The 60,872-nt window shown below is 50.2% G+C and overlaps 4 protein-coding genes across 28 annotated transcripts; 2 read left to right on the plus strand and 2 right to left on the minus strand.

Moving 5' to 3' along the window:
- Window positions 1-2,590: 2,590 nt before the first annotated feature.
- Sin3A (SIN3 transcription regulator family member A) lies at window positions 2,591-16,879 on the minus strand. 14 transcript variants are annotated; one of them, XM_068765988.1, is made up of 27 exons: window positions 16,697-16,879; window positions 12,778-12,885; window positions 12,374-12,473; window positions 12,133-12,293; window positions 11,462-11,685; window positions 10,943-11,081; window positions 10,578-10,732; window positions 10,276-10,388; window positions 10,111-10,205; window positions 9,902-10,030; window positions 9,622-9,747; window positions 9,377-9,532; window positions 9,030-9,126; window positions 8,254-8,467; window positions 8,010-8,170; window positions 6,879-7,046; window positions 6,577-6,788; window positions 6,318-6,491; window positions 5,794-5,898; window positions 5,481-5,679; window positions 5,230-5,397; window positions 4,919-5,019; window positions 4,755-4,848; window positions 4,550-4,668; window positions 4,131-4,472; window positions 3,787-3,924; window positions 2,591-3,551 (listed from the first exon to the last, which is right to left on the minus strand). In XM_068765988.1, the coding sequence occupies exons 2-27, from the start codon at window positions 12,865-12,867 to the stop codon at window positions 2,988-2,990; spliced, it is 4,344 nt and encodes a 1,447-aa protein (XP_068622089.1). In that variant the 5' UTR covers window positions 12,868-12,885; window positions 16,697-16,879; the 3' UTR covers window positions 2,591-2,987. The 14 variants fall into 14 exon arrangements, with proteins under 14 accessions (XP_068622089.1, XP_068622084.1, XP_068622090.1 ...); XM_068765983.1 differs by having other exon boundaries at window positions 6,315-6,491; XM_068765989.1 differs by having other exon boundaries at window positions 6,315-6,491; window positions 10,943-11,066; window positions 16,697-16,878.
- Window positions 16,880-17,377: 498 nt separating this feature from the next.
- sel (canopy family protein seele) lies at window positions 17,378-21,896 on the plus strand. The gene is made up of 7 exons (XM_068766274.1): window positions 17,378-17,583; window positions 17,654-17,721; window positions 20,924-21,023; window positions 21,109-21,263; window positions 21,349-21,441; window positions 21,512-21,607; window positions 21,678-21,896. Exons 1-7 carry the CDS (start codon window positions 17,496-17,498, stop codon window positions 21,789-21,791), a joined length of 714 nt encoding a protein of 237 aa, XP_068622375.1. The 5' UTR covers window positions 17,378-17,495; the 3' UTR covers window positions 21,792-21,896.
- Window positions 21,897-22,892: 996 nt separating this feature from the next.
- Window positions 22,893-29,321, minus strand: LOC137923110 (ras-related protein Rab-31-like). Of its 12 annotated transcripts, none has more exons than XM_068766265.1 (5): window positions 29,227-29,316; window positions 24,016-24,143; window positions 23,542-23,899; window positions 23,377-23,476; window positions 22,893-23,174 (listed from the first exon to the last, which is right to left on the minus strand). In XM_068766265.1, the coding sequence occupies exons 1-5, from the start codon at window positions 29,288-29,290 to the stop codon at window positions 23,054-23,056; spliced, it is 771 nt and encodes a 256-aa protein (XP_068622366.1). In that variant the 5' UTR covers window positions 29,291-29,316; the 3' UTR covers window positions 22,893-23,053. The 12 variants fall into 12 exon arrangements, with proteins under 12 accessions (XP_068622366.1, XP_068622365.1, XP_068622373.1 ...); XM_068766272.1 differs by having other exon boundaries at window positions 23,082-23,476; window positions 23,542-23,686; window positions 23,757-23,899; window positions 29,227-29,317; XM_068766273.1 differs by lacking the exon at window positions 29,227-29,316 and adding an exon at window positions 25,287-25,469 and having other exon boundaries at window positions 23,082-23,476; window positions 23,542-23,686; window positions 23,757-23,899.
- Window positions 29,322-29,547: 226 nt separating this feature from the next.
- Window positions 29,548-35,798, plus strand: LOC137923059 (uncharacterized). The gene is made up of 9 exons (XM_068766182.1): window positions 29,548-29,686; window positions 30,757-30,882; window positions 31,266-31,372; window positions 31,491-31,611; window positions 32,113-32,133; window positions 32,576-32,982; window positions 33,052-33,200; window positions 33,377-33,511; window positions 35,617-35,798. Exons 2-9 carry the CDS (start codon window positions 30,848-30,850, stop codon window positions 35,755-35,757), a joined length of 1,116 nt encoding a protein of 371 aa, XP_068622283.1. The 5' UTR covers window positions 29,548-29,686; window positions 30,757-30,847; the 3' UTR covers window positions 35,758-35,798.
- The last annotated feature ends 25,074 nt before the right edge of the window (window positions 35,799-60,872 follow it).

The raw sequence follows: 60,872 nt of genomic DNA on the forward strand, positions 1-60,872 counted from the left end.
ACTGTCAGAACGGAGTTACAAAATGTAAAGCATGTAAAACAAGAATAGGAGAGATAAACAAATAAACAAATTGAAAAGTAATAATGAATACATAATGATGGAACTATGGACACAGACAAAATGTTGAGCTCTAACTTATAGATAAGTAAATGCTACTTAATAATGATGTCTTTATAATTTTTGTTCAACACTTACCCTTTTGGGGTGCGAGGCGATGTAAAGGTTGTGGCGTGAACTAAATGATGCCCAGAGAAAGAAAAGGACCAAGACGTGAATTTATATCGTAAATTCTAATTGGCCTGACCCCGGCGCGTGAGACGACACGTAGCTGGTGAACGTAACCGACGCAAAGAGTGTGCGTCGGTGCGTGAGACGACACCTAGCTAGTGAACGCGACCGAGGCCAGGATCCTTCTCCCGGGCAATGGTGTAAACTGCCGTGGCCGGTGCGCGGGCGCATTGGAATTTTTGTTATAAAAACAAAGATCCGCTGAACCAATAGCACGCTCCCACGACCCCACGCCACTTGAGATGTACCGTTACCCGCTAAGGGTTGAACAATTTTTGCTGTATTGCGATTTATGAGATGTTTCTCGTGATTATATTTTTTTGACCAGGCCTTTTACCGACTGCCCTTGTGATTTAAATACATTTTTATCCTTTTGCCATCTACCCTTTCATTTTTAATTATTTTTCTTAATACGGCACAAGTGTGTACCATTTTTTTGTTCTGTTAGAATGACTGCGAACCTGGCTTTTTTAGGTTCGATTTAAAACAAAAATAAGGGGATATTAAAAATAAAAAAAAAGATTATCTTAACTAAAGGAAATTAAAAAAAAACTATTCCCTTAGCTTTAGCTCTCATTTATTTTATGCTCGTCTTTAAAACACGCCGCACAAAGGTTTTCGCAAAGGATGACAAACCTCGTTATCGAAGCGACGGTTCTCGAACGGCTCGGTGTTCAGAATACGCGAGTATAGATTTAAACTGAACTTCAACTTGAACAGCCAGCAGTCCTTCCGACATCTTTATCTTCTTTATCTCTTTGGGAGTGTGGAGAGCATCAGAAGTGGTCTTTTGTCAAAACTTTAACGCCATTTTAGTTCGTCGGCCTTTGATTTCGCGCTTCTTCGACTTTAGTGAGACTATAATCTTAGGTAGCCCTCTTCGGTTTGATCCGCGGGCACCGCAATAACGAGTTTTGCGAGATAGTTCTTCCGCCGGTTTAATTGATGAATAAAAATTGTTTGCAATTACTTCACGGCGTTTTCTTCTCCAGCCATTGAAAGTTTCAGAACGGTGACTTTACCATGATTTTGTTCAGGGCCATTTTCACCTTTCCGGAATAAATAATTAAATTATATGTACAAATCCTTCTGGAGCGCACAACTAGTAAGTTTTAACACCGTTCTTATGCGACTTGTTTTTAATGTATTGCTTCAATAAAAGCCTGCCACGCCGTGCTATCACTGATTTCTCTATGACCACGTATTTACCGGGCGTCAATAAATATAAACAATCTCGACAGTACCACACCACACTAACTAGCGGGGCGCGCGCTCCGTGCGGCACCGGGTCGCCGGCGGGCCGATATAGGCCCACAGCCGCACGAAGCGGATGTTTTTCCCCGTCAGCGACAGTGCCGGGGGGTTGTCAGGCTGCCGTTATGTTTTAATCGGGAATACCTAGTTCCGCATCGACGAAAAGGAACAGTTTTCTTCGCCCGCGCCAGCTTTAAGCACCGCCGCAGGCCGGAATAGGCCAGTGTCGCAGTGAAGGTGTTAAGAATGCCCGACAGCTGACTGATACAAATAAAACTGTTAAAACCAAAGAGAATGTGCTGCCGCTTTTTATTTATTGTGTACCGGTTCGCTGCCCAGGGTGTGGGGTAAGGTGGAAGTGAAACTGCGAACTCGGGAACAAAATAAGTACGGGTAGCGAGTAGAAGGCATGATCTGACTTCGCGCCGCAAGTCGACACTCCCTTGATGGTGGCGGTAGGCAAGTGCAGTTTCCTTGGGCTGGTCGAGCGGCATCATGATGGAACGGGGACCGCTTGGGAGTAGACAGATGCGCTCGTGCCGGTGCGAGGCAAGAATAGTCATATATAATATATATCGCTCACACGAAAGCAAACACCGAGATGACTCGCGGCCGAAGGAAAAAATCCATCATCAAGCTATGAAGCTTTAAGCGCTGCAAAACCAAACTGGACTGGGCGCCAGTCCGATTGAAGTAGGGGGGATAAAGTGGAAACTTCTTACGTTGTTGGAATTAATGTCGCAGCTTGTGAACGCGACGCCGCGGCGCGCTTACACAACCTCTCGCCACTGGAGATGTACAGTCGAGTTTTAAAATATTGTTTTTATTATATGTACAGAACACTAACTACGTAATAATTGATATTTAAGTGGATATAAATTGCCATTTTTAATGTATTAAGAAAAGTGTGCGTGCGTAGAATGTATACAAGTTACTGTATAATTAGTAAGTCAGTCGAGATGCTGGGCGGGCAGTGCGCCCGACACCGACACGTCTGGCGCACAAGCCAACCTTCCACCACAATGAAGATTTAAAATGAAACAGCCTCTTATAAATATAATAATATTTATTATTCATCAAGTCATTTTTCTATACAAATGAACAGCGTTCTTTGCCGGCCCGCGCCGCTAAAACGTGACGCGGACGGGCTTGGGGGGGGCGCGGTGCGGCGCGGGGAGCGTCGTGCCCTACGCGCTCACATTCAATATATTTACAACGTGCGCGAGACTATTCGAGACCAAACGGGCAACCTCAGGCCCGCCCGCACCGCGCCCGGAGACCATACGGAGACGAGGGGACGCCGGGTGCAACAGTGGAACCCACGGCCCGCGTCCGCCCGGCGGCAGCGCGTCAGCACGCAGGCGGGCGCCGAGCGCGTCGGACCTTTGTGGAAGTTCGTTTAGGCGAAGCGTCAAGGAAAGTTCGAGAGAACGCTGTGCGTCTCTCTAGGCGCTCTGCTGATGGTGTATCTGCTGCTGCTGGTGCGGCTGGTGGTGCAGGTGCGGGTGCAGGTGGCGGCGCAGCCAAGCGCGGAAGCGGGCGCGACGCGCAGCGTGCAAGCGCGCGTGCGAGGCTCGCGCGGCGGCCAGGCTACCGGCGCGGTAGGCCACGTGAGCGCGCCGCGCCACCAGGCGCACACCGCCCGCCAGCGTGCACTCGGCCTGGTCGTGGAGGCGCGCGGGCTTGCGGCGGCGCGGCGCGGGCCCGGCGGGAGCGGGAGCGAGCCCCGCTGCGGCGCTGGACGTGGGTGCGGCTCCGGCGCGCCTTGCGTTGCGTCGCAGGAACACCGGCTTGTGGCGCGCGGCGGCGGCGGGCGGTTGGGCGTCGGCGCGCGCGTACCGCTCGGCGTACAGCGACCAGGCGGCCACGCGTGCCACGCCGCCGCCGGCGGACGCGCGCGCTTGCGCCGGCGACAGGCGCGCGGCCTCGCTGTTGTGCTGCGGCGACGCGCGCCCCTCTGCGCCGCTCTCCAGCAGCTCGAATGTCACCTTGCACTCGTCGCCGCCGAACTGCGCATAACAAACACCATATTAAATTTTGCAAAACTCGTTTCCGGAGTGCGGCGGCGCGCGCCGCTGACGTCAGCAGGAAGGCAGCATGCAGAGTTTCAGCATGGATTCTATGTCCAAAGGCACATCGCACAGTCTCATCATGTCTGGCTCGCGTCGATATCGTACTTAGTCTATATCGTTGCAACATGTTAGCGTCAAGATCAAAATGGTGAGTGAGCGATGAAGTACTGACCACGCGCACCAGGAACGTGGTGTGGTCCTGGCGCAGGAAGCGCGCGGCGCGGCGCACGTAGCCGGCGCCCGCGCGCATTCCGCGCGCTGCCATCTCTGCCGCGCGCACCGACCACGGCTCCGACGCGCAGTGCTGCAGCTGTCAACAGACACAATTCAGTCTCGGGTGTTGCAATGACAAGAAGCTTGCTTTCCGCTGCGCGCGCACCGAGACATCAGTAGGAAGGCAGCATGCGTGTGATCAACACCGACACTCTGTCGCGACACATCGCACGTTTCTCATCACGGTCAGGGCGCGCACGGGCGGGCGCAACGTGTGGCGGGGCCGAGGGGCGACGAGCTCACCTGTCGCACGGCGATGGAGACCACCTTGTCGAGCGTGTACGCCGGGTAGGCTTTGATGCCGAGCATCTCGCGCACCGCGTCCTCGTAGGCGGCGGGCTCGGTGTTGCCATCCAGCACGGCGCGCACGAGGTCCAGCAGCGTGGAGTAGTAATGGCGCGGCTCACTGGCTTCAGGCGGCAAGTTGCAGGGGCGCAGGCGCAGCGCGCTGGCGGCGGCAGCGGCGGGCGCGGGGCCCTCGGCCAGCGCCGCCGCCGCGCGCCTCGCCGCGCCCAACCGCGCACACAGCACGCCGTGCAGCCGCAGGAACAGGTACCACGACGACGTGCACACGAACAGCGCCTCCTGCGTCCGCATTTATTCACAATGACAAAATTCGATCTATCGACGCGTTGAAGAATCAACAGGAAACAGATGCTCACATTGGGAGGATAATCTCTGTAGTCATCTTCCAAGTCCTCGGCCTTCACGTCAGGCTCAACTTTGAAGCCGAAGGGCTCCTCGTTGCTGCTGCTGCGCTTGGTGCCCGCGTGAGCGCCGTCTGCAAAGAGTGGCGCAGACGGTGAGCTGGGCGCGGTCGGTGGGCGGGGCGGTGGGGCGGACACGTCGGTGCGGTGTACTACTCACCTTTGCTCTCCATGTTGTTGTTCTTCGGCTTGTTCTCCTTGTCGTTCTTGTTGTGTCGGCTGCTCTTGTCCGATGCGTTGTCGGACTCCGACGACTGTTGGGAGAGAGTTTTGTATAGTTACCGTAGTTTCGATATAACATCAGATCAAGTGTTGCGGACCCACCTCGTGCTTCTCGTGCTTGAGCGCGGCGGGCGGCACGGCGGCGCTGCGCTCGTCGGGTTCCGCGGGCGGGCTGCGCGGGCTGCCGGCCGCCTCCTTCTCCTCTGCGCAGACAAGCGGTGAGCATTAGTAGGGCACAGGTTCATAGCGACGGGGCAGCCAGCGCGACTGCTCTCAGTAGGAAGGCAGCATGCGTGTATTCAACATTTTAAATTCTGAATTGCACATCGCATGGTTTTCATCATATTTTCACTTTAGAATGCTTGTGTTACGTCGGGGTGGGGCGGTTAAGATAGTTCGGTGCGGCCGCTTACCGTCGTCGCGCTCGTCGTCGGACAGCTGCTGGCGCGGGTGTGCGAACAGGTCGGGCAGCAGGTGTCGCAGCATTTGCTTAATGCGCCGCTTCTCAGTCTTCTGTATGCCCGTCTGCCGGCGCGCGTGATGGATCAGCAGCTCGGACGCATCGCGCAGGATCTTTATCGCTGTATGAAAAGAAAGCCTTCGTTAGACGGGCGCAATTATGGGACATGAGGGTGGGGGTGCGAGCGTGTGGGGCGTGGCGTACCCTCGTGTCGCGAGTGCAGCTGGTAATCGACGACGAGATGGGGCGCGGGGCGGCGCGCGGCGTACGCAGCCTCCACCTCGTTGAACAGCGACTTGGAGCGCATCGCTTTCAGGTCGTTCTGCTTAAAGTTGATGCCCTGATGGTCCAGCGACTTCAGATAATACTTCTCGTTCTGCTCGCGCCACTGCTTGTTGAAACCCTACGAACAATATGAGAAGTTAAGACAATAAACTACTGCGGGCTTTTATCACTTATTAAATTACCAAACAGAGATTTAGAGACGCGGCGCTAGTATTACAATGAGGCTGCTTACCTTCTGGGCCTCTCGCCACTCGTCCTCCTTGGCCTTGAGCCGGCGCAGCACCACGGGCACGGCCACCACAGGGTTCTTCTTAAGGCCGGCGATGATGTCCACCGCCTGCACAGCACACAACCAACTTGATGACAAACGCGCCTCGTACACCGCTACCGGCATGCAAGTCTAACTACGCGTAATCAGTACGCACTGGCACACTAGCGGCTGCTGGCCACTCGCCGGGCAACGCGTCCGCGCGCACCAGCGGCGGTGTAAGCTAACTAACGTCACAAGACATGCACCCGCGCGTAGCGGCGGCTCAGCTACAAATACCGGACTGCGCGCGCGCACACGTTTTATGGTATTCAGCTACTTGCTACAGGCGTTATCAGGAGTGCACTATGGTACCAATTAGTTTAGGTCTACTAGTCGACGTCGCTCGGAGTGTAACAGGCGGAGGGACAGAGGAACGAAGGGTGTGTGCGAGTACGCCAAAGGAGAAAGTGTCGCGCGCATGCGTAGAGCGTGCGTGGCCGTACCACCTTATCACCGTATATGCGGCGCAGCGCTCGCTGGTGGATGGTGGGAGAGTGGCCGCCGAGGCAGTCGTCGAGCCGGTATTTGGCAGCGTCCTCGGGCGTCATGCGCGACAGCTTCTTCTGCACGCCCTCCAGCACGCGGATGGTCGCCGCGTTCGTCTCGATTACCACGTCCAGCTGCCGGCACAGCGAAACAACTCGCATGGGTATGTTGCAACAATTTAAACAAACCTCAGCTTCTGTTAAAATAAAAGATATGTACCTCGAATCTCTCATCTTCGCATCTGTATATGTACTCTTCATATTGTGTCTTCCGGGAAGTGACGAACGTGGAATCCTCACTCCACGTCGGTATGGAGACCCACGTGTCGTTCAGCACCTCCTTGCAGAGCGGCGTGCGGCCCGAGCAGCGGCGCGAGATGTCCCGCGGCAGCGCGCAGTACGACGTGCCCAGCCGCTTGCACGTGGACAGATCTGCGGCGATACGGGGGCGCCCGTGAGCGACACGAGTGGCGCGTGAGCGCATGCGCGCCTGAGCGTGTGGCCGCGGTGCGCGGTACGCACCTATGTCCATGGCGGACTCGCCTTGCGCCCGCTCGTTGCGCAGCTTGGCGTCGCCCAAGCGGTCGCGCGAGTATCCCAGCAGCGGCCCGCCGCCGCCCGCAGGCCCGGCGCCGGCACCAGCTCCGGCGGCCGCGGCACCGTTGCCCGCCGCGCTCACGCCGCCGTAACCTGCGCCACAGAAACAGGGTACGACCTAATCACAAAACTAATCTCAACGTTTTCTTTCAATAACGCGAAAGACTAACAAACGACATCCTCCGCCCGAGATTGAATCCAATGAGCAACTCAATAATTAAGTTTCTAATTATTTTCTTAACCTAACCTTAGATGCGAATGAAATGCTGAAGGAAGAACAACCTTTAACAAGATAACAACTGTTTAAAAAACAGCAAGTATACCTGCAATGCAATAATTGTACTCCAGCACGTGTGTGCAAATTACTACAGCACTAGTGGCTGCTGATACACCCGAGTGCAAGTAACAAGAAAGGTTTAAGAAACTGTGAAAATAATGCTCGAAGAGAGTTTAACCACTTTGGTGCTGCTCCCGTCGGTCGCAAGAATCTGCGCGCACAACGAACAGCCTGCAGCCGTGATATGAACGCGCGGGGCTGACGGTCGATGTCGTCAACCAAGGAATTTTAAGGCACCTCTGCAACTACAGTTCGTTGTAATCACATCGAGTGAAGGTGTCGCGCCGTGTCACAATGATATCGTCGCGTGTGTTTATGCAGCAACAGCGCTGTCCTGTGCAGCAAATACAAGACAGCGCGCGCACGCAGCCGGCACAAGCAATACAGACCAGAGCTGTCGTGTGTTTAGCTAGGCTCCTAAAATTGATTACTTAACGAGGTTTAAAATTCAAGTACGTCTCGATTTTAAAGGATTTTATTATGAAGGACTAACGCATAGATTTAATTCCTAAAGTTACATCAAGTGGTTTTCACTATGTAAATGAAATGGGTTTAAGACATTAACTTTATGGAAAAAAGGCATCGCGGTCGAAGAATATTTGCCGACGAGAGCCTTTCGAGTTGACGAGTTACGAAGCCGGTTTTTTGCAGTTACTCAGTTACCACTTCAGATTTAGGAAGACTGCCGCCAAAGCTCCGACAAGAAACATTGAAGTTACCGGTGTGGAGAGTGGCCGCCGTGGGCGTGTGTGGTGGCGACGGCGGCCCCACGAAGTCCTGCAGCCATTTCTGCAGCTCCGGGTGCCGGCACAGGAACGGACCGGTCACCGACAGGAGCTCCGTCGACGAGATTATCTCGTTCGTGAACAGCAGCAGGCATCTACAACATTGCCACTTTCCATCAGTAAACTTAACTATTTGGAAAGCTGCCGCGACGGCGCGTCTTAACGTTTGCGGACGGACCTGAGGAAGTTGTCGTAGACGTGCTGCGAGCGCAGCGCTTTGCGCGTGCGGTCGAAGAAGCTGTAGTCTTGTGCGGTGGCTAGCTTGGCGGCCTCGGCGTACGACACGTCGCGCAGCGCCGGTCCCGCGGCCCCGGCAGCGCTCGTCGCGCCCGCGCCGCCCGGAGGCGTGCCCGAGCTGCAACGCGCCTTCTTGTTGGGCGGAGCGCCCAACCCTGAAATCATCATACGTCTCGTCGACCGCTCTGGACAAGTGATGCTTAGCACACGCGCAAACACAAGCGCTTAATACTTCCTCCTTGCGACACAAAAGTACTTTGCGCCTCGTGTTGTTAGGTATTGGTTAACTTATGTTTACCTAAGATGCAAACAAGCCTAGTGAAAGCTAAACAAAATTTCTAAAATATTAATGAGGAACATGTTATTGTAAATCAGGAGATCAGCCCAGAGTTTTTGTTTCGCGACGCGCCCGCTCAAAAGCTGAAGTTTCAATTTGTTTGGCTCATCCAGACTGCGCTACGTGTACATATCTATTGCAAAGGGCCATTTTCCACAGAAAGTCTAAGAGGCAAACCACATTTTTAAAAACTTATTTTTATCATACCAATATAGAATGACATTATTCTTTACGACATGTTTAATCTATTCTTAATTTTACAAAGCAACCGATAAGAGTAAATATTAGCTGTTCTGGAAGAGAAGAACGTCGGCACTTCAGGCCCGCTTTGCACTGCCGGCTCTGCTTGCTAACCCGCGAAAATATTTAATTTTGCTTACCGACTTGACTAGTGGAGGAGAAGCTGGGCGACCTTTTGAGATGATGGTGCTGCGGCAGCGGCGCCGGCACGCTGCCCGAGCTCGGGTGCTTCGGCATCTGGTTTCACAACAAGTTAATAAATGTCAGTGACACTTTCCTCAGGGGAGCCACACCGTGTGCGAAATAAATTCGTTATCGCATTGGCAAGCTACTCTTTTTTTAAAAAGTCGACCATAAAAACTCCTGTAGCGGAGATACTGTTAGTACACTAAACAGACTGGAGTCTGGGATCTTTGAAAACTTATGTTATTTCTCGCAAAATATAATGGATAAACAACGCGGTGGGGCGCCTGTCCCCGGCACGTACCGGCGCGTGGTGCAGCGTGTGCGCGTGCGCCGGCAGCGCGTGCGTGGGCGCGTGCCCGGCGTGCGCTGCGTGCCCCGTGTGCGCGGCGTGGGCGGGTGCGGCCGGCGGCGCGGAGCCGTGCTGCGGGGACGCGCCACCGAAGCGCTCGCTGTCCAGCTGCACAATCGCAAACAAATTGTTAGTTTTAGTTTCTGTGGTGAACAACAACGGAGCGGCGGCGGCGGGGGCGAGGGCGAGGGGCGTACCTGCGGCGGCGGCGGCGAGCGCGCGTGCGCCGCGTAGTGCTGCGGTTTGGTGACGGCCTTCGCGTCGGGCAAGAACTGCCCGAACTCTGCTAGCAGGTCTTCTTGATTCTCGAACAGTTTCGCCACCTTAAAATTGCATAAATAGTTTAGTCAAAGCCGCGCACGCTGCCGGCACGAGTGGTGCGTCAGGCGTGCGGGGCGCGGGGGCACAAACAATCAATCACGCTCAAGCGCGGGATTATAAGTATTACAATGTGATCGTGGAAACAAGGATGGGTACCTGGGAGTAGACCTCCTGTTCAGTCTGCTGGCGCGCCTGCGGCTCCTTCACGTCGCGGTGGCCGCGCTGGTACGCGTGCAGGATCTCCAGGAAGCGCTTGTACTTGTCCGGCTGGCGGGAGAACCGTGACTGCGTGCGGACAGACAAACGGTTGACATGAGAGCACGGCGACGGACAGGCGCGGCGCGGGGTCGGACGAGATTGCTCACCTTGATCTTGTTGACATACTCGATGGCGTGGTTGAACTCTACGGGCTGGCCGGCCGCCGCCGCGTGCGCGCCCGCCGCGCCTGGAGCCGCTCCGCCTGCGCAAGAAAGCTCATTAGTCTGACGGCTGCGCCATCGTTGAGCGGCGGCGTTGGTGGCGAGGGTTACCTTGTGCGTGATGTATGGAGGCCGCCTCGATTTGCTGGTGCGCCTGCGAGATGTGGTGCAGCGTGTTGGCGGGCGGCGCGCTCACCGACAGGTTGTGCACGACGCCACCTCCCCTGCAACAAGCTACCTGGTCACGATGCGCCGCTCTGCACGCAACCCGAATTGCGTAACATCGCACTTCAGAATTGAAAAGCAGCCATTATTTCTATCATCAAAATCAAACGGTAATTTGTTTCATCATGTTGCGAGCTCATATGCGACGAGTCAAAGCGCGGTTTGCATGCATTAAAAGGTTCACTCACTGCTGCACGGGTAGGAGATGCAGCAACTGCGGCTGTGGCGGGGCGTGCTGCGCGCCCAGCACCACGCCGCCCACGTTGCCGACTCCGCTCACGCCCACGCCGCTCACACCGCCGACGCCTCCCATGGCCGTCGGTGACGGCATCGACACAGACACCTGCACACGCACACCGACAAACATTGAGCGAGCGAACGGCGCGGCGCGCCGAGCCCTGCGCTGCAGAGTGCGCGCGGTCAGATCAATAAATTGCAGCCAGAGTTATCGTCACGGGGGTCAAACGGTAATTTGTATCATCAGTCCGGGGCACTGCACCTGTGTGCAGCTGTGGGCACTATATATATACACGTGCGGCGGACGAGCGGTTACCTGACCGTTGCTCTGCACCTCGATCTTGTAGCCGGGCGGCAGGAACGTGTTGAATCCCACAATGAGCTCGGGGTGACCTTTGAACAGGTTTGATACTCGCTTGATGACGCCCGGCGTGTCGATACTAGAATAATTGGCACTGTTAAACAAAGAGGTGCGGCTGACTTGCGGAGCGGCGCGCTCGCACGTGTCAGACAATAAATTGCAGCCTTGAGTTATCGTCATGCGAGATAAACAAGTCAAACGGTAATCTGTTTCATCACGCACAGGACCGCGCACCGGACCGACGCGCACTGGCGTGTCAGCAGCGTTTATAAGAACGCGTGCAACTTCATCACAACACATCACTGCCGGTGCACCGCCGCGTCGCGCACAAAGGCAGGACGTTGTTCGTCAGCCGGTCCGGTGCGCGTCCGAAGGGAACAAACAAACGAGATGTGCGCGCTGGTGACGCAGCTGTCGGTTTACTTACGCGCTCGCGCTCGTGCGCACCAGCAAAACCATTGCACGGGTACTCACGTTTGGCTCTTGAACTCCTTCATGATGTCGAGGAAGTCGTTGTACACCTGGGGCTGCGTGTTGAACTTGTACTTGACCTGGTCAAGATAGGAAAGCGCGTCCTCCACCTTCAAGCGCTGGAACTGCGCTGCGGGCGCAGCGCTCGCCCCGGCCCCCGCCACCACGCCACCGCCGCCACCAGCGCCCGGCGACTGCCGCTCCAGGCTCGGCGGCGCGTGCGCCATCTGCGTACAAAGTCACATCAACAAGTCGACCGGGCACCGTGCTGTCGTATTACTAACGGAAGCAATAGGCGCCAGCGACCGGAGCCGCGGCGGGGTCGGTGCTGGCACCGCGTGTTCACGAATCCTCTGGAGGCGCCCGGCTCCGACAGCTTTATATTAAAATCTTCCTACCCAACCCTACTCGAGCTCGCTTTCCTTTTGTTTTTAAGGAAATCTTGCGAGTAAAAGATTTATTGTCTTTCGGTTCCTACTTGTGACGTCACAAAACCCTGACCACTATCCAAGATCACTTAAACTGCCGATGCTCGCCTCAAGCTTGCTAGTATCAGCGACTTCGGGAATTTCGTTTCGAATATTTTGTTGGTCGTCAAAAGTAACGCAGCGCAGAGTTCCGTTTGACACCGTGTTCTGACGACTCGCATTAAAGTAAGTGTGCGGCTCCCATACCTTGAGGCGCGGCTGCTGCGCGGGGGGAGGCTTGTGCGGCGCGTACTGCACGCCGGCGCCCTTCAAGTGGTAGTTGATGACGGGCGCGCCGGGCCGCGGGGCGCGCGCGAATCCGCCCGCCGGCACCAGCCCGGCGCCGGCTCCGCTCGTCGACGTGGCCCCTGCGCGACACAAGTCCGACGTAAGTGCACTGCTGTGCCGCACCACCGCAGCACTCGGTCGGGCGCGGCCCCGGACTCACCGCTCATGTGCGTCGCGGCGGGCTGCGGCGCGGGCTGCTGCCCGGGCGGCGGCGCGGACTGCTGCAGCGCGTGCATGTTGCCGGCGCCCGCTTGCTGCATCTGCGCGCACACACACACGGGAGCGATCAGACAAACAGCGGTTTAGGTATCATCATGTTACACGAAATCCCACAAACAGTGCTGCACCAGCGCCAGTGATCCCCCGCGCTCGCCTCCCGCGCGAGCGTAATGGAGTCGCTTTGAGTTCGGCCAAGTGTACAACTGCACTTGCCAAGAACGGTTTCATTTGAGAGTCGATCGCAGAGGCGGCGAACCGTTTGTGCGGAGCTTCAGAGACTGTTTATGCCTGCGGAGTAGTGTGCGGAGTGGTGTGCACAGCGAAATACGGAGGCCCGTGACGCACCTGCGCGGCCGGGAGCGCGGAAGCGAACGGGACGGAGGGAGCGAGGACGCGCGCGGGCTCGTCGAGCGGCGCGCGCGGCGTGCGCTTCATGGCGGCAGGCCCCGCCACCTGCAACGCGCGACCAGCCTTCGTTACAAGCTCGCACAGGTCCGCATTCACTCGGGATATACAGAGCCTCCGACACCACTCGGTGAGGAAGTTAGCGTCGTGGCGGACGACATGACTGACGACCGATTTCCTAAACTGAATGAGTTTTGAGCCATCGCTCGTGCGTCGCGGCGCTAGAACTTCAGACATTACCGCTTGCACGTGTTTGACCATTTTTTTTAGTTTTTTATTAGTTTTGTAACAATCACATGGTTTAGTATCTACTCAACTATAATAAACGCTGCTTGCAACAAGTACCGTGTAATGAAGAGAGGTGCGTACAACGCATACACTACATTCCGCAACACGTCGGGAAGTGTCGCCGTATTCGACATTCGACACGAAATTACTTACTATTTAACTCGTTCAAGAACACGAATTGAGTATACATGTGGCGCGGTAGGTCACCGGGAGAGGATTTGTTCATCGCTGCAGTGAACTGGACGCGAGTGCTTAAACGGAGGAGCCAACGACACGTGCGCCCACACCCACACGCTGCACAAGCGGTGGGGTCGCCTCGCGGATAAGTGTTATTACTAGCGCGGTGAATCATAGCCGCCGAAGAGCGAAAGGCATCCATCCATACGTTCTCTGCGATCAAAATGGCGATTCCAAATTCTAATTTTTATAGTTTAACAATTTTATTCATATCCGTTTAGGTTGTACGCGTGTCGAATGCATTTTTATTAGGAATGCAATGTTCGGTTTACAATCGAACGACGAGACGGGCGGCGCACGCTCGCCGATTGCGTTCTACAAAAATAAACGCGTACATACCGCTGCAGGCGCGCCCCGCCGTCAGGTGGTCGGCGTTGCGACACCGCGGCTCGTGCCGTCTCGCTCCGGCGCGGCGCCCGACACCGCCTCGTTGCGATACCATTGCGCGCCCATTCGATACCGACGTGCACGTCTCGCCGCGTGCCGCTCCGCCGGCCGACTGGCTGCGGCGGCCGCGCGGGGCGGCAGCGTCGCGCTCCACCAAAACAAATCTCCTTTCTCTAAAATTATCTGCGCGGCGGCCTGCGGGAGCGTCCTACCTGCGCGGTCGCTTTTCCCGCCACCCAGAACGATTTGCAATTTTTCATGACGTTTACGCCGTCATTAGAAAATAATTGCAATAAAAACTTCACAAACATAGAATAGGGTCATTGCGTCGTACGTAGGTACTTATTACATTTCAAACTGAAAATTAAAAACAATCACGATAGAGAAGCGCCTACAGTGTGCGCAAACCGATGTCGAAAACCGATGTCGAAAACCGGTAAAATATATTCTTGCGTTCGATAAATTTTCATTACCACTTTCTGAAGTATATTGGAAATTATATTTTTGTCGTATTGTCGTATTTAATTAGACCATATGTATACAAAAGTACGTCATCGTGACGACGTTGTATAATCACGAAATTGTAAATCGATTATTGTAGAGTAATCCACTCAGTAAACATCTGACCAGTTAGCCGGCGGCCGGCGAAGGGCCGCCCCGAGCTGCATGTTGCCTTTAGGTATTAACGTATGGCTCATAATGAAATGGACCTGTCCAAATGTAATTAGCGATATTAGGAGACTCAGAACAAAAGAGATGTCTATCGAGCCGGCGAAGCGTGTGTTCGCTAGACATCACGCCGTTTGCCGGACACAAGGGGATGCACCGAGAGCACGTTGTAAACGTAAAGTTCAAATTCCGGCTGCGTGATTTTGTTTACCCGTGCGCTAATCCGTCCACAATGCACAGAACTACATGATGTGCAGGATACCACAAAATTTATAGTTTTATATAGAGATAAATAGAGACAGCAGGTATCTCTACCGTATTACATGATTTACTCTGCCGAATCAAATAATATCGTGACTCCTAGCGAAAATAATCACTTAAATATTCGTACCAACCCGTAATCCGATTTCATAACTGTCGCTGCCCGTCGCGGCGGCCGCGTGACCCGTCAGTCAACTTTTTCAGTTTTATCGACATCTGTTCGTTTGAGCTCCTTTATTATTTTTTGTCAAATTAAATGCTGACAGTCGCAGCGAGCTCGGAAGTGATACACACCTGTGTAATTGACACGAAGCAGTCGCCGATTCCATGCTTTCAACGGCGAAATGATTGACGCGAACAGACTGATAAGGCGCAGTCGCCTGCACAACGCGCCGGCGACGCGGCCCGGAGTGGCCTCGGAGCGTTATCGGGCGCGCGTAACCTCGCGACGTTGCCGGTGTTCCGCGCGCACTACTGCGTTTTACTTTTAGGACACGCCGCCATCTTGTTTCAATTTGTGACGACGTCGAACTACTATTCATCGGAGATCTTATTGAAAACTAGTACCGATGACCTATTACTGCACACTTAGCGGACATAAATTATGAAACCATATAACGAACAACGCATATTTTAGATGTTCCTCTATCGAAACAAACCTTGTAAAAACTATTATTAGTCAGATTCACATTTATATGGATAGCCGACCTGCGGAGGATATAAAGAGATGGTTGCGATCAGCTATACATAGTGCGAGTCGGCCCGTTCGCAGCATATCCGTAACTACCCATGTACGAGAAAGGCACAATATGAATGGAAATACGTACATTAAGTGAACCGGGAGTCGATGCTGCACGGACCCCGGGCTAAACTCGGCCCGACTCTCGATCAGGTTCAACACAATTACAGACATTTTAACTTTATATCCACAGTATTGATCACGCACGACCGCCATTTTGGACCGACACTGATCAGTGAACGCGGACGGGTCCGCGATGTTGCCACGTTGCCGTCCAATCCGCACTTCTATTTCTGGCTCTCTCGGCGACCTCCCCCCGGCGCCCCTTCTCCGCCGACACCGCTGCTCCACAAACAACAGCAAAGCAAAACATTGAGCGACTATCTACTGCCGTTATCGAGCCTTCGCACGACGTCTCGGTGCAAGTGTAGAAGTAATTTTTCATTTGCGAGAGGCCTACCGCTGACGCGATGGAGTTTTTGCAAGTTTCGTTTGGCTGCCGCGAAACATCGCGCGGCTTTCACCGGCGCGGGGCGAGGCGCGAGCGCGCAGCCGTGCGCCATTGGCCGCCGCGGAGATCGATAGCCGAACGCCGACGAGGACGCCGGCCCGCGCGCCGTTGTGCGCTCTGTGCCCGAGGCGTAGAGCCCGCTTCGCCGCGGCCGCTGCCGTAAACAAACCGCCGCGCGAACACACCGACGTGCTTGCGGCGGGCACACAAACACAGCGCCGTGGAAACGACGCGAGCGAACGGCGAAGCGCGCCCGACCGACCGATGTATATCTCATCATGTATTATGCCACTTTTCTAGAGTCGAAATTCCTCCACCCCGGCGCACCCAGCGCTTCTTTCCGAAGGACAAAGGGCCGATTTTACGTGAAAAACAAAGGGAAGCGCCGGTGTGAACCTGAGACAAGATGTTTACGATAAATTAAAACTTTTTGTCTAATTGACTGGGCATTGCGTCGCTCCGTCGCTGCGGCGAGTGTCGCTAGACTATTACGACATCTAAATTTTCGACTTATTTATTGTTGCAAATGGCACTTACACAGGTATATTTTAGTGATTAATTAAAACACCACGATGATTCGGGTTGCAATGCATAAGACTAATAATCGAAAAAGACTGTGTGATTACTGAGATGGACAAGTTAAGCATTAACACCCAGTCTAATTCATCTCGAACGTTGGATTCTTCACATGAAACGTTATAGATTATTGTGGAAGACTACATAGCTTTGAATCAAAAAAGACGCAATCTGTCAACTAGTGCACGTACCTGTATTTTACTACAAACTCTCGGTTTTCTTCACTAATTTCACGGGAACGTCACTTTGTACTAAAATAGGTAACTATATTAAGGTATTTTCAGAATTGGAAGTAATTTTAAATGCACAAAAAAAATACTCATAACGTTGAACGTAGGTACGACGCAGTCAAACACTGGATGCGAACTGTTGGTATAGTTTTGTACGGTCGGCGGCGGGGGGGCCGTGCGGAGGGTGCGGGATGCGGCAGCCGGAAAACCGGAGAGCGGACGAGTGAGGGAGATAGAACGATTACTTCGTAAAAACGTACATCGCTATAAATATTTCGAAGACTGACGCCCTAAACATCAAAAAAATTAACCTTTAATTATTATAATCTTTTACTGACGTAAGATATATATAAAAATGAACTTAAAAATGAAGTTTTCCATTGGATGGATCCGATAATATTTTGATTAATGATCCGAGTTCATTGTTACCGAATAACTGTCACAGATTATAATAATTCGGTAATGAAATATTTATAACCTTGTTTGAAAACATGAAGATCTGCATTGGTTACAAATGTAAATAAATGAAGAATGATGTACATACTCCCGTATTGTTCAAAAAAAAATATGTTAAAAAAGAATGAACAATTTTAGAGAAATGTCAACACTTAAATACTCCACTTACCAATCACAAATGAGTGCGTGGTTTTGACAGCAAAGATAAACGATAACACACGTACCTGAATATTCGGAAGCATTTCTTATATTGTAATAGCGAAACTAAGACGAAGGGTCCAATATTTTATTTAAACTTAACATAATGCAATTTTTTCTAATACATGTAAGTTTTTTGCTGTGTTTTTTGTCGGTGTCAGCAAAAATAGACCCGCAAAATTTGAAATGTCTCGGTAAGTATTGCTTTATGTTTAATTTTTTTAGTATTAATCACGTAATTGAGGAAAATTTATTGAATTCCAGTCTGTCGTGAAACGTTTCAAGAATTGAATAAAGCTATTCTAAAGGTTGAGAAATGGAAAAAAGTGGAAGTGAGTAATTTATGTTTTATATTTATTGTTAAAAATATAATTTATTTTAAGACTGAAAACAATTCTCGTGTAACATATTTATCTTTAACCTGTTCTCTTTTTCCTGCTCCATACGAAATAATGACAATGTATATTTATATTACTTTTTTAATTCAGAAAATATAAGAAACTTAAGTAATATTAAACATGTAAAAAAGTATGTACATGAAATAATAAAATTTACACTCGTGAGGTATGATTACACGGAAATGTGTATATTAGTGATAAGTGGAACACATTTTGTTATAATAAATTGAAAATGTCTTGTCCACAACAATTTTAAAACTTGATTTCATGTTAATGTCTTAAAATTTGAGAATTGTAATAAATGTTCATTGAAGAAAGATAAACGTTTGCACATGGAATATAATTCTCTCACAAGTATTGCACGATTGAAATAATTGCTGCAACTGCATTAATAACTAAAGAACACATCAATAAAGTTAACCTTAACACCAACAAGAATTCGATTTTGCTCATAGCTCAACAAATTATAACACCTAACACTAACTTACACAATTTAGACAAACAAAAGTCTCTTAAAACTTGCACTGAAAAACATGAAAGAAAAGGAGAAAAGTCGGAACACCATGTTGATTTTATTCTACATTTGGATTGCAGATCTTAAGTTTAAATATAAATTAGAATCAAAAAATGTTTAAAGTAAAATTAGAATTTAAGAACAGAAAAGAAGAGACCCTTCAAATTGAAAGCTAAAATCATGTCAACTCTAGTAGACCTGACAAATTTAAACATGGATCTGTATGTAAAGAAATGTGCAGACTGATAAAGAAAATAAATAAATTAAATGTACAAAGTAGGTACAACAAACTAGAAGTAATTATTAGTAAGAAGATGAGCTTATCCAAGCATGGTAAGTGTGGTGTCAAATGGTGATAGCCAAGCTAAGACAAAAGAGTGTAGAAACTAAATTTAACCTAATACAAAGACAAAATAAAGAGAAAAGAAATAGATTAAGTTAAGCAGTCAAATAAGAGTAAGTATAAAAAAGAATTGTCAACACTACAAGCAAAATGTACTTCAAACCAAAGTTTCCAAAAAAAGGTAATATTAAAATTGCAATTAGAAGTCGAAAGAGATTGGATACTTAATCTTATAGATAAGCAACAAAAAAAGGAAACCCGAAGACCATAAATAATGTCAATACCAACTGAATTCTTTCATAATCTGTGCCCAAGTGAACACAACAGACTCAACGGATTGAACAGACCAACAAAATACAGAAATTATGGTCACAGAAGTATAAAGGGCTATAGAAAAACAATGCCTCGGAGCCAGATGGGATCGGCAATGTACTCCTTTTAGAAGACAGTACTGTGATACCTATTCTGACAAATGTACAATGGAATCTTTGAAAGTGGGCTTAAGTTTCATACATACATTTACAAAAAACCAAAGATTCAGCTAATGAGAATGAGATGTCAGCTTTATTATCAAGTATGTGAAAGACAATGTTTATCTAGGACGGCTCATTTCACCATCTAACGTAATAACCAAGCAGTAGTCGTGTGCAAGGAATGCTTTGAAGCTACTGGTCTTTAAAAGAAATAATGAAGAATTATGGAAAACAGATAACAGAATGCGGAAAATTTTCAATAGCATTCTGTCATTAATGTCATAGGATGCCAAACTTAGACCCTGACCAGAAATCATACAAAGAAGATGAAGATCTGCCAAAGTGCATTGGAGAGAAGCATTGCAGGAAAAAGCTATCTAACAAAATAAAAATTGCTAATGAAATATACAAACGCCACAAACATTTGTTTGACAAAGAGGAAGCTGAAGTGGAAATGGGCTGCTCGTGTGAGGAACGGCAGAGAGGAGTGTGGCCAGACCCTCACGCGTCGCCACCCTGCGGACACAAACAGAAAGCGTGGCAGCTATCAACTAGCCCATGTGTGCGCACCTAGGAACCAAAGGAAATTAAACCTGGGATGGATCTCCCCGATTGTGATATTTACTGCTTATTAGAAAGTGTCTCCTGGACACAATGATGGAAACTGGAGCATTTCGGGATAATTCCTGTTGTTTATTTATTATCTCTTCCTTTGTTATCGTCTTTGTATTTAGTTAGTTTCAATTGGGATAACAGCCTGTTTTACCAAATGTAAGCGTAGATGGTGCGCACATCTCGAATCAATTTCTGCACTATTTTAAGATTCACGGTAAGGTTTTGTACATGTTTGTGTTCACGTTGTTGATTTGCTTTCAAAGCAATACGTTAGCACATGTGCAACGCGCACGTGCGGGATTTTATCAGATTGATGGTGACGGTGTCCATTGCCAGAATCGCATTTTATCGCAAGACATTTTGTCGGGTGTTACCTTTTGTATATTTCTATATGAATTTGAATCCAAACGATCCACATATATTTTTTTAATGAATATAAACTAGGTATTAATGGTACGGAAGCCGCGCGCGACGCGGTCGCAGCGGTTGGGGAGAATACGGTTAAGGAACAGCAGCGTTGCTCTCAAAAATTCAGCTCTGCTGATTTTTACTGCAAAATGATGTGTGGCGTTGATCACAGACATTAGTGAAAAGTAATGATTCGAAGGATTCGGAGGAAGCAGATCCAATTGTACCCATGAGGAGACCAGTTGCAAGTTCACCTCGCAACAACATTGCGTCATTTTTCCGAAATTGGCAACGTGCAACGTGGGTGCAATGGATTAATTGGTAGCGCGCAAACTAACCTGGATCGGTTACAATGAAATATGAAGCTTTGCAGCAACCAACCTGTTGCCTGCATCTCTTGACAAAAATTCATCAGAGATATTTGATTGTCGAGGCCGTATATTGGAAAAGAATGTGTTGGTGAAGTACAGTTTGATTGAATGAACGGCTTTTGAAAAAGTTCTGCACCGGCCTGAGATTAGGCTGAGCGGTCAATTTAGAGATTCGTCGCGCACTCCGGCGAGGTCGCGTTCCATTAAAAGATATTTGGACACGACTGCTGCGCGCGGTAACACAGACAATCCTCCTCAATGAACTATTTTTTTATTACTTCCACAACATCCTTCACACCGCCTTCCATTTGCCGCTTTTGTAAAGTTACGGAACGGTGTTGCGGTAGGTGCCTCCCAGGCACATAGTTAGCTTTGTTCAGTTTCAACCCATTGATCCCAACGCGACGTACAGGTCGGTAACTTCCGGATGGACGCCGATGGGAACACCTTGCAGCAGAAGTTGCCGGCGCACCGCTCGGCCGTCTACATCTCCGAGCTCATCGATGGCATCTGTGAGTAACTCGTACTGGCGCGGCCGACGCCGACGCGGCGAGGCACGCCTCGCAATGTGTTTAATGGTGACGGGTGCGCGCGCAGGTAAGAAGATGGACGACTACGTGCGCGTGTACTACAAGGCCACGGGCAAGCTCGCCATCATGCAGTTGGTGACGGAGTCCGGCGGCATGAACCCCGAGTTCTCCAAGACCACCTTCGTCACGGACGATGACCTCAACAAGAGCCTCGAGTACTACGTGAGTACAACACCCTCCCCTCCTCCCGCCACGATCACCACAAAGTAGACATTTATTATTAATGTGATTGAACCACCGTTTGCAGTGCGAGCGCATGTTCGAGGACAACGAGGACGAGATCACGGAGCTGTACCGCACGCGGCCGCACGACGACGTCATGCCGGACGCCGAGCGAGCGGTGAGTGACCCTCCGCCTCCCGCCCTGGCGCCGCCCGCCCGCTCTACGAACCGCTTGCCTCGTGTTCCAGATCTGCTTCGAGCACACCGGGTACTGCGAGCCGTGGATGGTGCCCGACGAGCGCGACACCACGTGGACTTCCGAAATGGAGGCTGAATACGTAAAGGTGAGCCGGCGTTCTCCTGCCGCGGCGCCGAGTTCTTCCCCGCAGTGACGAGTGTGTGTTGCGTGCGCAGGTCCACGGCCCCGATCCGTACGGCTTCGGCGGGCTCCCCGCCGCGGCCGCGCCCGACACCTCCGGAGCCCCCACCGCAGACGAGCCGGAGCAGCCCGACCACGGCGAGCTGTAGCCGGCGCGCCAACCCGCCAACCCGCCTCGTCGGCCTTCTCCCGTCGCCTGCTGAGGCCCGGAGCCAAGTTGTCAATTTATTAAATTATAAAATGTATTTTGTGTACGTCCCTGCAATTACATCAGTGCAGAACTAAACGCCGAGGAGAGGCGGCGCCATTCCTTCCACGTTGTGATCGAGCTTGAAGCGACCAGACCCTGTTGCTTCCTTGTTGTTTGACGTTTTTACTAAAATTTATATTGATTAGCTGCTGTTTCGTTTCGGTCCCCGTTTTAATATCCCGGAAGAGGAGCCGCAACAAGTGCACTGTTCTATTCGCATAGCTCATAGTCATACGTATGCAAGTTGCACTTGTCGGCGCACGCAGAAATGGAGAGCATGGTATCCACAGTAGCCTTGAACAATTTAATTTCTCAGCAGAGGTACATTTTAATATAATTAAGTAGAAAAAACACAAACGTAAGGATTTTAAAAGAAATTATTCTGATGAGTTTAATTGTATTTTATTATATTGGTATAATCCAGTGGTAGCAACTAAATATTTTTTCAAAAGCACGGTTACGTCAAGACGATAATGTCCACCGGCAGCTAATGCGTTGGTGTCGCAAAGTGGTCAGCGGCGGCGGTTTGCGGGGGGCTGCCCCCCCAGCGCTGGCCGGACGGCGCGGTTGTAGGCAAAGTATTGACGTTGACTATTTAAAATGAAAGCAAACGGGTCGCGGCGGCGCCGCCATGCGGCTCATTTCCTGCGGGAGACTTCATATATGTCATCTGATTTTGGTGCCAACGTCCTTAGCTGCCACCCGGAGGTTTTGACCATCGGGCGCCATATTGTGCCAGGGCACGACTGTGACTATTTAACTCCAGGGCTAGTCCTTCAGCGCCGATGTCCGGTACGTTGTTGGTGCCGGGCGTGTGTGAGAATTGTCGCGATATCGGTGCTGCGACGGTTGTCGCGGCGGCTGCGCGCTCTGCTTCGTGAGCGATGGCTAAGGTCTAAACTAAGCACGACGTGACAAATTGACACGTTGAGCGCGCAAGGCGTCGCGCTCTCTTTATTCATACAAATTGGATAGGAATAAGTTTAAAGATAAACAATACTATTAAAAATAGTACTTATAAATTTATTGATTTATCTTATGAGAACAATAACAACATTTTATTTGGCATAACATTGGACCGCGTCGTATTAACTTACATACAAAAGTGGGTGCGAACAATCTCCCTTTTTGTTGCAAGAAACTATAGTCTGTACAGAATATTCATAGAAAACACGAGCGTCTTCGGCGCGTCGCACGGACGGACGGGGGCGGCGCGAGGCGCAGCGCTAGCAGCAAGGCGGGCGCGCGGCCGGCGGGCTCCACGCGGGCAGCTCCACGGTACCTGCGCACACGCAGTGTGGTGGTCACTAGCGCCGTGCGCCCCGCACCACGCGCTGCACCCGTTTGTGTGTAGTGGCCAACTGCCCTTCAGAGTTCTCAGCTCAACTGGCTCTGATATCGCGAAAGCATCTGTGGGTGCGTGCGAGTGCGAGGCGCGGGGCGGCGCGGGGGCGGCTGCGTGCTAGGAACGGAGCGGTGCGTACCAACGGCTGGCTCGTGCGGCGGGCGGGCGTCGGCGGCGGGGCGGGCGTGCGCTTGCAGCAGTAGCTCGCGCGCCGTGCTCGTGAACACGTGCTCGATGCCCTGTGCATAAAACACGAATGTCAAGAGTCGCGCGGCGTAGGGAGCGGGGCGGTGGCGGCGCCTACCTGGTCGTGCAGCGCGGAGGTCTCGGTGTAGGCGGCGCCTAGAGCGGCGGCGTAGCGGGCGGCGTCGTGCGCAGGAACTGCGCGCGCGTGCTCCAGATCCGCCTTGTTGCCGACCAGCACCAGCACAAGTGGCTCCGGCACGTTGCTGCAATCGCAATTCTTGTACAACCGGGGTACCGTGACAATAATTCTGCGACTCGTTTAGATAGTCGTACCTCTGCAGTTCCTTTACCCAGCTCTTGATGGCGGCGAAGCTGGCGACGCTAGTAATGTCGAAGACGAGCAGCGCGGCATTAGCGTTGCGGTAGTACATCGGCGCCATGGAGCGGAAGCGCTCCTGCCCTGCCGTGTCCCAGACCTGCACATACGCACGCACATGGTAGCCACCGAACGCGAGGTGTAAGTCGAGCCGCGGGCGTCACAGCCGACAAGCCGACCTCGTCACATTCAAACAGAACAGTGGGCCCGGCGCACCTGCAGCTTGACGCGCGCCTCTTGCAAGTTGATGTTGCAGGTGAAGAAGGAGGCCCCAATGGTGGGCGAAATGTGTTTTGAAAACATCTTGCCGATGTAGCGCACCACCAGACTCGTCTTGCCCACTCCTGAAATGTCAATTGTGTTGCTTCACTGAGTGCACGCTCCGAGGACACGCGACATGCGCCTTTTCCCCCTTCAGGCCATGTAGTCACAGATTAAATAAAAGAGTTGATCTAATTTGAAATGCAAGATAAAGAAATTTGGCTTCATGCAATATGTATGTACTCATGTGCAGAATATGTTGAACATGAACAGAGCCATGAAGTATCATCTCCACACTCAATACAGACCTGGCTGGAATTAAAATGATCGAAAATGTTGCTGCTACCTGCACCAACCAGAATATGGGTCTCTTTGTCCAGTACAATGATTTCAGGAGATAATATATAATATATACATAAAGAACTCCAGTAGGCACAGAACGGCAGCAACATAGAGATATTCTCAACATGCAGCTATTGATTATTTCCTCTACACAACACTTACACAAACAGATTACTCATCTGAGTCAGCTCAAACCGCAAACAAACTACCACTGATAAGCACATGAGTCAATCGTCGCTGGGTCAGTGTGCGCTCACTGCCACTAGAAGCAATACCATTCCCAGCAATTTGATCCCTAAAGTGTAAAAGACCGCTTGTGCCTGTAACTGGAGACTGCAAATAATTTGAGTTGCAGTGTGAACGGGAACCGGCAGTGTTCATTGTTGAGTAAGAGCATTACTGTTGCCACAAAGCCTTGTCTTTTTTAACTGTTTCTGCTTAACCTGCAATAAATGTACAATAAATTCCTTAAAAAAGACTGCCATGTATATCTGTACCTTTTACTGCTAACATATTGACTTAAACAGAGTGCGAGTACGTGTGTACGCGGGATCGCCTCCCGCGCTGTTTGTGTAAGTGCGACTTCATTACTCCGCACCCCGTACAAATGCTTCCCGCCGGCGACACGCTCAAGCGTTTTCGACTAGATGTGGAACCAAATCGAACTTTCGATATTCAAAGTTTAATAAACTATTGCAAAAAGTTTACTGCGGTTTGTCCAAATACTGTTACCTTTGTAGATGAATGAACTTAAGCGAAACAATTTGAAAGTATACTAAACCCTGTGAATTCTCGAATCGCGTAATTCCTTGAGTACATCGCTAACCGGTTCGGTAACCGACGGACCGCATCGCAACACAAATAATTCAATTCCAAACTCGCACCTTGGGAGCCTAACACGACGATTTTAGCTTCTACCACTTTCATTTCACACTGCGATATGCTGTATACAGCAGCGAGCAAACTGAACCTCTGTTTAAGAAATATAGCTTCACATCGCACGACACGACTGCTTACTTGTCTATAAAGTCATTTTTTAAATAAATTTACATGAAGTAACATCTGTGGATACACTGGTACTAACAAATTTGATTAATTAATATTTTTCCATGTGGAAAGGCAAAAGTCACAAGTTCATACAGCCGCTTGTTATTTTAGTAAATTGTTATAATTTTCGCTCAAGAGTCACTTAATTATTTTATCCCTTTTTTCTTTTCTGTTTATATTGTTTTTTTTTTGTTTTCCCTTTGGTTAAATTTATTTTTCTTTTATTTTATCATTTTATGTAAAAAGGTCATGAAGGCAATTTCTTTTAATTAACCTTCACCAAGTGCACAGATTAATAACAAAAATAATTTCAGTAATCGATCATAAAGTTCAAAGAAGAAAAAAATATAGTAAAATGATCTAAAACAATGAAGAAGTACATTATACCTGATTAGCAACTAAATAATCAACTTGCAGTTTTTTTAAGTTTTGTACAGGTCATGTAAAACTCTTATTATAAATTAAAATAAGCCTGGCACAGAAATTAATTCGGAAAAATTATAAAAGATTATAGTTAAATCATTCAGCTTATGCGCCCTAAAATTTGATAGTCACGCCTCGTACTTTTTACTACACTAAATTAATGAATAAATATTGCTTATTATTCATTTGATATTTTACTAACCAATACAATGGAAATTGATAAAAAAAGTAATTAAAGTGCTAAGAAGCGATATTTTAAGCCTGTGTTGTGCTTCAAAATTATTCGACCGGAAAACTAAGTCTATATCTAATAAAAACTAAAATTGGTGCCATTTTGAAATTTCATATCTCGAATTACAACGAATTTATTGAAATTTATTTTATGATCTCATATTTTCCACCTATTTGAAAGTTATCTTATTTTGAAGGTCATTAAATTTGCTGGAATTTAATTTACTTGAAATCATTAATTCAATGTTGTTTAGTTATCGTGTTATTGTAGAATTACCGTGTTTTTTTTTCTAATTTTGTTTACAGTAAGCGTGCTAACAAATAAACCTCAAATTTTGACTAATGTTCACGCTAATAATTTCAAAACGGGGTTTAGCTAAACTAGAGTCATAATTAACAAATGAAGTCTCATTCTCGCAGCATTCTAAATTTTGATTAAGCACAACTCTAATATGTTGGAGGCTTGGTGCTCGGTGTAAAGTTTTATACAATGAACGTTAACACGCCTTCCATTTTAGAATTGAAAGTGCAAAATGACATTGAACGGGATTACGCCGCTCGTCTTGTGTTTGCGTGGATCGATAAAAGAATCCGTCAGCAGCCGGATGTGTTACGTCGGATGATTTGGACTGTTGAGGCGACTAATCGTGGATGGCTATTAGGCCTGGTCAATTCCAACACGAATTTTCTATAAACTACCAAAAAATTAGCCCTCGTCTTGCCCGCCAACCTAAACGACAAGTGATTTTTGTAGTTTCTTCAAAACGATTTTCTTGAAGAGGCTCTGTTGGTGTTCAGGCGTCGTCGGCGGGCCATTTTATCTGCTATTATATCTGGACATAAGTCTGGACCTCTTTTATGGTAACAAACATTAAACAGCGTTCATCGAGAAGTTTCAAACATCAGAGGCAAATTCCTAGAAAGGCCACAGATGAAGACATAAAAAACACGAGAAATGTTACAGCAACTAAACAAGTTGGATTGAAAGCAATGGCAGCTACTTTATACAAATGTTATTTTTGTGTGTAAAAGCACATTTTTATGGATATTTTTGTTTTAATTTTGCACAATGTGCAGTTTTCGGCTTACACAGCTTATCGCAAACTTACCTGCTGTCTGAACGGCTCATTATTCAATTTTGACTCTGGTTGTCCCGTTTTGTAATTATTGCAGTGAATACGAGCAACAATAAGCGATTTAGTTGTTGGGACGATTCGCTGCAAACAATTAAGAGGAAAAACGATGGATAACTAAACAAGCACAAAATGTTACCAAGTTTTTGAAATAAACTGAAGGTTTAAAATTATTAATATTTTATAATTTCTATAAAATCTTAAATTATAGCAAAATTAAAAAGAGTGTCAATGAACTCGTAAAAACACGAAGAATGAAATTTATAAACTGCTCCCGTTCAGAGGGTTGAAGGAGAGACCCTCCTTTGCGTTTAACAAATTTAAGTAAAAACCAGGAAACTATTGTAAATCCGATGCTCAACAAAGTATACATGCGAACATTTCAAAAACAACGACAGTAAAAAAATGTCCAACGAAATAATAAAAAATTTGTAATATGACCATTAAGTTCACTGACTCCGGGGTATTTTTAGGAATAATTTTAGACTAGAAACTTCAGTGGGGCTCCCGTCTGTCTCCACTTGCCAGCGGACCGAGCTCCGCTGCCCGCGCCCTCCCAAAAGTGAGACATACGGACGCCGGTACAGCCAGACTCGCTTGTGTTGACACTTTCATAGCGTACTGTCCTGTGGCATATTGCTCTGGGACGACGCGGCAGACATTGAAAAGTTTAATAAATCGTTTATGGCACAAGGCGTACGTGTGTACAAAAAATTCCACAAACGATTTGAGATCTCCCACTGGAGTGATTTAAAATAAACATTTGTTTTTAATGTATAATTGAAAAAAAATATTATTATCTATCCAAGAACTGCTCGTTCAGGAAGCTAATTATTGTCGTAGGTCGTGGACTGATTGCAAAACAATATTCGTAAAGAGCAACTGTGGAGTTTCTCGTCGACTCTTCTCGACAGAACTGCCCGCCGAGCCGGTGCTATTTTTTTTCTTAACGGCCCCCGTGTTTGGGTGCCTCTCGTCGCTCCCGTCTGGGGTGCACAGGGATATTACAACAATAATAATTTCGCCACAGACTTCTAATATTTACATCTTAATGTCAATTAAACTTTCTTGTATTATTGCTCACATATTCTTTAATTCCTTCTTATTGTTTGTTCCATTCATACCTCCCCTCACTTTCGTGGCCTTCCCGAATCGAGATTAACAGGCTACGTTAGTTAGTTTACATTTTCTGTATTACTTTATTTTGGTGATTTTACTTTCTGATACATTACATACATTACATGTATTTAATTTAAATTTTATGTTTCACCGCGCCGGTGGTAGCTTCCTTCAGCTCTTTTGTGGGGTCAATGCTGCCGACATTTTGTGTTGATTGGCAATTTGAAAGTGCTTGCACCAGTCTATTTGAATAAACGATATTTTTATTGTGTATGTTTCAAAAGAGTGTGAGTAGCCTAAGTGTCATCGGTTTACGTTGTAGAGTGGCGCTTGCAGGAGAAAGAGACGCGTCCCGCGCGCTTCGTTGACGCTGACGGGAACATCTTTTCTAAAAGAATCGACAGACTTGTCATTGTATTGTTCAAATAAGGATCAAATACTTAATTCAAATAATACCAAACTGCAAGTGAACCCTTACCGTGTGTTTTTCTTCGAATAAAATATTAAATAAACCTTTCTTTGTCCATTAAAAGCAGTCACGCCAAATATATATATATATATATATATATATATTTATATAATTATGTGTCTAAGACTCGTTAGCAGTGCCTGCCGGCGACCCAGAGTCCGTTGACTCTGTCATCCAGGCACGGCTGACCGAAAGCGCAGAACTCAGCCGAGCCCAACAAAAGGTTGTCTGGTGCTGGTGCTCCAGGGCCGATTCGTCGAAGTACTATTACCAGTTTAATTCATCGCAAACGCAACTTCCCGGCCGCCATATTTGTTTTACTCGAGCGCATCACCATCGCTGCAAAGCGAAAGCATGCAATTACGTGGTAACAGCATTAATTCCGCGAAAAGTATTACAAACCTAACAGCAAATGGTTTGTTAGGTGTCCTCCGCCCCGCCGCGCGCGCCCGCAGTGCGTTCTCATTTACATCGGAACGACGCACAAACACGATGCACGCGCGGCCGCGACGCCGGTGCACACAAACACAACCGGACGGAGGAGCGGGCCCGCGGAGTCATCCCGCGTCCTTACGAGAACTTGTTTTGGAGCAGCTCGCTGCGTCTGTGTGCGTGCATACGAGTGAGTGTTGCCGGAGAATGCCCGGGGCGCGGGGCGAGGCGGGGCGGCGCGGGGTCACGGGCCGTCGCGGCGGCGCGGCGGGGGCGCAGTCTGACCCTCGCTTGGCAAGTCGTCCGCCTTCGGTTATTATGGTTTCTAAAGTGCGACTAATAAATTAAATAAAAACAAATCCATTGTTAAAGTTTATCGTGAAAGTGGGAAGGTGGTGTTCTCTGCTTCGCGTCTCCCGTCTCGGATTCGGTAAGATGCCGCCGGAGCAGGTGCCGACAGCATTGTGTGGACACGAGTGAAGCGCGCGTGCTGAGAGCGACCCGCGCGCCGCGTCCGCGCCCCGCACCCCGCGCCCTGCACCCCGTGCGCTAACGTCACGCGCTGACGTCACACGCGTGCCGCGACTCGCACAACTTTACACGTTTAAGAGCGAGGTCTATCTTATTTGCGATCGCAAATGAGTTCGTGAATCCGTACTGCCCCACGTTGACCTTTAAATTTCGTTGCTGCCGGTAACACACAAATTCTGTGTTTGTAGGTGTCGTCTTCTGGTGTGTATGTAACACCACAATCACACCCGGGATATTACCGCACCGACCCGAGTCCATAAATAGTACCCGGGTGTGCAGGTTTAGTCCAGGACGATAAGACAAGCCACGTACACCGCTCAGCGTTATCGACGCCGTGGATAACCTACCGGACTCGTCGGCCGGGTCCTATATCACAGTGGACGCAAACCTCTGATCATACTCTAGATAAAAAGCATTGATGGAATTTTAACCGCCACTTTTTTTGGCGCCCTTGTGTCGGAATGCCAAACGGGTATTATCGGCAGGTGTGGCCCAAACCGAGGTCTCTTCTTGGGGGCTCTTGGGCCTAGTCACCCGAGGGTATATCTGCGATACGCTCCGAGAGCACGGCAGCCTCCCTATTCGATAAATTAATAGTACACAGCGGCCCGAGCTGGAGTTTAGCCCCTGCTCGAGAGGATATTAAGTAAATTAAACCTAGGGAGGTTCACTACCTTAAAATGGATCTTAGGCTAGGCCTTCTCTGCACCCTTCCGCCTTGTACTAGCGAAATCTGCTATTGCCCTTGGGGCAGTAATGAGAGTGCAGTCAAAAAGTTCTTGTGTCTGTGTCTTGTGCAGGGTCGTGAGCCGCGTCGCCGGTGCCCCGCGCGACCCGCATCGCGCCGCCGACCGTATTCTCCGTGCGGCGCCCCATCTCCACAATCCTTTCCCACTTCCCATATTCTACCATTCCTGTGATACCACTGCAGCGCGTGAGCTCATAATTTTTTTCCTCTGATGTGCGCAGGGCTCCGGCGGCGACAACAGCGGTCACTTTGATCGAGTGAGCGCTCGCCGTGAGACTTCCAACTCGCCGTGTGACTGCTTTCTCCCCCGGGATGGGTGATCGGCCGCGCATTAACGGACCCAAAACGTGAGTGCCCGTCGTGCCGGCCGTTTTTCATTAGCAGTTCTCTCCAGCAGCACCGTCCGCGACTGCCCGCTCGTTCTCACGTAAGCGCTGTGCCCTCGCTTTTGCGTCAGATGGCTACGTGAAGAACACGGATGCTCCGGCCGCCCGTTGTCGGTTATTTTGGTACCCTTTACATATGTTAATCAACAACACGTCGGCCCGCGCGGCAGCCGGCGTCGCGCGCGTCGGCGCGCTGCGGTCGGTGATGTATTTGGCACTTGTAATTTTGTTGTTATGACGTTATATGATCAAGATTAAAATCTTAACTAATACTGTCTAGTTATTAGGAATCTGTTGTATTATTATTTTAAAGTATAACGGCACTGCCGTGTTCCTCCTGCCAGGCAGTGTAGGGCGAGTGTCCCCAGGCGCGGCTGGTGGGTTCTGCTGGCGGCGGTGGGGCTGTGTGCGGCGCGCCCGCAGGACGCTGGCCTGAACCTCGACCCCACAAGTAAACTCACACCTTGTATATATAGTTTTAGTCAAAGAGGCGCGGTGCTTTGGACACCTTGGCACACTCCGCGATACCCGCGCAGCCCCCCCACTGACGGAGACACTTTTCATTGCAGGCAACAAGAGCGTCAAGTGCGTCACGAGCGACGGCAGAGAGGGCGTGTGCACGCTCTACCTGCAGTGCTACGCGAACCATTCGCTGGCCTACGGCGGCAACCTGCTGCTCGACGAGGTCCGGTGCGTGCGCTGACGAGCGGCCACGCTCGCTCGACATTCTGCAACATTCATGTTTAAATAATTAAACTCTATTTCCCAAGAAACTAATGTTTCGGCGTGGAGATCAGACAGTTTTGGTTTTGAGCTTTTGATAGTTGTAACCAATTCAGCTTGCCGAAGTGTCAAGCGCGAGCGAAGTAGACAAGTAATAGCTATCGACCAAGTCGGGGACCCTTCGTCTGAATGATAAGCGGGTACCGACGAGTCCACGCCCAGGCCGCGGTGACCCACCAGCGCAGTCGCTCAGAGTGCCCGCCGAGCTCTCGGATCGCTAAGACTTTATGCACGCGAATATTTAGCGGCCCGAGCCGAGGCTCCTTTGAAAGCCAGTGAGCGTCGCTACCGCAAAAACGAGGCAGCGCTTTCGCTTCGTGTTTTGGGGTCGCCTCTAGGGTTTTATGGCGTGACGCCGGGTGGTCGAACTGCTGCGGTCAACGGATTCAACGAAATTTGTTGTTACAGGGACTCTGCTTCTGCGGGAAGGTAATTATGATTTACTTACTTTGTTATCTTAGGACTAGCAGCTAGCTAGTGAAACTCGAATACCGGGAAAAATTGCCGTAAAAAGGAATAGTTTATATAAATGAAAAAGTAGAAAGGGGTTCTTAAATGTAATAAAAGATTGTGATGTGAAGTAGTCCGCATATTTATTTCATACGAAACGCTTTTACGGAATGCTTGTGTTTGTCAAAATTATATGGCCATTTGTACAACTGTGCGAATAATAATGCGGAAGTTCTCACATTAGCGCACCGCATAAGTTATCGCCCCATTGCGCTTCAGCCGTTGCTCAAAGTCTGCATTTTGTTAACAAACCGGTTATTGTGGCGACGATCGGGACTTGCGAGTTAGCAAGCGGTCGATAAAATGTGAACGTTCGAAACGAACAAAATCAACACTGCGGAACAAACGTCCCTCGTCCAAGTGCGACGATACGGGCAGACGACCAGCGGCGTCGCGTGCTCCGCGTGCGCCCGTTCCCTGTAGGCCGTTCGATCCACAGCGGCTGCGGACACAACAAGTGGTGCTGCACGGCGGGGGCGGGGGCGGGGGAGGGTACGGCGCGGGGAGCGCGGTGCTGGCGCGCGCGCGACGGTTGCCCGGGCTGCGTGGCGTTGTACCGGCCGGGCGGCGACGCCGCGCGGCGCCAGCGCGAGCCTTCGGGCCTGTACTGCGCGGGCGTGCTGCTGAGCGCGCGCGTCGTGCTGACGTCGGCGGCTTGCGTGCACACCGTGGCCGACGAGGACATCTGGGCGCGCGTGCCGGCTGCTGCCGACCCGCAGCGCCGCTACGCCGTGGCCAACCGCCTGGCGCACCCGCATTACCGCACACGTGAGTCCGCCCCGCCCGCTTCGCCCGCTCACACTCGTGGCCACGCTCTGTTTGTGCCGCTGTTTGCAGATAATCACGCCAACGACTTCGGGCTGCTGGTGCTGACGGAGTCCGTGGCGCTGCAGGCCGGCGCGGCGGCGTGCGTGTCGCTGCGCGAGCCGCTGCGCGACGTCGCCTGCTCCGTGCCCGGCTTCGACCGTGAGGAGCGGGTGGTCATGGTGAGCAGCCGAAGCCGTAGCGCTGTCCCGTCCGGGGACAGTCCTCGGCTTCGGGCCGAACACGTACATTTTGTTGTAAGCAGCTGCACCGAGAGTGCGCCGGGCTACGCACTCCGAGCTACCCGGTTTAGAACTATTGCCGTCAATATGTGACGATAAAGTTTGCGTTTGTGCAGACGGCGCTGAGGGTGCGCGCCGGTGACTGCAGCCCGCGCAACCGCAGCATCGCCGACCTGGCGTGCGGCACCGGCGCCGCGGGCTGCAGCGTGGCGCCCGGCGCGCCGGTGCTCTGCGCCGCCGACGGCACGCAGGTAGGACACGCCCACACGACCGCGTCCCACACGCGGCGCGGCGTGCTGCCGGCGTGTGGGACGCGGGTGCTCTCTAAGCACAGTTGTATTAATTATTTTCGGACTAACATTGATTGGGAAACACAATTATAAACGATAGCTAAGAACAAGCTTCTGCAGTTATTATTCACACACTAGTTTCATTTGCGTGTTTGACAGGGAATATGAGAAAATTAGGTAAACATTATAAGGAAAACTAAAACCCAAACAATAAGTAACCGCCCGAGCGCCGCGCACCAAATTTATTCATTTTCAATGGAATGTTTTGCCAAGAGTTGTCTCGCGGCGCACATTCTCGAGTTGAATAGGTCAAGCCCCGGTGCTGAGGAAGTTCATCAACTACTTCCGCGCCGCGCAACCAGAGCGCACTGCTCGCGCAGTTGGCCGCGGGCGGTGCGTCGAGCGACGCCGGCAGCCTGAGAGCGGTGGCATTAATCCGTAATCCTGTTTCTGCGACTGACTCTGGACTATCAATGGCGTTATTTGCGATCTTAAATAGAAAAGTTATTACTTTAACACTAGGGCTTACAATACCCGAATTCCGGGGCCCCGAATACCGGAATCCCGGACGATTTTAGTCCGGTATTAAAAATCGGTATTTATGTAAAAATAACGGTATCACATTAGTTGAAAATTGAATTTATGTACAATATTGATCCAATTCAAAATATTATTAATCAATTACATTTATTTAAGATTTACAAACAATCATTGTATTAAAATCAATATCAGGCACATTAATTACATAAACGGAGCCGAGTGTGGAACCTTCTAGAAGCGGCGGTGTCGGCGCTATAAAGGGATTGTTTATTGCATCAAGCTCTGCGCGTTGCTCCAGGCCGCTAGTAAATTCATGTCAGAGAAATAAAATGCGGGGATAACGATTTACCGCCGCGTGCATAGTTTGCACTGCGAGGCGAGTCTGGTTCTTGAAATGTTCAACTAGACGAAGTAACTAGAGGAAGAAGCAATTTGAACCGTGTATGGATGTTGGGAATCCTTACGTCTTGTTGTTCGATGAAACAGAGGAGGCGGGGGTGTTACTTGGTGGAATTCCGCTGCACGGTCTCTTAAATGCAGTGTGTGGTACACCGATAAACTGGCAACTCGCCGCCGACGCTCCGAGCTCTGAAGCTTGGCGCTGACCAAAGCATCGTCACCAAGCAGCCTCTCTGCGTCGCCCCCGCGTGGAGTCCAAAGCTCTCCAGTATCTAAAATCTCTTCACGATACTGCAATAAGCTAGGAATTACTGAGCTGGTTAATAATTTGGACTTCTTTAAAACGGAGGTTCCATTTTGTTCATGTACGCGCTGAAACACGACCATTTTAGATCAGCGGCCATGCGACGAACTATACTAAGATAATTATATCAATAAGAATTATGTGACCTACTGCGGTACATTTTATATTTCACACGATATTTGTGTTTTTCCTTCAGTTAATAGTTTAATTAAGTAAATTAGCGAAGCACTGCATCAGGGCGGACATGAGGAATTTTATATTAGTTCGTAAGTTTGTAGAGCTTATTGGTATGTGTTCGGCTTGCACTTTGTTATTCGCGGACTGGAGTCGAGTCAAACTGTATTTAGTTTTTTGGGACTGCGTAGTTAATTGATACTCCAGTCCTGCGCACAATGCCGATGTGGTTTCCGTCAAGGTTTCGTGGCCCTCCCTTTAAATCCGTGTTCTTTATTTTGGACCTCTGGCCTCTGCTGTTAGACTCTTTCTTTGTCCTCTTCCTTTTCCTCCGATATTTTCTCCTTTCCTTCCTCTACTCCGACTTCTTCCTGTGTGTGTGTGCGCGCGCGCGCGTGTGTGCGTGTGTGAGTGCGGTGTGCGTGTGTGTGTGCGCCTGTGTGTGTGTGTGCGTGTGTGTGCGCCTGTGTTTGTGTGCGTGTGTGGGTGCGTGTGTGTGTACAGGCAAAAGAAGCTCGCTCCTTTCGCCTGTTCTTCTCAGAGACATTTAATGCGAACATGTGGTCGAATCTACTCGACGTCAACAGATGTAATCCATCGGATGTTAATAATTTTTTTTGAATTTGAATTTGATTTTGATCGTGTGCAGGGCGGACACGCGGTGGCGGGAGTGGCGCGGCGGCCGTGCGCGGAGGGCGCTGCGCAGCTGGGCCGGCTGCAGGAGCACGCCGCCTGGCTGCAGAAGGAGCTGACGCGCCTGGGCCTGCCCAGCTCCGAGTACGCCGTGTAGGTTTCGCGCCGCGTCCACCGCTGCCTTTCTAAATAAAACAATACAACCCGTAAGAGCAGTGTTATTTATCACTTAAAATGCCCTTGGTATTGTACACATGCCAGCTGCGGGCTCAAACACACTTAGGAATATAATTTGCAGGTCGTGGTGTACAAAAACACCTGCTTGTTGCAATTTCCTCCTTGTGCCGCCTTTTCCTAGTAATAACGTGTCTGGTGGCAGTTTTAAATTTTCAATTTTAAATAAAAAATGGTACGCTTTACTCGCAGTTTTATTAAGGCATAGAACGATAGGACAGAAATATGGATTTTAATTTGTAACGTGCACGTCATAGAAATGTCTTTCGTCGAGTTGCGCGCCGTTCGGTAAACTTCGTTCAACTGATCTAATTTCTCGACGGATGTTTTCTTTTAAATTCACAAGAGCTCGCGGATTGTTTTAGTAAATTCTGTTAGGTAGCCTCACGGTCTGGTCCACGCCCGGTTCACAGAAGCACGAGGGGTCCTCCTTGAGCTTGAACCTGTGGAGGTACTCAGAGAACCCCCTGTGCCTCGTGAAGAGCTGGGCCGAGACCGCGTCCACCTCGATACTGCGGAGCACGCGGTAGACCGAAATGGCGTCCGGAAAAAATGTCCTCGTTACTGAAGCCGTCGTTCCTTCTTTATACCTCCTGTTCCATTCGTCGAGCGACTCCAGTCTCAGTTGTCGCTTGAAGAATGAAATGGGGCATCTCTCATATACAGGTCTTCTTCAACTCTTCAGGGCCGCGCCCTTGGCCAACTGGTCCGCCCTTTTATTACCCTCCATCCTCGCGTGCGCTTTCACCCAGTATAATCTTACTTCCCTCCCTTTTTCTCTCACTTTCATAACAATTTCTTTCACTCTCAACGCTAAAGGATGGATGGTGTCCGATCTTGCGACAGTTTCGAGGGCGGACCGCGAGTCGCTCATTATGGCGCATGACTGCGCGGACCCGCTGGCCGCGTACCCCGTTGCTTCCGCTAGAGCCAGCAGCTCTGCCTGGTATACAGTGCAGAAGCTTGACACTTGGTTTCAACTCAAAATAAACGTTATTTCACGAGTAGAATGTTTAGAAGCGGCCAGATAGCGTAGTGGCGGCAGTTATTAAACGCGAGCGGCCCATGGGCGGCTTCTTTCGCGAACATTTTGTTTCATCTCGAATTACACTATTTACGTACTTAAGGTTTAGAAGCGGCCAGCCAGTGCAGGGGCAGCAGTTATAAAACGCTCACGGCCTATGTGCGCGTTTTTTTGACATTTGGCTCAACTCGAATTAAACGTCATTTCACGAGTTGAACGTATAGATGCGGCCAGCCAGTGCAGGGGCGGCAGTTATAAAACGCGAGTGCCCTAGGGGTGCGTTTCATTAACATTTTGTTTGTACTGGACAAACACTTTATTTCAGGTGATTAAAGTTTAGAAGCGCGAGCCAGTGCAGGGGCGGCAGTTATAAAACACAAGCGCTCTTGACACGCGTTTTATTAACATTTTGTTTCTACTGGACAAATACTTTATTTAAATAAGAAAGGACCAATATCTAGCCACCTCCGCACATGCAGTGGTTGTCGTGCATGAAAGTGCACCGCCCGCCAGCCCGCTCGTAAATGCGCATGCGACAGACAATGCCAACTACACAACCGCCACCGTAAATTCACTCAACACGTGTTTCACCCCTCCACGGGGCATCTTCAGGAGTTGTTACACAGATTAGTGCTAAACACCGTGCTGACTCGGTCGCTTTCATGCACGACAACCACTGCATGTGCGGAGGTGGCTAGATATTGGTCCTTTCTTATTTAGGATGGACTTCCGCAATGTAACGCCTGAATCCATTAAAAATACTTTATTTCACGAGATTAATTTTCAGAAGCGGCCAGCCAGTGCAGGGGCAGCAGTTATAAAACGCTCACGGCCTATGTGCGCGTTTTTTTGACATTTGGCTCAACTCGAAATAAACATTTTTTACGAGTTTTTCACACAATTTGGACAGTTAGGGAAATCTCCGTATTTGAACCGATGGAGGTACGTTCGGTAACAGCCGTGGCCGGATATCATCTGTGTTAGGTAGTAGTTAAACTCTGAACCATGATCCCGGTTCACCCATGGCTCTAGGTTTGGTATTAGCTTACGCGTCCACTTTCCTTTCGTCGACTTATTCCAGGACGATTGCTACTGTTGCAAGCTTTTCATCCTTCCCGGGATTCGAAGTTTAGCTGATGTTGGGTCTGGTCTGCTTTTTTTGCTTCGGTACAATTTCGTCTGCAAGATGCGCAACAGGAACCATATCCGCTCTCTTCTTTCTCTCCCCGCCGCATCTTCCGATACTGTACGAAAGGCGCTAGCTACCCGTAGATTGCTGACTCTATAAACAGAGGCGATTTTCCGGCGGGACTCCAGTTTGCTTAGTGCGTCAAACCATATGGACACCAGGTACATAAGCACTGACGTAGTCACCGACGCTAATGACTTTCTTCTGTTTTGCTTGCGACCTCCGACATTAGGCATATAGGCCAAGGTACATACATATATTAGGCCAAGGTACCGTATAGCTGGATGAGTTGCGATTTCACAGCTGCCGACATTGAGTGTGATGGTCTCCACAACTCTCCTGCCGGTAATGAGCACTGCTTCCGTCTTCTGCTCAGCCAGTTCTAGTCCGACTGACCTCATCCACAGGGTGATTATTTGGAAGGATCTTTCAAATGCCCACTTCACTTCCTCCACGTGTTTCGCTACTATAACGACTGCTAGATCATCAGCGAATGCGACGAGTTTAGTTTCGCTGGGTAGATGTTTCTTTAGGAGTCCATCGTACATAGCGTTCCACAAAAGTGGCCCTAGTACTGACCCCTGTGGGACGCCTCCGGTGACTTTGTACTCCTCCGTCCCGATTCCCGTAGTGTATATGAGGACCCTATCAGAGAAGTAACTAGCGACTATTTTACGTAGGTATGGAGGTACATTCAGTGAGCTAAGTGCCCCCATGATAACCTCCCATTTTGCTGAGTTAAAGGCGTTTTTAATGTCCAAGGTGGCAACCAGGCAGTATTTTATCGAGCCTCTCTTCCATCTTTTCCCAGACACTGCTAGTTTTGCTATATTGACTACTTGCTCTATAGCGTCTAGCGTAGACCGGCCTTTTCTGAACCCATACTGTGAGTTAGCTAGGTGGGGTTCAACTGCTGCTTCGATCCTGCTGTGGATAATACGTTCTAGTATTTTCCCCGCAGTATCCAGCATACAGAGGGGCCGGTATGACGATGGCTCGTCTGGTGGCTTCTTACCTTTAGGGAGAAGTACCAGTCTCTGTCGTTTCCACGCGGTAGGAAAGGTCCCTTCCAGTAAGCAGCTATTGTAGGCCTCCAAGAAGACTCCTGGTGTTGCTACAATAGCTTGCTTAAGAGCTACGTTGGGGATCCCATCCGGTCCCGGAGCTTTGTTGTTTCCAACCCTACTGCATGCTACCATCAGCTCCTTCTCGGTAATAGGGGGGATTCGGATCCACAATCCCTAGTTGAAAGGAGGATTTTGGTTACGTGGGGAACAGAGCTCTTACAATTCTTCCTAGTAGAATAGGACAAGTGGGCGTTGTATTCTCATGTCTCAGTTGTTTAACTACAACCTGGTACGGCTTGCCCCATGGATTCTTTTCAACCTCTTCCAACAATATTTTCCACGCGTTTCTCTTGCTCTCTTTAATGGATTTATTTAATTTTAATCGCGCTTCCTTATATTTGTCGTAGAGCTGCTCGAATTGTGGTGTTTTCCGAGCCCGTTGGGAGGTTCTACGCGCCTTAACACATATTTTCCTAAGCTCAGCAATGTTATCATTCCACCAGTACACCGGTGGGGTTCGGTTGTTGTTGCGTCGCCTTGGCATTGTTGCATCGCAGGCCTCCGTCAGCCTCCTTATGATTTCAGCCGCCTTTTCACTGGCACTTTTGGAAAGCAGTGGTCGATCCTCGAGTGCTATCTTGAACAGGCCGGGATCATACATGCTAGTCCTCCAACCCACTGAGCCAGTTCTTGTGTGTGGTACTCTATTTGTATTTGGCTTACATGATACCTCCCAGTATATGGCACAGTGGTCGCTAGCGGTGTAAGTATCCGAGATCTCCCAACTGTTATTTCCTCTTGCCAGTGTACTGCTGACGAAAGTCAGATCCACAATTGAGCTCGCCTCGCCTCTTGTAAACGTGGGTTTATCACCTGTATTAAGTAAGGCGACGTCCAACAGTGACATCGCTTCCAGAAGCTGGCAACCTCTAGTGTTAGTAGCTTTACTACCCCAGTCCGCTGCCCAAGCGTTAAAATCTCCAGTTATAGCTACCGGGGAGTACATTCGGGCATCCTCCACTAATTTGGCCAGGAACCGGACGAACTCATCGTGTGTTAGGCTAGGTGGTGCATAGCAACTGTAGAAATGTATTTCATTAAATTTGGCTCTTACAAATCCAGAACAATTATTTTGATTACCCTGGAGAGGTTTAGTGCCACATGCCCAGATGACAGCTTTTCCTTCCTTATCGGTGATCCAGTTTAGGCCACTGATGTGCTTATAGGGTTCCGAAATTAGTACTATGTCTAATTTTAGCTCCCGTACAGTCTGCATGAGTAGGTCTTGGGCAACCTCAAAATGATTAAGATTAATTTGTAGTACCTTGATCATTTTTGAGGCTGTCTTAACATCTGAAGTGCTTTTTTAAATACAGGGCAATGACCACATCCTGCAATGTGAGCACAGTCTTCGGAATTCCCAATGTCAACACAGAGGACACATCGGGCTTCCTTACCGCACTCTTTGGCTTTGTGGCCTATTTCCCCACATTTGATGCAGCTCTTCGATCTGTCATGTTTGTTGCTGCATTTGTTTGCAACGTGACCATAGTGCCAGCACCTGAAGCATTTTATAGGCCTTTGAGTAGCTCTTATTCTACAATTGACCCAACCTATCTTGATGTTTTGCCGCTCTGTTAAGGTTCTTGCCAGTTCTGCTGCTACTCTAACAGAAGCCGTAAGTGTTCCTCCGTATGCTTTGCGAAGGGACTTGACACAGTGTTCAGAAATTTGGCTTCCTCCGCCAGTTATTTTCTGTAGGGCTTCTACGATTTCAGGCACCGTCGTGGTTTCGTCTAGGTCCTTAATCTCTAATTCCTGTTCAGGTACTTTGCATACTACCGTAGCATCTTTTCCAAGAACTGTGGAAATGGTGTTTCTTATCTCCTGCGTTTTATCTTTTTGATTTTTCGCTAGGATAAGAAGCATATCGCCCGTAGCCGTCCTTCTAATTTTATCAACACATTTGCCTATATGATCCGCGGAAGCATCTTTTTTGACCCGCTTAAGGATCTCGGCGTACTGATCCTTCTGGCTTGGGCGAATGATAAGAGCACTCGGACGCGTTGCTACTTTCTTCTTGGGTTGCTTTTTCTTTTTTACCTCTTTCCACTCCGAGTGATCGTGTGGAAGTGGCGGCTTTGGCTTCAGCTCTGGCCTTACCGTAACTGCTAAGTCCGTTGTATTAGCTTTTCGCAGTTTCGGTGCCTGGCTGATCTCCAAGGGTGATTCGCAGTTTCGGTGCCTGGCTGATCTCCAAGGGTGAAGAGCGTTCCGTCCTTTTGACTTTTCGCGTTTTTCGGCTCTTCGGTGTTGCCGATTTGCTTTCTTCTTCGGTTTCTTTTACAGTCGTGTCCGAATACAATTTGTAAAGAGACGGTGACGTTTGCACTTCTCCTACAGATGTGGTGGCGTTTGATTTTCCGACGCTTCCAATTTCCCTGGTGATCTTTGCAAACGATGTACCTAGCGCGGCCACATGTTTGCGGATCTCTCCATGAACGTTTAATTTGCCCTTTATGTACTCCGCCAGGGCAGTGATTGTATTTTCGTGGAGCTGTAATGCCTTCTTCAGCTCCATATTACTTTCATTTTCGTTTGTTTTTTTGATTAATTTATCCATGCTGTTCCCACGAGAACCTAGGGAAATATACAGTCCGCTTCGGCAGAGCCCCGGTTACCGAAGTAAGGCCACTTAAGTACGCCTGAGGTGGGACCTGGTACCCTCAGGGGAGCGCTTGCGACGACCATTCCCTGTCGCCTTCCAGTCCTGGGCACGCTAGACCACTGACATCGGGTTGTGTTTTGTCCGCGAGGGCTATTTTATTTCACCCCTACCCTGTTTCGCAAATTGCGACTCTCGGGCTTTCCCCTATCCGCAACCTTGGGGACGCGCCACGTAGCAGTACACCTCAGCCCGTGGAGGTAGGTAGGTAGGTAGGTAGGTAGGTAGGTAGGTAGGTAGGTAGGTAGGTAGGTAGGTAGGTAGGTAGGTAGGTAGGTAGGTAGGTAGGTAGGTAGGTAGGTAGGTAGGTAGGTAGGTAGGTAGGTAGGTAGGTAGGTAGGTAGGTAGGTAGGTAGGTAGGTAGGTAGGTAGGTAGGTAGGTAGGTAGGTAGGTAGGTAGGTAGGTAGGTAGGTAGGTAGGTAGGTAGGTAGGTAGGTAGGTAGGTAGGTAGGTAGGTAGGTAGGTAGGTAGGTAGGTAGGTAGGTAGGTAGGTAGGTAGGTAGGTAGGTAGGTAGGTAGGTAGGTAGGTAGGTAGGTAGGTAGGTAGGTAGGTAGGTAGGTAGGTAGGTAGGTAGGTAGGTAGGTAGGTAGGTAGGTAGGTAGGTAGGTAGGTAGGTAGGTAGGTAGGTAGGTAGGTAGGTAGGTAGGTAGGTAGGTAGGTAGGTAGGTAGGTAGGTAGGTAGGTAGGTAGGTAGGTAGGTAGGTAGGTAGGTAGGTAGGTAGGTAGGTAGGTAGGTAGGTAGGTAGGTAGGTAGGTAGGTAGGTAGGTAGGTAGGTAGGTAGGTAGGTAGGTAGGTAGGTAGGTAGGTAGGTAGGTAGGTAGGTAGGTAGGTAGGTAGGTAGGTAGGTAGGTAGGTAGGTAGGTAGGTAGGTAGGTAGGTAGGTAGGTAGGTAGGTAGGTAGGTAGGTAGGTAGGTAGGTAGGTAGGTAGGTAGGTAGGTAGGTAGGTAGGTAGGTAGGTAGGTAGGTAGGTAGGTAGGTAGGTAGGTAGGTAGGTAGGTAGGTAGGTAGGTAGGTAGGTAGGTAGGTAGGTAGGTAGGTAGGTAGGTAGGTAGGTAGGTAGGTAGGTAGGTAGGTAGGTAGGTAGGTAGGTAGGTAGGTAGGTAGGTAGGTAGGTAGGTAGGTAGGTAGGTAGGTAGGTAGGTAGGTAGGTAGGTAGGTAGGTAGGTAGGTAGGTAGGTAGGTAGGTAGGTAGGTAGGTAGGTAGGTAGGTAGGTAGGTAGGTAGGTAGGTAGGTAGGTAGGTAGGTAGGTAGGTAGGTAGGTAGGTAGGTAGGTAGGTAGGTAGGTAGGTAGGTAGGTAGGTAGGTAGGTAGGTAGGTAGGTAGGTAGGTAGGTAGGTAGGTAGGTAGGTAGGTAGGTAGGTAGGTAGGTAGGTAGGTAGGTAGGTAGGTAGGTAGGTAGGTAGGTAGGTAGGTAGGTAGGTAGGTAGGTAGGTAGGTAGGTAGGTAGGTAGGTAGGTAGGTAGGTAGGTAGGTAGGTAGGTAGGTAGGTAGGTAGGTAGGTAGGTAGGTAGGTAGGTAGGTAGGTAGGTAGGTAGGTAGGTAGGTAGGTAGGTAGGTAGGTAGGTAGGTAGGTAGGTAGGTAGGTAGGTAGGTAGGTAGGTAGGTAGGTAGGTAGGTAGGTAGGTAGGTAGGTAGGTAGGTAGGTAGGTAGGTAGGTAGGTAGGTAGGTAGGTAGGTAGGTAGGTAGGTAGGTAGGTAGGTAGGTAGGTAGGTAGGTAGGTAGGTAGGTAGGTAGGTAGGTAGGTAGGTAGGTAGGTAGGTAGGTAGGTAGGTAGGTAGGTAGGTAGGTAGGTAGGTAGGTAGGTAGGTAGGTAGGTAGGTAGGTAGGTAGGTAGGTAGGTAGGTAGGTAGGTAGGTAGGTAGGTAGGTAGGTAGGTAGGTAGGTAGGTAGGTAGGTAGGTAGGTAGGTAGGTAGGTAGGTAGGTAGGTAGGTAGGTAGGTAGGTAGGTAGGTAGGTAGGTAGGTAGGTAGGTAGGTAGGTAGGTAGGTAGGTAGGTAGGTAGGTAGGTAGGTAGGTAGGTAGGTAGGTAGGTAGGTAGGTAGGTAGGTAGGTAGGTAGGTAGGTAGGTAGGTAGGTAGGTAGGTAGGTAGGTAGGTAGGTAGGTAGGTAGGTAGGTAGGTAGGTAGGTAGGTAGGTAGGTAGGTAGGTAGGTAGGTAGGTAGGTAGGTAGGTAGGTAGGTAGGTAGGTAGGTAGGTAGGTAGGTAGGTAGGTAGGTAGGTAGGTAGGTAGGTAGGTAGGTAGGTAGGTAGGTAGGTAGGTAGGTAGGTAGGTAGGTAGGTAGGTAGGTAGGTTAGGTTAGGTTAGGTTAGGTTAGGTTAGGTTAGGTTAGGTTAGGTTAGGTTAGGTTAGGTTAGGTTAGGTTAGGTTAGGTTAGGTTAGGTTAGGTTAGGTTAGGTTAGGTTAGGTTAGGTTAGGTTAGGTTAGGTTAGGTTAGGTTAGGTTAGGTTAGGTTAGGTTAGGTTAGGTTAGGTTAGGTTAGGTTAGGTTAGGTTAGGTTAGGTTAGGTTAGGTTAGGTTAGGTTAGGTTAGGTTAGGTTAGGTTAGGTTAGGTTAGGTTAGGTTAGGTTAGGTTAGGTTAGGTTAGGTTAGGTTAGGTTAGGTTAGGTTAGGTTAGGTTAGGTTAGGTTAGGTTAGGTTAGGTTAGGTTAGGTTAGGTTAGGTTAGGTTAGGTTAGGTTAGGTTAGGTTAGGTTAGGTTAGGTTAGGTTAGGTTAGGTTAGGTTAGGTTAGGTTAGGTTAGGTTAGGTTAGGTTAGGTTAGGTTAGGTTAGGTTAGGTTAGGTTAGGTTAGGTTAGGTTAGGTTAGGTTAGGTTAGGTTAGGTTAGGTTAGGTTAGGTTAGGTTAGGTTAGGTTAGGTTAGGTTAGGTTAGGTTAGGTTAGGTTAGGTTAGGTTAGGTTAGGTTAGGTTAGGTTAGGTTAGGTTAGGTTAGGTTAGGTTAGGTTAGGTTAGGTTAGGTTAGGTTAGGTTAGGTTAGGTTAGGTTAGGTTAGGTTAGGTTAGGTTAGGTTAGGTTAGGTTAGGTTAGGTTAGGTTAGGTTAGGTTAGGTTAGGTTAGGTTAGGTTAGGTTAGGTTAGGTTAGGTTAGGTTAGGTTAGGTTAGGTTAGGTTAGGTTAGGTTAGGTTAGGTTAGGTTAGGTTAGGTTAGGTTAGGTTTTTTTTTTTTTTTTTTTTTTTTTTTTTTTAATGACCCCCGCTATTGGGGGCCTCTCGTACCCCTATCTGATTTTTGGGACAGGGACCTTTTCAGCAATATTTTTCACATACGTTTTTATTTTCTTACTCGTCTTTCTTTCTTTACATTATCATTTCTTTCAGTCTGTTTTCTATCTTTCATTCAACAATTCATCTTTCTTTCTCATTTGCTCTATTCAACTTTCATTCTTTCCTCTTTTCTTATTACTAATTCCATTTTATGTTTTTATGTTACCTTTTTTATTTTACAATAATAACAATTTATTAATATTTTACAATAAATTTCTTACTCTATAATTATTTTTCATTTATCACAGGTTTATGTTTCATTTTGTCACTTTATTTTCTATTTTCTATTTGTTTATTATGTTTGCGTTTTGTTAATGCTTGTAGCTTTTTTGACTATTTCTTTACAGAGGGTTAAGAATGAACTTTTGAATTCCCCGCCTATCAGGGAGGCAATCGAGTCCTCCCTGATTTGCACGCCAGACCGGCACTCGAAGTCGTACCGGAGTCCCCCGAATGCGGGACACCGGGCCACAAGGTGGATCACGGTCTGGCCCACGCCCGGTTCACAGAAGCACGAGGGGTCCTCCTTGAGCTTAAACCTATAAAGGTACTCAGAGAACCCCCCGTGCCCCGTGAAGAGCTGGGCCGAGACCGCGTCCACCTCGATGCTGCGGAGCACGCGGTAAGCTGAGGCGGCGTCCGGGAAAAACATCCTCGTTACCGAAGCCGTCGTTCCTTCTACATACCTCCTGTTCCATTCGTCGAGCGACTCCTGTCTCAGTTGCCGCTTGACGAATGAAACAGGGCATCTCTCATATTCTGGTCGTCTTTTACTCTTCAGGGCCGCTTCCTTGGCAAGCTGGTCCGCCCTCTCGTTCCCCTCCATCCCCGCGTGCGCTTTCACCCAATACAACCTTACATCCTTCCCTTTTTCTCTCACTTTCATCACATTCTCCTTCACTCTTAACGCTAAGGGATGGAGGGTGTCCGATCTTGCGACAGTTTCGAGAGCGGACCGCGAGTCGCTCAGTACGGCGCAGACTTGCGCCGACTCGCCGGCCGCGTACCCTGTTGCCTCAGCTAGAGCCAGCAGCTCTGCCTGGTATACGGTGCAGAAGTTGCCCAACTTGAGTTTCTTTGTGTATGACTCTACGGCGCCCCGCTTGACGCAGAACGCCGCACCCACCTTATCCTCTATGCGGCTGCCGTCGGTATAAATTACCAGATCGGCAGCCGCGGTGGCAAGTCGGACTTCCTCCGCACTTTCCCCCAGACAGGAGAACTCCACACCAACTTGACCAGACGGGTGTGGTAGTCTCAGGTAGCTGACCGGTACCTCCAGGTCTCGGTCCTTTACCACCTGCCGGGAATGACCCTTTCTTATTTCAAATAAGCGGGCTGCTTCTTGGACCCGAAGGTCCAGGGGAAGCAACCCGGCAAGTATAAGGGCCGAGTGCAGGGACGCGGTCCTGTGGGTCCTCGCGATCTTCTGCGCGAAGCCCCGCTGGACCGCGCCCAACTGCCTGCGGACCAGCAGCTTCCTAGCCGCCGGCGCCCATGCACTCGCTGCATACAAAATCGTCGGCTCCAGCACCGCCAGATACATCGTTCTGATCACCTCCGAGTTCAGACCCCAAGATACCTTCGCAGCCCTGCACAGCTGACGATAGAGGCCCTGTGCCTTCTTGCTCACGTTCTTCACGTGACTGTTGAACGTGAGCCTATCGTCAACTGTGAGGCCTAGTATCCGGACCTCCCCAGTCCGGCCAAGCGGCTCACCTCCCATGCTCAGTAATGGGTAGTCGAACTTTAGCTTGTTGGTTAGCACCATCACCTTGGTTTTGTGTGGTGCGAACCTCAGCTTGTTCCTGACCCCCCACTCATGAACATGGGCGAGAACGGCGTTGGCCCGACTCGAGATGTCCTGGGCCTTCTGCCCCGAGAAGACCAGCACGACGTCATCTGCGAACGCCTGGCAGTGTGTCCCGGTCTTTGCCACCTCCTCCAGGAGAGGGTTGATGAGGAGGGTCCAGAAGGTTGGGCCGCCTACGGATCCCTGCACGCACCCCTTGGTGGTCTCTCTGGCCCACTCTGCCCCCGCGTACCGTACGGACACCTTGCGATCGCTAAAATAGCTGTCAACAAGACGCCGCAGATTCGCGGGGCAGCGAGTCTCTGCCAGTCTGCACCGTATAGCAGGCCACCAGGCGTTATCGAAGGCTCCCTCTATGTCCAATGATACCAGCACTGCGATCTCCTTCTCCTTCAGCCGGGTTCGCAGATGCTGGATCAGGTCATACAGGGAGTCTTCGGTACACCTCTGCGGCATGAAGCCGTATTGGTGGCTACTGATATACGGTGCAGTGTACCACCGGATCCTACGGACCATCATTTTCTCAAGGACCTTGCCGAGAATCGGCAAGAGTCCGATGGGCCTGTAGGATTTCGGGTGCGTGTAGTCCTCCTTGTCCGGCTTCCGCAACGCTACGACCACTGCCTCCTTCCATCTCGTGGGGAAGTGGGAAAGCGCGAGACACCGGTTGGAGAGCGCGAGGTACAGAACGGGGTCCACGGCGACGGCCGCACGGCAGATGTCCGCGGTGAGTCCGTCAGAGCCAGGTGCCTTCTTGGCGTTGAAGGTCGATACGGACCATCGGAGCTCCTCCATCGTAAACGGGGGGTCGCATGTTCCATCATGGTCCCCCGAATTGACTTCATCGGCTTTAGCTCTTACAGTTCTGTGGTCCGCATTGTCCTTCCCGGGGTCGTCCTCCGGGAAGAAAACCTCCGCCAGCAACCTGGCTGATCCCGCTGCGTCCAGCACTTTACCTGACTGGACGAGGGGGACGTCCTCTCGCCTCACCTCCGTGCGACGCATCACACGGTGGATCCCGTCCCACATGGTCTCGCGATCCTGTCTCTCACAGAAACGCTTCCAGCTATGGGTCTGAGCGCGCCTCGCCTCAAGGCGGTATGCCTCCTTCGCGTCGCAGTACTCGCGCCAGACCAGCTCCTTACGAGCCGGCCTCGCGGCCCTGATCCTTCTCTTCTTCCTCAAGACATCCGCCTTGAGGAGAGAGAGCTGTTCGGACCACCAGGGCAATTCCGTCCTCTTCCGCTTGGAGACCTTCGGCAGGACCAACTCGCAAGCGTCCCTCACGGTTTCCACATACCGACCGACCGTGCTGTCCAACGCCCCCTTTTCGGTGATCTGATTCACCTCGGTAGGCGTCAGACAGCGATCCGATAGCAGCCGAGCGACAGTTCGATGGAACTCGCCCCAGTCTGCCCTACGGGTAGTGTACTGCCGTGTGGTCCGCTTGACGTCCGTGCCTTGGGACCTCTCAAACTTCAGATTGAACACAATTGCCCTGTGGTCCGACGAGGATATGTCGTCCACGAGGCTCCAGCCCACCGCTCGGTCGAGCAGGGTGGTCGAGCAAGCAGTAATGTCGACGCGACTGGAGTAATGCTTACCGCCCCGATACGTATCAAACGTCGGCTCAGACCCCTGGTTCAACACGTGCACTCCCAGTTGGTCGAGGGCGGCTGCGACCTCCTCCCCCCTTCGGTCCGTGGACCGGCTACCCCACCAGGTGTTATGCGCATTGACGTCGCCACCCAGTACCACGTTGGCAGTCCCCAAGCCCTCCACGGCCGAGCCGATCCGGTCCAGGTATGGTCCGACGGGCGTATTAGGCTCCAGGTAGACGGACACCACCCCTATCTCCCAAGCCCCAGTCCTCAGCCTGGCCACAGCAACGTTGCCAGACGTGAGTTGGGGACATTGAGTGATATCGATAGTGTCGTCGAATAGCACAATGGCCGCCTTGACAACCTCCCCGTTGCCTCGCGCGACACATTGTACCACCCTTGTCCCTGGGTAGTGCCTCATCTCGCCAATAGCGCCGATATACGGCTCCTGGACCAATGCGAACGCCCAGCCTCTCTTCGGCGCTTCGCATATCAGCTCGGCAGTAGCGAGCTTGGACCTTTGCAGGTTTAGCTGCGCCACGCGGTACTGGTGGTGCCCTGCGCGGAGAGTGCGGTGAGTCACCTGGGTGCCCTTAGCAATACGCTACGGACGCCCGTGCAATGGTGTCCCACTTTCTCCGCACAGGACAGTCTTCGTCGAATGCGCCGTGGTCCCACCGGTCTGCCTTAGCTAGTCGGCAGTTCCGGCAGGCGGGAGGTTTCCCGGCTTGCCGATCCGGACACTCGGCGCGTAGGTGCCGGCCACCACAATGGCTGCACCGGTCTTCGCTCTCTGTGCAATGCCGTTTGGTGTGGCCGTAACCTAGGCACCGAGTGCACTGGACTAGCGGGGAGTGATCATGCACCCGCACTCGCTGGAGGTCCACGTGCATGTAGCCCGCAGCCGTCAGCCGTCCCCAGAGCGCAGGCGACACGCGCATGACCACATGGATCGTCTGCACATTTCGCGCCCTCCTCCTGAACCTTACCTCCGCCCTCTGATCCTCCTCAGAGACGTCGACCAGCAGGTGTTTATTTTGGGTCTTAATGGCCTTTACTATTTCTTCGTTAGTATTATAGGCCATTACGTCTCTGAGCAGCACCAGTGGGTCCTTGTTTTTGACCTCTGCAAGGTTCAGGTCCTTGCCTGCCCTCCTCAGCCCCTCACGCACCCTCTCCAGCTCGACCTCTGAGCCGCAGCCCAGGATGACCCGACCGTCCCGCACCCTGCGGATCCGGTCGACCCTTATGCCGGTCTGGGTGGCGTTTAGGGCTTTCCGTATTTTTCCCAGGACCTGCTCGCCCGTGTCGGTCCCCGACGAGACCGCCACCGAGTGCTTAGGTTCGCACCCCGGTGGCGGCCTTTTTGCCGGGCCGGCCGCCACGCTCGCGTACGTGCCAGGAGGCTTCGGTTTTTCTTGTATTTTTACAGCCACGAGAGACTCCCTCAAGCCCTCCAATTCTTTGGTATTGGCTTCAAGGAGTCTCGCGTGGCTGTCTAATTTCTTAAGGAGCTCGCACTGGCTCGCCGGCAGGGGGTTTGCGGGTGGATCCTTCACTACTGCTTCCACCCGTTTCGCCCCGCTCGCCGGCTGCTCTACTGGACCCCCTTTTGGGTCCTGGGTTCTCTCTCTATGTGCGAGCTCCGCCTCCTTAAACAATTCATAGAGCCGATTAATGGCTAATATCACCTGCTCTTTTATCTCCGTTTTTAGGTTGCGCGAGCTGCCCAGGTGCAATTTCGCCTTTGTTAGGCACGCTCGCGCCTCCTTCATCCGGTCCGCGGAAGCCGGTTTGTCCCCTTTCGGGGATTGCCCGGCCGCCGCGGGAGCAGGTGTCGGCTCCACCGCTTTCGGCAACGTACGCGCCTTTACTTTCACGGCCGGCACGACGCTACGGGGAGAGGTCCCGGGCTTTTTTACCTGCCCTTCCCACTCCCCCACACTCCTCCGGACGCTTCTAGTGGGCGAGGTGCTCACCCGGCACGCCTGGCTGGCGCCTGCCTGGCTCACCTCGCCCGCGTCGGTGGTCTTTGTGGGGGTCCTAATCATTTCTAATAGGGATACGCGTCTGTATAATTTAAAATTTAATAATTATATGTCAACTCAATGTATAAAATAAGTTCTATCTTCTAAATATATTTAAATAAGTCCTAACCTAGTGCAAAAGGGCGATCTTTTATATATAAACTATCTTATAACCTAATGGGAATAGACCCCTATTATTTAGTTTCACTATAACTTTTGTAATTTCCTGTTATTTGTTTACTTTTCTGTTAACGTTATGCAATTCTTTTTTATGACTTCTTAATTACTTAATTGCTCCACTCGAGCGCTCGGCCTTGACCGCCGGCACAGGTGCGGCGCGGCACGCGCGCGCGGCCCGGTGGTGAGGGGTGACGCGCGACGCGCGGACGGCGGGGGCAACTTAATATAATGTAAACTGAATGTAATTACTTAATCTGCCTGCTTCTTTATTTCTTTTGGTTAGGTTATCGCTTTGTCTGTTTTAATCTACCCTAGTGCGATAGGTAGTCACTTCGCTTCTTATCCTAAGGCAATAGGGCCGTTTACTAATTTAATTATTTGTCAATTATAAAATAAACTTAATCTTAGTGCAATAGGGCTTTGTCGTCTTATCCTAAGGCAATAGGGCCGCTTAACTAATATAATAATTTGTCAATTATATAATGATCTTAATATTAGTGCAATAGGGCTTGTCGTCTTATCCTAAGGCAATAGGGCCACTAGATTAATGTTACAGTATATAACTAGGAAATCTCAACTTTTTATTATTACGTTATATTACGCACGGCCCTGCGGCACGCGCGATGCGGACAGCTGCGCCGCCCGGGGTCGTTGACCTCGTCCGCGGCGCCCAGGTGCGCGCCAGATGTTTTGTTACGGCCGCGGCGGCGCAAAATTGATTCGTTTTAATGTATTTTAACGTCTACCGCCCGCTCTTTTTTATTGAGACTTCCCTGCTATATCTTCTGCAACTACTTAACTAACTAATTAACCTAGTTCTTAAATCTATGAGATGGGTCAAGAAAACCTCAATCTCAGTGGCAGCCGCCGAGTATGATTATTATTTTAATACGAGCCAATTTTGTTTTATTATCGATCTTATGATCTGATTTTGACCTTTGTGGTGGGTGGAGATTTTCTTGTTTTGTGATAGTCTACCCTTTTGTGGGCCCTAAAAAATGGTACCCTGCTAATTTGCGCAGGGTCCGTGACAGTCTTTCACTTCTACCCACCACTTATAAATTTTTAATTTTTAATTTTGAAATCTAATCCCGGCGGCTACCTTGTCTAATTTATATTGTCCCGCGTTGTCGGCGTTGTCAGGCTCCCGGCTGCACCCCTCGACCCCTCTGCCTCGCTTAGCAGTGGGTGTCCGGCTTCGACGACTGTTTCCAATTGGATGATTTCCAATTGGAATTTGTTTATTCTTCTATAACTTTTCGAGTTTTTATCCAAAAAATTTTTTGTTAATACGCTCGCAAAGCTTACGCAAGCGCGCACAAGATAGCAATTCAAAAAGTTTGTGTTACAGCGCTTATTCGCGCGCGGCGGGTCCTTTTAGTTTTTTCACTATTCCGCACTTAATTCGAACTTTTGCTTGTTAAAAATCCAATTAAATTCCGATTTTAAAACTTTTCACGGATTTTTGTTCGGCGTTAATTGGCGGATTTTTTCATGTATCACTTGATAGATTTTTCACACTAGAACCCACTCAAAACTAATTTAAGCTTGCAATTAGTGCGGTAAAGCGTTACGGACCGGTGCGTTCGGCTCGGGAGCGTGGTTAGGTTAGGTTAGGTTAGGTTAGGTTAGGTTAGGTTAGGTTAGGTTAGGTTAGGTTAGGTTAGGTTAGGTTAGGTTAGGTTAGGTTAGGTTAGGTTAGGTTAGGTTAGGTTAGGTTAGGTTAGGTTAGGTTAGGTTAGGTTAGGTTAGGTTAGGTTAGGTTAGGTTAGGTTAGGTTAGGTTAGGTTAGGTTAGGTTAGGTTAGGTTAGGTTAGGTTAGGTTAGGTTAGGTTAGGTTAGGTTAGGTTAGGTTAGGTTAGGTTAGGTTAGGTTAGGTTAGGTTAGGTTAGGTTAGGTTAGGTTAGGTTAGGTTAGGTTAGGTTAGGTTAGGTTAGGTTAGGTTAGGTTAGGTTAGGTTAGGTTAGGTTAGGTTAGGTTAGGTTAGGTTAGGTTAGGTTAGGTTAGGTTAGGTTAGGTTAGGTTAGGTTAGGTTAGGTTAGGTTAGGTTAGGTTAGGTTAGGTTAGGTTAGGTTAGGTTAGGTTAGGTTAGGTTAGGTTAGGTTAGGTTAGGTTAGGTTAGGTTAGGTTAGGTTAGGTTAGGTTAGGTTAGGTTAGGTTAGGTTAGGTTAGGTTAGGTTAGGTTAGGTTAGGTTAGGTTAGGTTAGGTTAGGTTAGGTTAGGTTAGGTTAGGTTAGGTTAGGTTAGGTTAGGTTAGGTTAGGTTAGGTTAGGTTAGGTTAGGTTAGGTTAGGTTAGGTTAGGTTAGGTTAGGTTAGGTTAGGTTAGGTTAGGTTAGGTTAGGTTAGGTTAGGTTAGGTTAGGTTAGGTTAGGTTAGGTTAGGTTAGGTTAGGTTAGGTTAGGTTAGGTTAGGTTAGGTTAGGTTAGGTTAGGTTAGGTTAGGTTAGGTTAGGTTAGGTTAGGTTAGGTTAGGTTAGGTTAGGTTAGGTTAGGTTAGGTTAGGTTAGGTTAGGTTAGGTTAGGTTAGGTTAGGTTAGGTTAGGTTAGGTTAGGTTAGGTTAGGTTAGGTTAGGTTAGGTTAGGTTAGGTTAGGTTAGGTTAGGTTAGGTTAGGTTAGGTTAGGTTAGGTTAGGTTAGGTTAGGTTAGGTTAGGTTAGGTTAGGTTAGGTTAGGTTAGGTTAGGTTAGGTTAGGTTAGGTTAGGTTAGGTTAGGTTAGGTTAGGTTAGGTTAGGTTTTTTTTTTTTTTTTTTTTTTTTTTTTTTTTTTTTTTTTTTTTATGACCCCCGCTATTGGGGGTCTCTCGTACCCCTATCTTTTTGTGGGACAGGGTCTTTTGTTACAGTAATTTTTTCACATATATTTTTTTTTATTTTCATACTCATCAGTCTTTCATCACATATTCTTTTAGTCTGTCTTTCATGCTATATTTCTTTCTTTTGTGCCCTTCTATACTACTCTTCTTTCATCCCTTTTTTTATTTTGTATATCTTATTTTCTAGGTATCACATATTTGCACATTTATTATTTATTTTATAACAGTCTTTTATCTTATACCTAGGTTTTATTTATTTCTATAATCTTTTTAACTATTGTTTTACAATAATATACAAAATCCTGCCTAGTAGCTTTATCGCCTATCAGGGAGGGTATCGTGTCTTCTTTGACCTGAACACCAGACCGGCACTCGAAGTCGAGCCGGAGTCCCCCGAATGCGGGACACCGGGCCACAAGGTGGATCACGGTCTGGTCCACGCCCGGTTCACAGAAGCACGAGGGGTCCTCCTTGAGCTTGAACCTGTGAAGGTACTCAGAGAACCCCCCGTGCCCCGCGAAGAGCTGAACCAAGACCGCGTCCACCTCGATGCTGCGGAGCACGCGGTGGGCTGAGACGGCGTCCGGGAAGAACATCCTCGTCACCGAAGCCGTCGTTCCTTCTACATACCTCCTGTTCCATTCGTCAAGCGACTGCTGTCTCAGTTGCCTCTTGACGAATGAAACAGGGCATCTCTCATATTCCGGTCGTCTTTTACTCTTCAGGGCCGCTTCCTTGGCCAGCTGGTCCGCCCTCTCATTCCCCTCCATCCCCGCGTGCGCTTTCACCCAAAACAACCTTACATCCTTCCCTTTTTCTCTCACTTTCATAACATTATCCTTCACTCTTAACGCTAAAGGATGGAGGGTGTCAGGTCTTGCGACAGTTTCGAGGGCGGACCGCGAGTCGCTAAGTACGGCGCAGACTTGCGCCGACTCGTTGGCCGCGTGCCCTGTTGCCTCAGCCAGAGCCAGCAGCTCTGCCTGGTATACGGTGCAGAAGTTGCCCAACTTGAGCTTTTTCGTGAACAGCTCTGCGGCGCCCCGCTTGACGCAGAACGCCGCACCCACCTTGTCCTCTATGCGGCTGCCGTCGGTATAAATTACCAAGTCGGCAGCCGCGGTGGCAAGTCGGACTTCTTCCGCACTTTCCCCCAGACAGGAGAACTCCACACCAACTTGACCAGACGGGTGCGGTAGTCTCAGGTAGCTGACCGGTACCTCCAGGTCTCGGTCCCCTACCACCTGCCGGGAATGACCCTTTCTTATTTCAAATAAGCGGGCTGCTTCTTGGACCCGAAGGTCCAGAGGAAGCAACCCGGCAAGTATAAGGGCCGAGTGCAGGGACGCGGTCCTGTGGGTCCTCGCAATCTTCTGCGCGAAGCCCCGCTGGACCGCGTCCAACTGCCTGCGGACCAGCAGCTTCCTAGCCGCCGGCGCCCATGCACTCGCTGCATACAAAATCGTCGGCTCCAGTACCGCCAGATACATCGTTCTGATCACCTCCGAGTTCAGACCCCAAGATACCTTCGCGGCTCTACACAGCTGACGATAGAGGCCCTGTGCCTTCTTGCTCACGTTCTTCACGTGAGTGTTGAACGTGAGCCTATCGTCAATTGTGAGGCCTAGTATCCGGACTTCCCCAGTCCGGCTAAGCGGCTCGCCCCCCATGCTCAGTAATGGGTAGTCGAACTTTTGCTTATTGGTAAGCACCATCACCTTTGTTTTGTGTGGTGCAAACCTCAGCTTGTTCCTGACTCCCCATTCATGAACATGGGCGAGAACGGCATTAGCCCGACTCGAGATGTCCTGGGCCTTCTGCCCCGAGAAGACCAGCACGACGTCGTCTGCGAACGCCTGGCAGTGTGTCCCGGTCTTTACCACCTCCTCCAAGAGAGGGTTAATGAGGAGGGTCCAGAAGGTTGGGCCGCCTACGGATCCCTGCACGCACCCCTTGGTGGTCTCTCTGGCCCACTCTGCCCCCGCGTACCGTACGGACACCTTGCGATTGCTAAGATAGCTGTCAGCAAGGCGCCGCAGATTCACGGGGCAGCGAGTTTCTGCCAGTCTGCACCGTATAGCAGGCCACCAGGCGTTATCGAAGGCTCCCTCTATGTCCAATGATACCAGCACTGCGATCTCCTTCTCCTTCAACCGAGTTCGCAGATGCTGGATCAGGACATACAGGGAGTCCTCGGTACACCTCTGCGGCATAAAGCCGTATTGGTGGCTGCTGACATACGGTGCAGTGTACCACCGGATCCTACGGACCATCATTTTTTCTAGGACCTTGCCGAAAATCGGCAAGAGTCCGATGGGCCTGTAGGATTTCGGGTGCGTGTAGTCCTCCTTGTCCGGCTTCCGCAACGCTACGACCACTGCCTCCTTCCATCTCGTGGGGAAGTGGGAAAGAGCGAGACACCGGTTGGAGAGCGCGAGGTACAGAACGGGGTCCACGGCGACGGCCGCTCGGCAGATGTCCGCGGTGAGTCCGTCAGAGCCAGGTGCCTTCTTGGCATTGAAGGTCGATACGGACCATCGGAGCTCCTCCATCGTAAACGGGGGATCACATGTTCCGTCATGGTCCCCCGAATTGACTTCATTGGCCTTTGCTCTTACAGTTCTGTGGTCCGCATTGTCCTTCCCGGGGTCATCCTCCGGGAAGAAAACCTCCGCCAGCAACCTGGCTGATCCCGCTGCGTCCAGCACTTTGCCTGACTGGACGAGGGGGACGTCCTCTCGCCTCACCTCCGTGCGACGCATCACACGGTGGATCCCGTCCCACATGGTCTCGCGATCCTGCCTCTCACAGAAACGCTTCCAGCTATGGGTCTGAGCGCGCCTCGCCTCGAGACGGTATGCCTCCTTCGCGTCGCAGTACTCGCGCCAGACCAGCTCCTTACGAGCCGGCCTCGCGGCCCTGATCCTTCTCTTCTTCCTCAGGACATCCGCCTTGAGGAGAGAGAGCTGTTCGGACCACCAGGGCAATTCCGTCCTCTTCCGCTTGGAGGCCTTCGGCAGGACCAACTCGCAAGCGTCCCTCACGGTTTCCACGTACCGACCGACCATGCTGTCCAACGCCCCCTCCTCGGTGATTTGATTCACCTCGGCAGACGTCAGGCAGCGATCCGATAGCAGCCGGGCGACAGTTCGATGGAACTCGCCCCAGTCTGCCCTACGGGTAGTGTACTGCCGTGTGGTCCGCTTGACGTCCGTGCCTCGGGACCTGTCAAGCTTCAGATTGAACACAATTGCCCTGTGATCCGACGAGGATATGTCGTCCACGAGGCTCCAGCCCACCGCTCGATCGAGCAGGGTGGTCGAGCAAGCAGTAATGTCGACGCGACTGGAGTAGTGCTTACCGCCCCGATACGTATCAAACGTCGGCTCAGACCCCTGGTTCAACACGTGCACCCCCAGTTGGTCGAGGGCGGCTGCGATCTCAACTCCCCTTCGGTCCGTGGACCGGCTACCCCACCAGGTGTTATGCGCATTGACGTCGCCGCCCAGCACCACGTTGGCAGTCCCCAAGCCCTCCACGGCCGAGCCGATCCGGTCCAGGTATGGTCCGACGGGCGTATTAGGCTCCAGGTAGACGGACACCACCCCTATCTCCCAAGCCCCAGTCCTCAGCCTGGCCACGGCAACGTTGCCAGACGTGAGTTGGGGACATTGAGTGATATCGATGGTGTCGTCGAATAGCACAATGGCCGCCTTGACAACCTCCCCGTTGCCTCGCGCGACACATTGTACCACCCTTGTCCCTGGGTAGTGCCTCATCTCGCCAATAGCGCCGATATACGGCTCCTGGACCAATGCGAACGCCCAGCCTCTCTTCGGCGCTTCGCATATCAGCTCGGCCGTAGCGAGCTCGGACCTTTGCAGGTTAAGCTGCGCCATGCGGTACTGGTGGTGCCCTGCGCGGAGAGTGCGGTGGGTCACCTGGGTGCCCTTAGCAATACGCTACGGACGCCCGTGCAATGGTGTCCCACTTTCTCCGCACAGGACAGTCTTCGTCGAATGCGCCGTGGTCCCACCGGTCTGCCTTAGCTTGTCGGCAGTTCCGGCAGGCGGGAGGTTTCCCGGCTTGCCGATCCGGACACTCGGCGCGTAGGTGCCGGCCACCACAATGGCTGCAGCGGTCTTCGCTTTCCGCGCAGTGCCGTTTGGTGTGGCCGTAACCCAGGCACCGAGTGCACTGGACTAGCGGGGAGTGGTCCTGCACCCGCACTCGCTGGAGGTCCACGTGCATGTAGCCCGCAGCCGTCAGTCGTCCCCAGAGAGCAGGCGACACGCGCATGACCACGTGGATCGTCTGCACATTTCGCGCCCTCCTCCTGAACCTTACCTCCGCCCGCTGATCCTCCTCAGAGACGTCTACCAGCAGATGTTTATTCTGGTTTTTGATGGCCTTTACTATTTCTTCATTCGTGTTATAGGCCATCACGTCTCTGAGCAGCACCAGCGGATCCTTGTTTTTCACTTCGGCAAGGCTCAGGTCCTTCCCTGCTCTCCTCAGCCCCTCACGCACCCTCTCCAGCTCGGCCTCTGAGCCGCAGCCCAGGATGACGCGACCGTCCCGCACCCTGCGGATCCGGTCGACCCTTATGCCGGTCTGGGTGGCGTTTAGGGCCTTTCGAATTTTGCCCAGAACCTGCTCGCCCGTGTCGGTCCCCGACGAGACCGCCACCGAGTGCTTAGGTTCGCACCCCGGTGGCGGCCTTTTTGCCGGGGCGGCCGCCACGCTCGCGTACGTGCCGGGAGGCTTCCCCTTTTCTTGTATTGTTGTTTTTGTAGCCACGAGAGACTCCCTCAAGCCCTCCAATTCCTTGGTATTGGCTTCAAGGAGTCTCGCGTGGCTTTCTAGTTTCTTTAGGAGCTCGCAATGGGTCGCCGGCGGGGGGTTTGCGGGTGGGTCCTTTACTTCTACTTCCACCCGGTTTGCCCCACTCGCCGGCTCCTCTACTGGACCCCCTTTTGGGTCCTGGGTTCGTCCCCTGTTTGCGAGCTCCGCCTCCTTGTAAAGCTCGTAGAGCCGATTTATCGCGTTGATTACCTGCTCCTTTATTTCGGTCTTCAGGTTGCGCGAGCTGCCCAAGTGCAGTTTTGCCTTAGTTAGGCACGCTCGCGCCTCCTTCACTCGATCTGCGGACGCCGGCTTGTCCCCTTTCGGGGATTGCCCGGCCGCCGCAGGAGCAGGTGTCGGCTCCACCGCTTTCGGCACCGCACGCGTCCTCGGTTTGACGGCCGGCGCGACGCTGCGGGGAGAGGTCCTGGGCTTCTTCCCTTGTCCCTCCCATTCCCCCACACTCCTCCGGACGCTCTTAATGGGCGAGGTGCTCACCCTGCACGCCTGGCTGGCGCCTGCCTGGCTCACCTCGCCCGCGTCGGTGGTCTTTGTGGGGGTCCGGTACATGGTAGGGGTACTCGTCTGAAGTGTAAAAATTTTAAAAATTTTAAAATTCAAAAATGTAAATAATTAAAATGTTCTAAATTAAAAATTAAAATCAAAATTAAAAATTTAAAAATTTAAAAATTTCAAAAATAAAGTATTATATACTTAGTCCTAAATTGTTCTAATTTAAAATTGAAGTATTATATACTTCGTCCGTTATTAAAAGTTTAAAGTATTTAATACTTAGTCTTACAGTTCAAAATTTAAAAATGTAAACAATAATGTCAACTTAACTCTAGTGCAACAAGGCAAAAAGACTCTTAAACTAAGGCAATAGGGCCCCTATTCTATTGCAGTTGCTGTCTATAACAAAGACCGGTCGTAAAATTTATTACCCCGCGCGGCGCGCCGTTTAACTCCCTGTAATATTAATTATTATTGCTACGCACGGCGCGTCGCTCGCGCGGTGCGGACGGCAACGTCTCCCGGCTCGCTGACCTCGCCCGCGGCCGCAGGGGCGCGCCCGAAGTTCGGCAACTGCGCACGACAAAGCGTGCGCGTGCGAGAGAGACGGTTGCGCCGCCCGGTAGGTCTATCCCTTTCCGCGGCGCTCAGGCGCGCACCAGATGTTTTGCTACGGCCGCGGCGGCGCGAATCTGGCTCGGTTTTATGTTTTTTACCTTCTACCGTCCGCTTATTTTTATTAAGGTGCTTTGTTATAAACAGCAACTATTGTCTAATTCTACTTATAATGCTAATCTTAAAACTATGGGATAGGTCAAAAAGACCTCACTCCCAGTGACAGCCGCCGAGTATTTTAATTTCTAGTATTTATAAAGGGAATTTAACCTTGTGGTGGGCTAAAAAGAAAATGTAATTACCCACCACTTTATTTATTTAATATTACGCTTTGTAAATGCGTGTAATACTCGGCGGCTATCTTACTTATGCTAAGTCCAGGTCGCTCCCGGCTCCCGGCTGCAACCTCCGCGGTCCTCGGACCCTTAAAAGGCCCCGGATGTTCGCTGGTATTCTCGAAGTAAGGTTCCAACCGGTTTTCTTTATGTTTTCCAGTTGGAATTCCCTTACTTCGGCTGCAGCTCCTCCGTCTGTGGTCGTAAAAATCCAAAAAAGGTGTCAAACGAGAGGCCTTGGTACGGCGCACCTCGCCACAGTTGCCGTTACACGATTTCCCACTGAAAATCGTGCAGCGTTTTAATTTTTTCTTTTCTTACTTGCTCACTGTAATTTTTGTTTTTGTGTTTAAAAATCCAAATTATGTCCAATTTACACTTTTTTGGTGTCAAAGCGTTCGGGCTGTGAACGCGCTTTTTTTGACACTATTTTCACTAATTTTCGAGCACTTTTACTGACACTTTTTGATTTATCGATCTATTTTGAGCGATCTAGGCCACGTGGGAGCGTGCGTTCTGCTCGGGAGCGTACGGCGGACTGGGTTAGGTTAGGTTAGGTTAGGTTAGGTTAGGTTAGGTTAGGTTAGGTTAGGTTAGGTTAGGTTAGGTTAGGTTAGGTTAGGTTAGGTTAGGTTAGGTTAGGTTAGGTTAGGTTAGGTTAGGTTAGGTTAGGTTAGGTTAGGTTAGGTTAGGTTAGGTTAGGTTAGGTTAGGTTAGGTTAGGTTAGGTTAGGTTAGGTTAGGTTAGGTTAGGTTAGGTTAGGTTAGGTTAGGTTAGGTTAGGTTAGGTTAGGTTAGGTTAGGTTAGGTTAGGTTAGGTTAGGTTAGGTTAGGTTAGGTTAGGTTAGGTTAGGTTAGGTTAGGTTAGGTTAGGTTAGGTTAGGTTAGGTTAGGTTAGGTTAGGTTAGGTTAGGTTAGGTTAGGTTAGGTTAGGTTAGGTTAGGTTAGGTTAGGTTAGGTTAGGTTAGGTTAGGTTAGGTTAGGTTAGGTTAGGTTAGGTTAGGTTAGGTTAGGTTAGGTTAGGT

This window comes from Battus philenor, unplaced genomic scaffold (genome assembly GCF_028537555.1).
Source record: "Battus philenor isolate CCGP_79_NKW_IND1 unplaced genomic scaffold, ilBatPhil1.0.hap1 SCAF_20, whole genome shotgun sequence".
In the NCBI taxonomy this organism is placed as follows: Eukaryota; Metazoa; Arthropoda; class Insecta; order Lepidoptera; family Papilionidae; genus Battus; species Battus philenor.

What these genes read in the sequence shown, in the direction of transcription:
- Sin3A (XM_068765983.1), bottom strand. Translation starts at nt 12,867, where the DNA reads ATGAAGCGCACGCCGCGCGCGCCGCTCGACGAGCCCGCGCGCGTCCTC. An exon ending in CCGCGCTCCCGGCCGCGCAG is followed by an intron (nt 12,474 to 12,777) that starts GTGCGTCACGGG and finishes GTGTGCGCGCAG; the next exon opens with ATGCAGCAAGCGGGCGCCGG. An exon ending in CGCCGCGACGCACATGAGCG is followed by an intron (nt 12,294 to 12,373) that starts GTGAGTCCGGGG and finishes TGTGTCGCGCAG; the next exon opens with GGGCCACGTCGACGAGCGGA.
- LOC137923059 (XM_068766182.1), top strand. Translation starts at nt 30,848, where the DNA reads ATGGGTGATCGGCCGCGCATTAACGGACCCAAAAC. An exon ending in CGCATTAACGGACCCAAAAC is followed by an intron (nt 30,883 to 31,265) that starts GTGAGTGCCCGT and finishes TCCTCCTGCCAG; the next exon opens with GCAGTGTAGGGCGAGTGTCC. An exon ending in GACTCTGCTTCTGCGGGAAG is followed by an intron (nt 32,134 to 32,575) that starts GTAATTATGATT and finishes CCCTCGTCCAAG; the next exon opens with TGCGACGATACGGGCAGACG.
- LOC137923110 (XM_068766261.1), bottom strand. Translation starts at nt 29,290, where the DNA reads ATGAGAACGCACTGCGGGCGCGCGCGGCGGGGCGGAGGACACCTAACA. An exon ending in AACAAACCATTTGCTGTTAG is followed by an intron (nt 24,144 to 29,226) that starts GTTTGTAATACT and finishes TTGACATTTCAG; the next exon opens with GAGTGGGCAAGACGAGTCTG. An exon ending in AGGCGCGCGTCAAGCTGCAG is followed by an intron (nt 23,900 to 24,015) that starts GTGCGCCGGGCC and finishes GCGTATGTGCAG; the next exon opens with GTCTGGGACACGGCAGGGCA.
- sel (XM_068766274.1), top strand. Translation starts at nt 17,496, where the DNA reads ATGCAATTTTTTCTAATACATGTAAGTTTTTTGCTGTGTTTTTTGTCG. An exon ending in TGCCGGACGCCGAGCGAGCG is followed by an intron (nt 21,442 to 21,511) that starts GTGAGTGACCCT and finishes CTCGTGTTCCAG; the next exon opens with ATCTGCTTCGAGCACACCGG. An exon ending in TGGAGGCTGAATACGTAAAG is followed by an intron (nt 21,608 to 21,677) that starts GTGAGCCGGCGT and finishes TTGCGTGCGCAG; the next exon opens with GTCCACGGCCCCGATCCGTA.